The following is a 60948-nucleotide window of genomic DNA, read 5'->3' as shown; positions in this document are numbered from 1 at the left end:
GCTTAATTATGACACGTTTATGCGTTTAAAACCAAAACTCAACTTCATAATGAGTGCAATTGAAACGATTAAAGGAGTCCGATCGAGGTCATAGAACGGTTTCTGAGCAATTCTGCCACCAGGGGGCATCTTCTACCAGCGGTAACCTGAAGTCGCAGATCCCCAGCTAAGTAACGCCAACGAGGCGAGGATCGCCCTGCAAAAGGTGCTGCGCACCAGCGGGCAAATCCTGTTGAGGTTTAAAAGGCTGAAGCAGGCAATCCGCATCTGGCACCAAGAGTAAAACTTAACATGGAAATGAACATTCGGCCACCGCCCTCATAAGCCACAAACGCGCCTCCCGTCCTCCGAGTTCGTTTTAAGAGCCACTTTTCTATTATTTACCTCTCTAGAACTCCCCATTATAAGGTTACCAGGGACTGACCCCTGTTGTTTGGACGTGTGCCAGCCAGCGGAGACCCGACAGATTTGTGCAGTACAGTTCCTACTCTAAAATGACTCCCTCCCCGTATAGCTACCTTCAGTAAATTTAATCAAATTGACGGCTTTACATAACCGAGTCTAGCAGCATTAATACAAATGTCACTGGTGTCGCTCTAAAGCATTTGATTGACACCGAAGCAGCCTACGAATGTCACTCCAGTAAGCCTTAGTCTTGCGGATTGTTGACGTTACCACCGAGCTCAAGTTAACGTTCCTCAAAATGAACACTTTTTATACTCGGACAACGGCACAGTTAAGTGTATTCAACTTAACGTTAATACGTTTTTATGTTAAACTGCACACTACTCTGCGCTGTTTTTTTTTTTATTCAGGGGTGGCGGCTGTCCAGAATTGTGCCTGTAATTCCTGAGGCATTTTTCCTGGCAGTCTAAATTTATTTTACATAAATCAGTGGCCCCATTTTTGAGGTAACTGTTACCCCTGCACCTTTGCAGAGTCACACAGAAAGTTCAAGACTAACGCATTTTTTCCGAGCACCACGGCTGTTTGCGGTGTTGGAGGCTCGTTTATATTCGTTTTGCGTTCCACAAACCTCCCGCAATCGGCGCACCCCTCATCACAAAGGGTTTTCTGATTTATTTTCAAACACTAAGGCTCTTAAAACTCGGACTACATTTGAAGTGTAATTATAAAGTAAGTGAAAAGACATGGTAGACACCGAAGTTTGTGATTTTAATCCATTGTATCGATTTGCTACTGTAAATGATGGTTTGGTGTTAATGACACCCCACCACTCCACTCACCGCAGTGCAGGGGACTTGGTCGCGGAGTTTGCTCACATAATTGCCTTAAGTCATTTAAATATTTTGTTTTTGCAGGGTGTATGGTGGCGACACGGACAACAGGTTGACCGGTTTATTAGAGGGCACGGTCGCCATTCACCCCGAGAGCGCGTCTTTGGACATCACCACCACCCTGTGAAATGCTGATAAAATAACTCGGAGTGGGCCCGTTGATGTGCTACAGGCGGATTACGAATTAAAAATCAAAAGTGACAAAACAATTCAAGCGTCACAACGCAATCCAATAAAAGCCCCCACCTGCCATGAATAGAGTGGTCTCGGAAACAGGCTTACAGACACACAGCGACTCGGTAGGCAGCTTCACAAAGTGGCCAGTTGAAAACTACACGTTATTCCGAAACCCCAGATGATAATGTCAAATAAAGGAGTGTTGCACAGTCTCTCGTTCGGTGTATTTAGTGGGCATGTAGCTATAAAAGCTAGACCGACCACTGAGGGCGATGGGGTCTTGTCAGCCTCCTTCATCGAAAGCAGATCCTTATTATTAATGCACATTTGCATTACAAGAATTAAACAGAACGAGCAAACGTTATTTAGAAGCTGCCTGTGTGCAGTTCGCACGTTCTCCCTGTGTTTCCACTCACATACCCGTTTAAGTGACTATCACACCGTTCAGTGTTGATATACTGCCAGGGGAGGTTGCAGACCCCCTTCGCTTTAGTATGCGGCGCTGTCTATATTTTCTGAACTGTTTCATTCGCAGGGGCCTGAGGTATATCTTTGCAGCACATTAATTTTATAATACACCTGTATTCGTTTTATTTCCTTGTTAATACAGATTGCTGTTTGCACTTGGAATTGTTTTGATTTACAGAATGTCTGTAAACTTGCTTAATTAAACTGAGAGGGGGCTGGAGCCTACCCCAGTAGCGTCAATCCCAGAAGGGATGGGAGATCACCAATGAGTGGGTGTCAATACAATACAATACAATACACAGAACAAATCCTCAATACAGTATAAAAATAAAAAAAAAATTACAAGTATGGAGCAGAATTTAACAGTAGATGATATCACATAATATGATTTGGATTTGAAATGATATGTGCGTCCATGGAGATGGGGTGGGCAATGGGTGAATGTGCAGACTAAACAATGGACAAAGACTTGATGCGGGGATTGCTTCCACCTGCTTTTGGGTTTATGAGAAAAGGGGATATCAAGTGGCGCTGTGTTCAGCGCAGCAGTGCAGATGGATTCAGTCAGTGTGGAATTTGTCAAGTGTTCTGCATGTGATTGGTCATGTCCTGCGATGACTTGTGTCCACTTGTTCGCTTAGAATTTATATTCTCACCGAGACTGTCGCTACATGTTGGACTTCCCCCTCATCCCTTCTGTGATAGAACTTGGAGAAAACGCATAGATGTAGCATAAAAAGCAAACACAATTCATAGTCAAGACACTATATAGAAATGCATGGATTTATTTTTTGCGCGGACGGCGCTTTGTTTGTGTTACTATGGTAACACAAATTCCAAAGGTTTTAGATCCTATTCAATATTTTAGGGTGCGTCACATAATTAATTATATCATTCACATTGTTTTTTTTCCAGGCACCATTCAACATTTGTACTAAAGAAATCAAAAGAGATCATGTTTAATTAAATAAAAATTTGCATTATACAAGAAGAGCAGGGAGGAGGTGTCTGAAGCCTCACTGCTGGTCCAATGGGCAGCTGTCTGAGCGTCCTTAAGTTTCTCAATAGCCCAAGCATCTGATTACAGAACGACGCTCTGCACGCAGCGGGTCCACTTAGGTACTCCGGCAAAAGGGGCTCGAAGGTGAATGAAGGAGCGTCAAGGACCAGCGGAAAACACCGAGTTCAAGGTTAATCGCAAACCGTGGACATTGTTCGGCCGATATTGCTTCCTCATGAATATTTAACAAGTAACGGTTCTCCCAGCCGTAGTAGTCACTTCTCTATCCTGCCGCTCGTATAAAAGGCTCCTCGTCCAGCATACAGAAGAGCTACGTGGGGGAACCGAGAGGATATCGAGTCTGGGCTCCGAGTCTCGGCATTTTGTACCAAAGCAAGATGTCAGTAATCGCGACAGCTTCCTTAACTTTTCTCATGCTGCCTTTGATGTGCCAGTCATCTGAAAGTGGTAAGACTTCCGCATAATTTATTTCATTTTTTGCACATGCTCGTTTCTCGTTTACTCCTGTACAGCAAGTGGTTTCATATCTAGAAAGGTTAAAAAATAAATAAATAGTGTAAGCAGCCGACGAATGTCTTAATACAGTGGCCGGTTTTTAAAGCGCGAGTGATTAATGCTACCTTGGTCCCCGTCCGAAACAAGCGGAGCGTCTATAATAATTCATTTTTAAGATGATGTTATTGAATCATCAAGATATGTTATTTTTAAGTTAATATCTTCATTCGTATTTCCATAACCTAAACCAGTCCTATCTCAGTCCAGAGTGATAGGATGCCGGCGCCCACTCTTTTAGTATATGGTCAGAACAAACTCGTGAAGGGACGCCAGGCACTCTTTGGGGGGACGAAAAGCGCAGTGCCACCCTACTTGTATAGGAAATGAAAGCTCAGGCCCTGGGCTAAGGATTATTTTAACAATCCACACCGTTACCCCCTGCCGATTCTTTCATTTGCATCCTTCGAAGAGACTACTCAGTCATACGTTCCCTTTTGTCCCGTCTTCCACTTGTTCTTTTGTTTAACAAATTAAAATATCAATCGCAGTCTCCTTTCTCATCATTTCAGTTCACCTGCCATCAATGCTCACTTCATTCCTTTCTTCAGTTCTCACTTTTCAGTTAACTTTTGACGCATTCATAAGCAGTATCGTCTTACTTGTGTATTCTTTTTTGAAGCCGGACTTGACTCACGTTTACTTCTTTATTTCCACGACAAAATAGGCATACAAAAGCAAACGGTTTAATTATGGGATGGGACAGTTTCTTTTTAAAACTTAAAATCATAATGTTCGTCATTGGCTATTATTTTAATTTGCAGATTTTCACATAATCCGAAAGTAACCATGCGAGACAAATTCTTATAAAGTGCGTTTGAATGCGCGCATCTAATTCTCTGTCTTAGCTTTTCATCGAGTACTGCGATTTAACTGGGGGCCTCTGCTGGACTGCCCCCCGACACCCTGGGTTATTTCCAGTCTTGTAGCCAGTGACACTAGGATAGGGTTTGCCCACGACTCACCATTTTATTAAGCGGTTTTCCGGGTATTTTCAATGGGTGGCAGAGGTTGGCTCTACTTTCACCAAGCTCGACGCGCCTGCGTTGGCATGCCGGCTCGATCGTTATGCGCGCAGAATTTTCACTTTCTCCCATTATCTCTCTCTATCGCTGGGTTTCTCTGGGTCCCCCACAGCGGTTTCCACCAACTCCCCAAACCGCTGCGTTAATCGGTGACCCGGTATCAACGGGGTGTGCCTTCTATGGACTGCATGATACCCTGGGGATCAGAAAGTGGGCGGGTGGGTAGATTTCACCATGTCCTCCCCAGCCAAACAGAATTGACATTTCCCGTCACCCTATTCTCACCATTTATGACATTTGCTAAAGAAACCTTCAAACATAATCATGATGTGACAATAACAGCTTGTTACTCCTGAAATCTGGACAATCCAAAACATCGTCGGCGCTTAGACTTGCAGCAGTGATTCTCAGTACCGCGCTTATATCAGCGTTCTGCACAGCAGACAATAATAACACTATAAACCTGTAATCCTAACCTTGAAGTACATGGGGAAAACGCTCAGACTACCACACTATTTTCATACATTTATTATACAGTGAACGTTTTAGAGATTGGCAAAGGAACGACCTTACAACGAGATTACCCAGGAATAAAAGCAGCAGCAGCGATTACAAGTTCTGATGGGTCTGTCGTCTTTGTAAAGTTCGCCCTTCGATTATATTCACAGCTGTAAATGAACACTCTGCTCTGTTCACCCCGCTTATATTTTCGTGTAACACCATAAGGTTTGTTAGATACGGCAGCAGAGTTGTCAAGAGTTACCGCCTCGTTGCTTTCTGAATGGGGTCGACATGTTCTCCCTCCTGCTTCATGAGCTGTGTATTTTAGATCACCCGGCGCCTCAACATCGCCCGGTGAATTGACCTGCCCCGCGGTGCGCGTTCTCCTACTGTATTTTGAGCTTCTTTCTGAAGGGATAGGCGTCGGCTCCCCGCGCCCTTGTATTGGCCCAGGCGAATTAAGACTATACATGGACCAAATATCAAAGCTGTCTTTGTTAGTTTGTTCACAGTTAAAACGTTCTTCTGGTTCGAGTTATCTAGTAACTCCTAAATTTGAAATTCATTTTTTTGCCACGATTGTTTTCTTCTGAATTCGCTAATGAAAAAGTACAGTATTCAGATCAAAGTTAAATATAATTTAAAAAGGTAAACACAACTTAATCCCTAATCTATGCATAGTTTACGTTATCCAACAACACTTGAATTAGTTTCTTCTTATGGCCCGAGAATCAACACAGCGGCTGCAGAACACTCTGAGGGACAAACCGTACATGAACTTATCTGATCTTTGTATGTTCTCTTCATAATGTGGGTGTTTTTGCCGTCACTCTTAAATTGCATTGGACAGGTAGAAACATGCAAGTAATTAGCAAAGGAAAATGGATGGGCGGCGGATTGTGTTGCCTCTTTAAGGATCCAACATACTCGGTTCGAATGCCACGACCGGTCGTCGTTTGTGTGGAGTCTGCACATTCTTCTAAAGTGTTCTTAAAATTTCCTTCCACGGCCCCTCAAGACGTGCAGGCTGTGTTGATTGGCGATTCCAAATTAGCTGAGTGAGTGGGCGGATCCAGGGTGGATCACCCCGCATCCCTGAATGGAGTCAAGCTGGTCCGAGAACGTTATGTACGAGGGACGCGTCAGCTGGCACACAGCCATTGACTGAGCGCGGAAGGACCACTCCACTTGTGCGCGTGCGCTAATCGGAGACCGGTAGCGCGAAACTCAGAATACAGTTTGAGGCTTCCAAAAAAGAAAATGCGGGCTGAAGGAGGAAAGATGAATAATTTAACAGCTCAAGAGTTTCTGCATATTCAGCTCAATATACATCAATCACTTCGGCTTTGTGCAGCGGGCTCCTCTGCTAATATCACTCTACTGAACCTATGTACGGATATTTATATCCTCATTAGGCATAAACGAAGGCACTTGGTCTAGCCGTTTGCCCCCACTACCTACCTGTTTACAGTAATTGCTAACTAGCATTTAACACGTTTCCTGATTTGTTTCACTGCCTGGTGTTACTTTAGTGCCTTGACTAATGTGTAGGACGCAGGAGGATGGCGGTGGTCCATTCATCACGTAAGTGGGCAGCCGCTCTCCCTGGCACAGCCCACGACTTTCACATCCCCGTCTCTGATTCAGGAAATACATTTAAAACCACAGCACTCGGAGGGGCTGCACGTACACCGACTCGTCAGGATCTTTCCAGGCCTACAGCACATTTTTAAAAAACCACCGCTTCTATAAAGCCGAGATCAGACATCCACTTGGGCGGTTAAACTGTGCGGCTTAAGACTCACTGGATCAACTATTTTTATTTTAAATTCTAAAGTCAGTGGAAGTACCGCGTTTTGAAACGAATCACATCATCAACATGCATTTTAACTGAAGGGAACAAAAACAAACTTATTTAGGGTTATTTTATAATGCTTAACAAGGGATGATCACAAGGAGGCATAAAACCAAAGTAACAAGGGCATGTAATTAGAACGTTTCTAGTGATTTCATTTTTGTCTGAACAGTTCTGAAAATTTCATTTATTTATCTGTGGTTAAAGTGTGTTGCCAAATACAAAATTATCATGTGTTACACAATATGGCCAAAGGAATGCGGACACCCCTGTAATTTATTGAGTTCAGGTGTTACATGGTATCAGGCACAGCCTTGCAATCTCCACTGACAATCACTGGAAGTTGAACTGAAGAGCTCTGTGACATTAAACATGGCATTTTCACAGGGTGCCACCTTCACCTCAAGCCTGTACATGAAAGATCTGCCGTGATGGATCTGCCCCAGTCAATGTTAAGTGATGCTTTTGTTAAGTGCAAGCATCAAGGAGCAACAACAGCTCAGTCGCACAGTGGCAGATCTCACAAACTCTCAGAGCATGGCCGTCGAGTGCTCAAGTGCATAGCATGTACAAATCACCTATCCACTGAGGCAACATTCACAACAGAGCTCCAAACCACCTCCGGAAGCAACAGCCGCACAAGATTTGTGCGGCAGGAGCTTCATGAAATATGTTTCCATGGTTGTGCAGCTGCATACAAGCTTTTTCTTTTACTGTTATACTGCCTTCCCATGGGCTCACCACCTATGGGAAGGGCCAAGGAGGTCGGGTGCAGTGTGAGTTGGGTGGTGGCCAAATGCGGGGAACTTGGCGGTCCGATCCTCAGCTACAGAAGCTGGCTCTTGGGACGTGGAATGTCACCTCTCTGAAGGGGAAGGAGCCTGAGCTAGTGCGCGAGGTTGAGAGGTTCCAGCTAGATAGACTCGGACTCACCTCGACGCACAGCTTGGACTCTGGAGCCAATCTCCTTAAGAGGGGCTGGACTCTCTACCACTCTGGAGTTGCCCCCGGTGAGAGGCGCCAAGCGGGTGTGGGTATACTTATTGCCCCCCGACTTGGAGCCTGTTCATTGGGGTTTACCCCGGTGGACGAGAGGGTAGCCTCCCTCCGCCTTCGGGTGGGGGGACGGGTCCTAACTGTTGTTTGTGCGTATGCATCGAACAGCAGTTCGGAGTACCCACCCTTTTTGGAGTCCCTGGAGGGGGTGCCAGAGGGCATACCTTCTGGGGACTCCCTCGTTCTGCTGGGAGACTTCAGTGCTCACGTGGGCAATGACAGTGAGACCTGGAAGGGCGTGATTGGGAGGAATGGCCCCCCCGATATGAACCTGAGTGGTGTTTTGTTATTGGACTTCTGTGCTCGTCACGGATTGTCCATAACGAACACGATGTTCAAGCATAGGGGTGTTCATATGTGCACTTGGCACCAGGACACCCTAGGCCTCAGTTCGATGATGGACTTTGTGGTCGTGTCGTCAGACTAGCCACATGTCTTGGACACTCGGGTGAAGAGAGGGGTCGGAGCTGTCAACTGATCACCACCTGGTGGTGAGTTGGCTTCGATGGTGGGGCAGGATGCCGGTCAGGCCTGGTAGGCCCAAACGTGTTGTGAGGGTCTGCTGGGAACGTCTGGCAGAGCCCCCTGTCAGAAGTAGCTTCAACTCCCACCTCCGGCAGAACTTCGACCACATCCCGAGGAAGGTGGGGGACATTGAGTCCGAATGGGCCATGTTCCGTGCCTCTATTGTTGAAGCGGCCAACCGGAGCTGTGGCCGTAAGGTGGTCAGTGCCTGTCGTGGCGGCAATCCCCGAACCCGTTGGTGGACACCGACGGTAAGGGATGCCGTCAAGCTGAAGGATGAGTCCTACAGGACCTTTTTGTTCTGTGGGACTCTGGAGGTAGCTAATAGGTACGGCAGGCCAAGTGGAATGCAGCTTTGGTGGTTGCTGATGCAAAAACTCGGGTGTGGAAGGAGTTTGGGGAGGTCATGGAGAACGACTTCGGATGGCTTTGAGGAGATTCTGGTCCGGCGTCTCAGGAGGGGGAAGCAGTGCAGTGTCAACACTGTATATGGTGGGGATGGTGCTCTGCTGACCTCGACTTGGGACGTTGTGGGTCGGTGGGGGGAGTACTTCGAAGACCTCCTTAATCCCACTAACATGCCTTCCAATGAGGAAGCAGAGCCTGGGGACTCGGGAGGTGGGCTCCCCCATTTTTGGGACTGAGGTCACTGAGGTGGTCAAAAAACTCCTTGCTGGCAGGGCCCCGGGGGTGGATGAGATACGCCGGAGTTCCTCAAGGCTCTGGATGTTGTAGGGCTGTCTTGGTTGACACGTCTCTACAACATTGCATGGACATCAGGGACAGTGCCTCTGGATTGGCAGACCGGTGTGGTGGTCCCCCTCTTTAAGAAGGGGAACTCGAGAGGAGTCAGATGAGGTGGCTCGGGCATCTGATCAGGATGCCTCCTGGACGCCTCCCTGGTGAGGTGTTCCAGGCATGTCTAACCGGGAGGAGACCCAGGGGAAGACCCAGGACACGCTGGAGGGACTATGTCTCTCGGCTGGCCTGGGAACGCCTTGGGATTCCCCCGGAAGAGATGGAAGAAGTGGCCGGGGAGAGGGAAGTCTAGGTATCTCTGCTCAAGCTGCTGCCCCTGCGATCCGACCTCGGATAAGCGGAAGAGGATGGATGGATGGATGGATGGATGGATGTTATACTGCCTTATCAGGCCAGCTTCTGTGCTTAACACTTAACACTTGCTTGCCGTCAAACCTTCCCCACTTTTCAATATTTACCAATTATCTTTTAATTTCATTTTGAGAAGACTTGGATGGATACTAACTACCAATCTCTTTCTCAGTCTCTTGACTCCCAAGACATTACTTTTTAACTACAGTTGTCACTATATTAGTTAGATAACATGAAGATGCTGTGTCCTCCAATCATGAAGGCAAAAGCATAGCTAGTTAACACTACACCTCAAAAAGAGTGAGCAACATATCTGAGTGTTTAGACACAGCTCTCCTTTATGCGATAACTAACTTCACCAAATGAGGCAAAAATAAATAACTAAAATACACCCCTTCATAGAAATCTCATTTCATTTCTGGGTCAGAGAAAGTCAGAGCTGGAAATGTATGTAAAAATTACCTCCTGGCCAAATAAAACACATTCCACCTTTCTCAGTGGATATCAAGTCTGCACTTATATTCAAGTAACACAATTTCCATATTTAAAACCACTTTGTTTTTTTAAGGACTGCACTCTGTGGTATCGGTCCATCCTTCTTATATTTGGATGTCAGACCACAATTTCATATTGTAGCTTGTGAATTCCAATTTAAGGGAAGATCACAGGAACAAATATATATGAGCAAATGATACAGCCAAGTAAAAGAAAACATGGACTTCATGGAAGTCCTGACTGATACAAATGAGAGTCTTTCTGATTTGGTTAAATAATCTGGAATCACAGACTGTCATGACTATTTAGTCTTCATCCTCTGTGCTTCCACCATATTAAAAAGGTACTGCTAAGCTTCCCTTTTCTTCTGGCAGCCTCCAAGGAGTTCAGCTTCCTATTCTTTGGATGGAGCTCCTTTACAGTTCCTGCAAGGAGGTATTTATTTATGTGCACCCTAAATGATAAATTGCCTCTACCTTTCCCTCGTCTCACCTGTCACTAAACTTGGGAGGCTAAGGTTGAGCATTTGAAAGAGGTGTTGCCATCTTAATAGTCCTCTTAACATTCTAATCATGCCACATTGCTCTCCTATGTTGCTTTGAATTACATTATTGTGCCCTGTTCTAAACTGTCGTCATCACTCACTCCCTGAATGATGTCCTGCACAGAAATATGAGTGACACTTTGCACTCTAGTCCAGAAGTTTGCAAAGTTCAGTCACACTCATTGATTCATCATGTGACTATAAACAAATTACAGTACCTGTCTGTGTTCCAGTTTTATCTAGTTGTACTATAATGAGATATTTGGGATGGTATTCACTAAAAAAACATTTTACAGTGAATAATGTTTGGTTGTTTTTTGTTCATAAAATTAATATCTATATACTATATATAATTAAAGGCCATGAGATATGAGATACTTATAGAGGTTTATCTTATTTTTATTTATTTTGTCTTTTTTCTCTTTCTTCAACATGTAAAGAACTTTGAGCTGCATTATTTGTATGAAAATGTGCTATATAAATAAATGTTGTTGTTATCCTATCATCCATTAACATCACAAAGGATTAAACATGTTGCTTTTCCTCCCCAGCTTAATTTCCCAGTCTTTTGCTTTCTGTTTTATTCTTGAATGCTTATATCAAAATCTTTAAAACCATAGTCATCTGTCCATCTCTCTATTCCCAAGACCGTTAAAACCATAGCTAGGCATATTGGGTGCTAGCTGTGGCCCAAACCCCAAACACATCTACAGAATAATTATTCAGACTGTGCCAATATACCATTACCAATGGGACCAACACAAAAGACTTGGGAGTAAGTGTAGTAAGTAAAGAAAGCCCATACAAATACAAGGAGGATGTGAACACTCACGGGATGGGTCCATGTAGATGTGATGTACTGTCTTAGAGTTACTTCACCACAACCATGTTGTTGAAAGACAGAGTAGAAGTAGAGGGTGCATTTATCACTTTACTTTATTTAGAAATGTCAAACTACAGAACCTTAAAGCACCAAGCTAAATAAATGATCTGGAGAAGGTCAAGAATTTAGAAATATGAAATAGGTTCACCTCACCTTATCTCCTCATTCCTCCATTTTCAGTACTTAGATTAATCCATCAAGTATCTGAGACAGCTAATCAAATTTAGGCTTGTGGAGGGCCACAGCCAATCCCAACTACACTGGGTACAAAGCAGGATGATGTATACATCATATAGTGGTAGTGATGTGTACAGAGTACACTCATATTCTTACTTGCATGTCTGACTGACATGACATACATCACCACTCTCCAGCACCATGATAAACAGAAAGGCTTAAAATGTCAAACTTTAACAGGCAACACAAATTAGCTTACTTCAGGTCCCCTTACTTCTGTTGCTATGCTCCACACAACTGTGTTAAAAATCAACAAGTCCAACTCAAGACACACTCACACATACATACACACACATCGAAATGAACACAGTAACATTACATCTTCTGCAGCAATGAACTTCTTGCATTTTAGAATAAAACAAATTCTCACAAAAATGTTTTTTGTAAGCATGTATTGGACATCATCATGCCAACATGTCTAAAGCCTTAAAGATTCATCTAACAAATTGCATTTACTGTATATAAAAATGAACATCTTTTTAGAATTAATCCCTTCTCTTCTCCCTTATTTTATATTGATTTTGTTTCTTTAGTATTAAAATCACACTAGAAAAGTCCGTCCACCAGAGACATTCATTATTTAAAAATTCTGTCTTATTAAATATGTAAGAAGCTCTTCTTATCTCACATGCAAAGTTGAACTCCCCTAGGGAAGAGGTGCAGGAGTTGAAGTAAATTAGACAAAAGGCTTAAAAATGTATTAAGAAACCTGATTGGCTTTTGTGTTTGACTCTATACAATGTTTTTAATTTAAATATGGCTATACATCAGATGGCATTCCTGAAAACTCTTCAGTGTTAACAAGGGTAGCACAGTGGAGCCACTTGACAATATCAAAAAAGCATGCCAGTGAGTATTTTTTTTTTTTTTATACACACACATATATATATTATGTATTACCTGGTAGGTGACCACCCAAATAATTAGATTGCGATCAGACCTGTAGATGTAATACTCAAATCTTCACCCTGTCAAGTAAGAGAACCAGCCACCGTGGCACAGCGTCTGAGGCTCTGCATCATGCACTGAAGTTCGATCCCCGCAAGGGGAAGCAAAGGTGTATACACCTGATGAGCCCCAATTAGGGTGAAACATGCGTCATATACTCTTTGTATTATTTGACAGGTACTCTATGGCATGTCTATGATCTGCTTCTTGCAGCTGAGTGGGCATGAAGGATTTCTGCCGATTGGCTGACCAACCAAAAGCTTTACCTTGTAGGTTACCACCCACATAATCGGACTGCGATCAGAACTATATTATATATATATATATATATATATATATATATATATATATATATATATATATATACACACACACACACACACACACACACACACTTACAGTATAATTTAATTCACACTCTAGTCACTCATAATAGAATTGCATTACTGAAACCCTCCAGACAATAAGAGAGAAAACCAGCTCTGTGGTGACATGGGCATGGGCACAATCCAGAGGACAGCTGTAAAAACAGCACAGGGCTAAAAAAAGAAAAGCAATGGGTAGAGATAACTGGCCTGAGCATCTCATCCATGTTGCCCTCAACAGATGACTGTTGATGACAAAGTGACAGCTTCAACATGACTGAGCATTTTTTTTTTAGTCCTACTACCTTCTGTGTACAGACATTAGTGATATTTTTTGCACTTGCACTTTACTCAGAGTAGTTTCTCAACACACACATTTTGCTATTTTGGTAGAAGACATCTGACAAATCATGTGTGTCAACTGTACAGAGGGACCGGAACATCAGAGTTAAGTCACTGTGATGCGTCTTTTCTTCAAGAACAAAGAGTCTTAGCTTTTTTATTTTAGTAACACATGCTTTTTGGACAGAGAGATGCACACAACTCTTCAATGCACAAATTTTAGTGACAACAGATTTTTGTGATGTTAGAAAGACCATGGTGAATGTAATTATGATATTGCCCAGAATAAAACTATTTTAAAATGGTATCATTAGTCTAATGTAACAATATTAAAAACTATGTAAATACCAAATACAAGTATACAAAAAGCATAAAAATTACAACTAGAGGTCAATTAAGGTAGATTACAACAGAAATTAACAGAATTGCATACACATATAATTCTCTTTCATTTCTTCTCTATAGTTCTGCTTATACAGTTGTAATATTTTAAGAAATATTTTTAACAAAGTCATTCCACCTGTATTTATAGCTTTCAACAGGGCAGAGGATGTAGGAATTGCGGTCACCAGATATTTGCTGATGCACTTCTTCTCCCTGGCAGTTGGGGTCCACTGCTGTTGCCAATTTCCTGTCCAGCCAATTTCTTAATTAGGGACCAGTTCATGATATTAAGATAAGAGGATTTTTAAACCAACAGCCTATTTCTGACAACCAATGAGTATATTGTGTGTAAACTAATATTGCCTGGTAATGTCTTAATATTTCAAAACATTTTATCCAAATAGCTACAGAGATAGCTAGCTAAGATGGTATGGAATTAGTCTTTTAATCCCTGTTTAAGTTCTTATAAGTACAGGTGTCTTATCTGACTTCTGCAAGTCATCCATGCCACTCTCAGAAATCACTCCCTGCTCCCAAAGTTTTCTGTTGATTACATCCTTTGCACCAAAAATACCAGTGAAACTATTTCATTAAATCTGAAAATTTTCAGGAAGCCTTCAAGTCTTCAATTGGTCACATAATGACCACACAGACTTAAATGCAAAGAGATAACTAATTATGTATAATGAACACATAATATAGCTATGATTTTTTTTCTATGGGGCACCCACTCTCAAAATCAGTTTTTCAAAGTTAGGATGTCTCTATGTGCCTCATTGTAGGTTAACAAAATGCAAATGAACTAAAATTAAGTAAAAGGGTTTGCTGCACAGTAATAGAAAAAAAACTGTGATGAAAGCCACAATGTAAGTCAAATAAAATTATCCTGTAAAAATACATATTTGAAAACTGAAACACAATACACCCTAACAAACATACTAAATACATTCATACATACATACACTCCTGTATGCCTTAAGGTGTCGGAAACTGACTACTGAGCATCAAAAGAAATAACTAATAAAAGAAGTAAAACTCCTACTACTGGTAATTTCGAAGTTTATATAAACAAAGCAGACATGTAGCTGGCTATCTAAAGAAATGATGCAGCAACAGTAGCTGCCTTTTAATGAAGACATTTGTTCAAATGAAAACCAGGAGCAGTCAAGGGGCCTCAGGACTAGGGTAAACAGGGAGAGCCACCTTTTCTAACATACAAATTCATTACCACACTTACCAGGGTCTGGGTTGTTATTCTGTCTAAGTCTCTGCATTTTGATCATTTTCATTTTTCATCTAATACTACCATTTTTGAAGGGACCCAAAATGTCCTTAAACCTCCTTAATTAACTATAGCAATTCAGACATCGACACTGTGCTCCAATACAGTGTTTTAACAATGACAATCCAAAAAGAACAAACATCAAGTTTTCTCCAACACAATTCTAACTTGTCTTCCTGGTGGCTTTATTTCATGGTCATAAGAGGAGGAATGAAGAAGTATTATTTATTATTGGTCTTAAGGACAGTAAACAAAACAGGTTGTTAGAGAGCAACCTGTCAGGTTTCTCACTTCCAGATAGTATGTTCATATTGGAAGTCATGGTTTCATACTGCACAATTTTCTGTATATACACATTTAAAATTTGAATAGCTGAAATAATTTATATCATATAAAGAATTGTAGGGGGTGCTCATTCCCAAACCCCTATAAGCATCAAGAAAGTCAAAAATGACAAGAAAGGAAAATCAATAAAGGTTCAAAGCCACACAGAACCTACATATACAGTACACTTGTTTGTCTAAGACTATCATGTAGGGTGACTGGTTCACTGTCCCACAAGTACCTTACAAACACTCCTTCACCCTTCCCTTCTGCCAGATTAGCCTTTGCCAATAACTCGCCTCCCAATCTCACCTAAAGGTTTAAGTCCTGTCTGGTGCACCCTAGGAATCACTTTCGAGTTCCCAGATGCCAAATAGAAGCCCTTGGAGCTGTAGGCTGACAGCTCCTTCTAGCGTACCACAATGCTTTAACTGCCATAGACAAAGATAGCTGAAGTGCAGACAGGCTGCCCTGCCCATCAGTAATGGAAATCCAAAGTGACCTGAAATGATATGTGGGACTCTCCATATTTTAGTGAATGTTCTCCACTGCCAATTCCTAATAAATCTTTCCAGTAGTACCCCCTGGAGGATGGGTCACCCTCTTATATAAATGTTAAATCAGAACAGCAGCAGTCACAAGATGGAACAGGGTGTGTTTCTAAGCTGTGGTAGATGGGGTTTGACATTGACTGTGCTTCAATCAAGAGAGCGCTGGGATAGCTGAAGCTTTTAAATGGTGCATTTTGTGCATGTGAAGGGGCTGAATATATATCATGTTAAGACTGGCTGTTTTTCATAACGTAAGTGCTGATTAGAAACGGTTCTAATGTAATCAGACAGTCATTCTAACCACCACTGACCTCAACTTATAAAAAAGCATAGTTAGGAAAGAACTGTGAGAAGACAAAAGAGCTGTGTGGTTTATTTAATTTTCATAAACATACATAAATTTTGTCTTTTACTTATTTTACACTAGGGGTCTTCGCTCGCCAATCCCCCCGGCCTGCGCTATGCGCCAGCCACTTCACGTCTCTGCCACTTGCATATGTGGATTTAATTTTCACCAAACAACAAATCTTTTAATTCTCACGGATACGCCTCTTCATTGGGAAGAAACACTACTTTTCCCTGATGGCAACACAAATTAGACGATCTGCAAGTCTCTGACCTAAAGTTTAAATCCGAACACTATATAAGATCTCTTTTCGCTGTTCCGTTATTTCACCAAGTAATAATTTCCGTTTGTTTGCACAATTACGATCTTTACCATCATTTTTTTGAGACTTTCGAATTTTAGTACTTTCATTATCTCTAACATGTGTATTGCGCCAATATTTGTGAATTCTTTACAACGTTCTACTTTGTCATCTACTCTTTGTCTTTTATTTTCGGCCCTGTTCGTGGTTAAATCACTTGGCACAAAGTCTCACGGGACATGAAAACATCTCTCAGAAAAAGTCACGTCTTGTCCCAGGATTTTTTTTATTATAATCTCTATATATAATCTTCATTTGGATCTTGATCTTTGTTTGTCCGCGAATGAATTAGAAGAAGAAGCACTAGATGGCAGTACAGAGACAGCTAAAACATAGGCATTGCATTGAGAATCTCCTCCAGGCTTATACTACTGAAGACTGTAGTACACCAGTCACACCTCAAAACACAGACATTCAAACTAAACAAATTATTGTGCTTTAAATTAACTAATCTTTATATATAATCTTAATTTGGATCTTGATCTTTGTTTGTCCGCGAATTCCACGCATGCGTAGACCACCTTCCAGTTTAGTATGTTGTTGTTACTCACGGATGTCAACAATGTGCCGGAATAACGAAAGGGGTGGTGGACAGTGTTATGCTGGTTAGCTCCTGAGGCCTGGTTAGAGAATGAGATTGCAGAAGATAAAAGGTACGTGCCTACGTAACATATGAATGAAAGAAAGACAGTGGGTAAAATGAATGACAACGTAACAGCACATTCCGGAAATTATTATTGTTACATTGTAGCCGGCGAGTGCTACGCGTCTTACAGTTGTACCGTGGCTTGCTCACATGTCAGTGAAGTGATCCCTATTTATGCTTTCAAGAGCCTGGATACCTATGTGTCCCCCTTTTATAACCATTGCTCCGTGTACATTGCCTTACTCTTTGGATTGCCACAAAGCAACCTGCGAGATTGGAGAAAGCTTGAGAAGAGATCGTGAGAGGAAACGACAGCATCGTGAAAACAAGACGGACTGTGAACGGAGAGAAGCAGAAATGCTCCTCCACCACCACATAATTACTATTCGGACAGTGATTCCGAGTAGGCCGTTCCTATCGAATCAATATCCAAAGGTTTTCTTTTGTAATTTTGTTTCCCTTATAAAAAATCATAATGCTGTGCGACGAAGGGCCCAGTTCACGACTGGCAGCCGCATTTAAACAGGGAGCCCTTCACAGACAACTTTAACATGCGCAACGTAGTTGGGCGCACATGGCTAGTAGAGATACTGTATATTCTTTAACAGTATACAGTCACTAATTTCCAAAATGATTGTCAAAAGGATCCCTTCATGACGGAGGTGGGGTAACTTGCCAACACAAATGCCAAATGTAATCTTTATCTATTAGGTTTTGATTTAACTTTGTTTACAACACTTTTTTATTTTGAAATATTTTCTTTTTTTATAGCAAAGTGGTGTTACAACTCGCAGAGCAAAGACTGTGGTAAGTACTTTCAATGAACTACCTTATTGACTTACTGGTGTTTGAAGATTTGATTCAAGAGTCTCATTACTATTGGCTTAGTAAAGACTTGCTATGGAAAAAAAAACAATAGACTATGTCATATAAAATAATGCCAGACTAAACAAACACTTTAAGTACTAAACTGTCACTCAGGTCCTGCCCCACTCTGTTTCACATCTTCATATGGAGCGGCTGTCTTTGAACCAAGGCCTCTGAGTCAATAAGCTGCAGTTTATCCAGGCGAGTTATAGGAGATCCCTTTTGTGTAGTGGCAGTGAAGGTCCTGAGTTCAATTCCCATTGCTGGTAACGGCTGACAGGACTCATCACCCTGAGTGAATTCTTGAGCAGAAACAAATGGCACCCTGACCCAGATCCTCTCAGGAGAGGGACTAGTGTAAAGTGAAAGGCAGGCATACCTGATAGTGTGTTGAACTTACTGTCACATACAATCCACCCTCAAAATTTGGTATCCGACTGACCATAAGAGTCCTCCTTTAGCTATTAAACTGGCTACCCTGTTTTTTTAATGACTCAGAGGTCCTGGGTTTTCAGGATTCCGCTCTGCGCGTGGATGTGAAACAGAGAGGGGCATTGCCAAGATGGATTTCTTGCTGGTAACATATAAACAGCTGTAATGGCCTGAGCAAACAGTTTAAATTAAAAAGTGATGGAGCAATAAATTGCAGGAAACAGATAATTATGTTGGACATGTTCAAAACAGACCTCACCACATGTGCAGACAAACAAAGATCTATGCCCCTGTACATGGCACCAGGGCCTACCAATTTGTTGTTAATGTTTCATTTTATGAAGCATAAACTTACTTTGCATGTCAACATTGCTCTGAAGGACTTCCGTTTTCTTGGCCTTAGCTCACGAAAGCAGATCGACAGGCATGCATGTTCAGATGAACAAGCCATCTTGCTGACCCGATGAACAGGAATAAAGGATGAGTGAGATGTTCTGTGTGTCAGAGTCTTTATTAAAAAGAACATTAGAGCAAAGTCAGGTATTTATTCTTTAGATTTAAAACATTAGTAGAGGTTATTGCTTAAGATTTACTTAAATATGTGTGGAGGATGCTCCAATGCAACGATGGGTGCAACAACAGACTGTCACCAAAACTCTGATGCAGACATCCTGGTCTCAAATGACCTGAAGGGTCATAAAACTGTAAATGGAACACCCATGACATTTAAATATATTATAGCAGAGGCAGGTACAATTATACCACTAGACCAGGATTTACTCAATCAGTCCGGTCAGCTCTCATTGATCATCGCCAATGAATTGAAAATTGCAGCAAAGGAAAAACTGAGAAAGGGATGACTTTGAGAAAGGGATCTCCAAACTTTTCACTCCAGACCTGCTTCACAAAAATGGAGGGTGTTGCCTTTAATAAGGGTGTGTGAACAACTGTTGGAAGAGATCCTGCATTGGATCAGGTCAGTACGACATCAAATTAATTGATGAAAGTTGGGAGCATGTACTGATAAGTGCGTTGCCGCACCCACCATGTGCTGAACCACATGGATTGGGACCAGAGAGCAGTGGGTGACACTTCAGCACCACACTGGAACAGTGCGTGTTTTTTTACGGTAGCTAAAGTGCCAATCCTGTCCCCAACCTCCAAGTTTTTACTGTAAATTGGACAACCTGCTTGCAGGGCTGGATGCAGATTAACATCATACCCAGGGAGATGGTAGGATAGTCAAAGAACAATGACCAGAACTGAAGTATGAGTCATAGGCTGGGAAGTCACTGGCCTTGTGTAGGTCTGCTGTTTCAAACTACTTTACCGTTCAAATTTATTAACCAAATTTCTTTTTATTTATTTTTTCCTTATAAATTTTAGCCTATGATTCTCATGGTTACTATTTGGAATTTACAATGCTTTATACTGGCATCCCATCCAGGATTATATCTTGCTATATATTCATTGATGCCAGGATAGGCCCTCACAGCTCTGTACTGGATAAGTGTGAGAAGGTTAAGTTACAGTTATACTGTAATGTGTCGGTGAAATGACCTGCTGAGAACTTGGAGAGGTCTCTAGAGGAAAGAGTTAACTGGTTCAACCAATTGAAGAATAAAGAATGTTTCAGATCCTTTTGTACACAGGGGTATAGTGTTGTTTTGTTATGGATATTAATTACGGCACTCGCTCTTTCAGCTATTGGTTTTGGTGTTATTTGAGCATTCCTGCTCGAAACTGGAGTCATACCTGGCAGGGCCAGCTTTGTTGTTGTAGACTTCTTTAATGTAGACAATAATTTTAAATCCTTCTTCTCATGCAAGGTGCTTTGGGGCTTATATTTTTGAATTAATAAGCCTGAGATCTTTTGGCATCCCATCTAGGGCATGGGCTTACCTTGTCCTGCTTAGTTAGGCTCCAGCACTCCTGAGACCTTGAACAACACAAATTATAAGTAAATAGAGGGACAGAGAACTTTGGCACAATCAGGACCACTACACTAGTAATTATTTTACACTTATGACAGGATACCACCTACAATGTAGACCCACTTGGTCAAGGTTGAGGCTGAAAGGTACAAATCAGATAGAGATGAGACATCAGTCATCGCAGACCAGATCACACTCTTTGTAAAATACAGCATTAAAGGAGGTGACTACTATATGAACATCCTATCAAGTTAGGTTACATAGACTTATTATCTCAGTGGGAAATTTGTGATTTATTATTATTACTAAGTGGATGGAAGATGCAAAGTTTTAAATTCAAAGATCTAGGCAACGTCATTGGATGCTTGCCTTTTATGGTGGGAACTTGAGAAATGAGACAATATTCTCACAAGCAGTGTGTCCTCCTAGTGTCTAAGGATTTACACTGTAAACAACAATGTCTGGACCTACGCTCTACTACTGACTCACTATGTCCCTGACTGAGTCTTTTAACTTTTTCATATGGAAAGAATTATGCTACTCCCATAGAGTGCCTTGCCATAAACACTATATAAAATTAAATAATGTCAGCCAGTCTGGCCACCTCCTGGTTATGTTGCTGGAATGTACAGAATATGGTTGCCAGTTGGATCCTATCACTGTGTGACCCTGAGCAAAGTATCTTACTTTGCTAATTTGGAAACAATTGTACTGTCTGTACATGTACCTTCAGAATGCCTTGGCATAGTCTACGTTTTGGAAAGGCTATATTATATATATATATATATATATATATATATATATATATATATATATATATTACAATATTGCAAGGCTGTAAGCCCCTTAGTAGCCAAGGCTTTAAACCATAAAGAATAAAGTTGGTTTTTAGTCCCCACCACTATCTAATAATGTAGCCCTGAGTAAGTTACTTAATCTCCTAATATAAAAATATAGTACAGTACCAATAAAGTACCTTTGCAAAGTTTGTCTAATTGAAAGGCACTATATAAAATAAAATGTTGTCAGGCCATGTGACCAACCACTCAACCCAACGCTGGACTATACATCACAAGGTTGTCTCCCGGCTCTGTGTGTGACCCTGATTGAGTTTCTCATATTAATCTGCCTGAGGTCACATTATAAAAAATAAACTTGAGAATAACTATACACTATATAAAGACACTTTATAAAGTAAGATTTGCTTTTATGGTCTTTTATGCGGGGCATCACCCTAGACCAATACAATAATTCTGACATTACTTGACAGGGAAGTGTAAAGGAGGCAGAAGAATGGCCTGGGTGACCTGTGAAGAATTGCTTGTTCTACAAAGAGGAACGGGCGAAAAGAAAGCAGAGGCAAGATGTCAAAGTTTGATGATGTCTTTGTGCGACATAGAGTAATAGAAGGGGATTGCAGCAGTGTAAGGTGGCAGTGCTTTTAAAGCATAGAAAAGAGTCTGCTAAGCTAAATAAACCAGCACCACAGAGTGAACATAAAACAGGAGGTCTGAAAGCACAAGAGGAAGCCTGTGCTTCAGGACAGACACATTTATAGGCTTTCACATGTTCTGAGGAGTATAAACAAGTGTCAAAAAGCAACCGAGGACATAAAGCAGGCCATTAAACTGTCAGCAGCAGGTGTCCGGACCAAGTCGAAGTGCTGCCTAGTGTATCATAACCAAAGGGTACTGCCAACAATTTCTAACATTGTAAATTGGTGGCAGACGTAGACTTCTGCCAATTGGGGCGGAGGCATTTCTACTGTTGCCTATAGTGTTGGAGTGAAAGCTCAATGAGAATGTCTGTAATTAGTCCTAATCTGATTAGCATAGGAGGACACACGCAGAGGAAAGGCAGGGTAAATGATGAAGGGTAACCCTGGGGAACTCTTGGGAGGTCCAGAATGTCGGAGCACCTTTCATACAAACATGTAAAATGTGTATAATGTACATTATGTGTCTACATATTAGGAAGCCATTCATTAGGGGCCCTCATGAGCTCTCCGAGTATGTGGTCTTTAACTACGAGTAACAAGGGAGAGGCTGCAGTGAATTACAGTCCTGACAACACAAAGGGGCCCAAGTTAGGAGAGCCAGCACTTTCTTTTAAAGTTTTCAGTATTTAGTTTTCAGTATGAGCATTTTATATAACACAATTGGGAGTTCCCACAGGTGATGGACTCTTAGTCACATGGATGACCATGTTTCTCAGCTTACCTTTAGTAATACAGTGGTTGTGCCTCTCAGTACCTTGGGCCTTGGGTCAGTTCTTGGCTTTAGTGCCTTCTAACCACAGTTTGCATGCTTCCCTACTGTATGTCCACTTGTATTTTAATTTAACAAAAGTGGGCACAGAGTGCCAGTGCTCAATGTGACAGTGCTGGAGATGGTATTTCTGATGCGGACCGTCTGTGGTTTCTGTTAGGAAGTACAGGATTCAGTTGCATAGAGAAATGTTGTAGCACTTCAGACCGAACTTCCTTATGAGCTTCTGAGGGATGATGGTGGTAAAGTGCTGAACTGAAGTCTATGAACAGCATTAAGTATAAGTGTCGCCTTATCCAGATGGGACAGGCCCAGATGAAGGAGTAGATGATATGTTTTCCTGAATGGAACGATTTGGGCAACAGACACACTAGAGAGAGCCATGTAATGATGGCAATGTGGCTTTCCAGTGGCCTAAGACTAGCTTCTCAAAGCCTGCCTGACCAAGGAAAATGTTGAAGATGTCTTTCTTTTAGAACAAGTCAGTAGGGATTAGCAGTAAGCAGGCAGAGGATCAAAACCTATCTTCCAGAACAGAAATAATAATGAAAAAATGTATTTCATAGTTCTAAAAGTGTAATCATAATAGTGGTGATGGGTGTAACTGCCATTCAAACATAATCATTCGTACAACTGTCCATACTAATTACCCATCCCTGTTGAATACATGTTGGCATCAATATTTTTCAGTACACAGAAGATATTATGAAATCTACTCTAAATTTTCGGCTTTTCAGCCTTTTACTATAATGTGAGTGGTCTCCTGCAATACATCTCTAACAGGATGACTGGTCAAAGGCAACAATAAATATTTAGCAAATCTCACTGAAAAGACAACTTTTCCTTTCTTTTTAGGTGCTTCTAAATGGAAAGACATAGAGCCCACCTGTGGAGGCATGAAACAGTCACCAATCAACATTGTGCGAACAAAAGCACAACGTAATAACAGTCTGGAGGCATTTCAATTTATCGGCTATGACACTGCTCCTTCTGGGAAATGGACAATTGTAAATAACGGTCATGCACGTAAGTTGTTCACATGGAGATGCAATGTTCCAATTAATTCTGAAGGAAATGTGTGTAGAATACAAATGGATGCACAGATGAAATTAATTTCAAATTTTTTGTGATTGTAAGCCAAGACACGAGGAGGTTCTTAAAAAAAAATTCAATTTTGATTCTCCATTGTGTTAGCAAAATGAGTACAGAAACCACAAAGAGGACAGTTGATGTCCCAAATTAACTTTGATTGTACCAATGACTTTGTAATTATTCTGAGTTATGGATTTTTAATAATAATAATAATAATACTGTAATAATAAATCTTTACATTTATATTGCGCTTTTCTCACTACTCAAAGCACTTCAGTGAGTGGGGAGCCACATCAGCCACCACAATTGTGTAGCATCTACCTGGATGATACAATGGCAGCTATTTTTGCACTAGTACGCTCGCCACACCTTAGGTGTTAGGTGGTGAAATGGTGAGAGAGATAGCCAATTAGAGACTGGGGATGATTAGGGAATGAGTAGGCCGTGGTGGGCAATTTCACCTGGACATCGGGATACACCCCACTCTTTACGAACGATGCCTGGGGATCTTTTATGTTCACAGAGAGTCAGGACCTTGCTTTTACATCTCATCCAAAGAACGGCACCATTTTTACAGCTCAGTGTCCCCATCACTACACTGGGGCACTGGGATACACATTCAGAAAAAAAAGGGTAAAAGCCCTCTGCTGGCCTCACCACCACCTCTTCCAACAGCGACCCAAGCTTTTCCTAGATGGTCTGCCATCCAAGCACTGGCCAAGCCCGAACATGCATAGCTTAAGGTGGATGACCTGTTCTGAAGTGTATGTGGTATGGCTGCTGGAAGAGTTTATTAGTGCTATTTTTGTTTGTGTTTTTCCCATTGTTTATTAATTTTATTACTGTGTTGGTAACACTGCTACAATCTTGGTACATTTTCTGCTGCAACTGCTGCCATATTGTGGTGTTTTCATATGGCAGTCACCATGCTCTTTATGGACACAACATCCACTATCTGCTTCATGACTGGGTAATGTTGTAACATGTGGCATCATCACTCAGAAACTATTTAAGATGGTATCATGGTACTATTCATTATCTCTGTGTTGAGGTCTTTCAGAATAAATAAATAAATAAATTGGAGTATTTCCACTTGTTAGAAAATTCAAGTCAAATTAGTTCTAGGATTTCATGGCTTTGTTATTTTACTTTAAGATTTTGTTTCTCATTCTTGTTTTGGTTAACCAGCTCTGTTGTCCTAGTTTAAAAAGTCTATTCTCTCACCTACTACAAATCTGCCAATCACTTTTGGCAAGTTCTATTTTTATCCCTCACTCTGGAATAATTTCCCTCTGAAAACCTGCTAAGTCCTAGTGTTCATAATAGAATTCCTCTGGTGGTGCTTGGTGTTTTCTAGTAGGGGCTGCTGCACCATGATACTGGCCAGCTCAGCTCATTACATCTTCCTCCAAAGGCTGACATTAATTATGAGGGCACCAAGACATTCTCAACCTGAATGAAATCAAAATAAGTTTGGAACACAGATATTAAAGACTTGAGCATGACAGCAGAATGAAGGAAACCTTCATTTACGAGTACCAGACAAGAGTTGGGCTATAAACCCTGGTGATCTCCTGCTAGTCACTATGGACAGGAGATATGGGGTAGATCTAGCCCTTTAAATGAACACTTGGATTTAGGTCTGCAGAGACTTCTGGGGTCACTTGGGGGAGTTCTACTTTGATGATATCAGTAATTCCAGAGGTCGGTTTTAACCCCAAAAGCAACCAGGCCAGTAATCCAGAAATTCTCTCAGGCTTTAAAGTAAAAGCCTCCACTGGTCAGACCAGGGGTAGTCAACCTTTTTATACCTACCACCCACTTTTGTATCTCTGTTAGTAGTAAAATTTTCTAACCGCCCACCGGTTCCACAGTAATGGTGATTTATAAAGTAGGGAAGTAACTTTACTTTATAAAATTTATAAAGCAGAGTTAAAGCAAGTTAAAGCATACAAGAATAATTACTAACCAAGTACTTTATGTCGGATATTCGCTAAGTTTGGCTGAATAAATATTTATAAAACAACTTACTATAGTTAAATTAGTCGATTAGTATGTAATCGCAGCGCCGTTTGGTTGCTCCGCTACCGCCAACCATGAAAGCTGGAACGCCCACTAGTGGGCGGTAGGGACCAGGTTGACTACCACTGGGTCAGACCATGAGTGAATATGGAGCTGGATGGAAGAGTCTGGTAAGAGCTTGACTGGTGAAAGAAAGAAGGAAAAGTAGGAGTGAGCTGGAGGACTGAGTTGCAAGCTCTATCAGATAGGCAAGTGGGCTGCCACAAAAGGGACAAGCCTGCCACTGTAGGCCCAGAGAGTTGGTGTGTTGAATTATTTTTATTGGCTACTTTTTGGTGACAAATAACCTATTAATAAATACCCTTTTTGTTATTTTGGTGTCTTTTAGCTTTATTTTGGGATCAGTCCCTTCTGCCAGAGGTTTAATAATCTCTGGCAGCCTTCCATTATACTTAAATTAATCTGTGGCTTTGTTTTATTTTGTGCCTTCCAGTTCAAGTAAACCTTCAAGGAGAAATCAGCATAAGTGGTGGTGGACTACCAGCCCGGTACAATGCACTGCAGTTTCATTTTCATTGGGGTAGGGAGAGCGGCAATGGGTCAGAACACACCATTGATGGAAAACAATATCCAATGGAGGTAAGACAGAGGTGCGCACAACCTACATCTTCAAGTTGCTACTTTAGAATATCTGAATGCATACAACACAGGTAGCCATTCATGGTCCTGGATGCAGAGTTCCTTAATTTAATGAAAGTCCTTTTTCTTAACAGAATTTTACATTTAAACCAAAGGCTTTCCCCAGTATGGCTTTGACCTGTCGTGATAATTCAGCAAGACCCTTATTTCTGGCCTGTTTTTTAATGCACAGGAGTCAACTCTATTTGTATTTGTGGCTTCATTTTACTTCACTTGTCTGTTAAGAAGTTCATGTTCTTCATTTTTTGTTTTCCTTAACCAGTAGGCTGTTGAGGTTGCAATAGTAAAGTAATCAACTGATGACCGGCTAAATTTCTACCATTTCAGATGTGTGTGTGTCCACCATTTGACAACCTCTTTAAAACATATATTTAAAAAATACAAGTTAATAAACTACAATTGGGGTCTGTTAATCCTCTCGATTCTGCATACATTTTGTTTATTAGCAATGGCCACTTCTGTTTCTTAGTTGGAGAAGTAGAAGCAAGGTGTACATTTGATTAAGTATGATTAAGTAGGACTACAACTGTTGAAGACTGTCACCTTTTCATTATTACTAGTGTCATGTTCATCCAAGGCGATGCCAGAGATCAGAACACAACATAATTGTTATACTTTTTTTATTTCCCTTTCATGTGCAATTGAAATATACTGTGTGTAAAGAAGGTATTATTAGGGTCAAAATTTTAGTTTTGGGTTTTCATTGGATTTACATATTCCTATGTGTCAATGGATCAGAATGCAAATCTGTAGACATGTTTACTGAGATTGAATTGCTCAGTCTAAATGATGTATGGTTCACTTATTAGCACTGTAAAACTGTACAAGAATATAGGTGTTAAGCACAATCACTCCTGGAGATTTTGCTGTACAGAGATACCTCCATATACAATACATATGTAAGTGATGTATAGTGACAAGTATAAATATCGACTGAATTTTGAGCGAATTTTCACATTGAAAAAATGAGAAACTTTTTTTATTAAACATATTTATTTCTTGACGAGGGCTTTGTTTTTCTTTGAATGAACTTTGTTCAAATAAAAGTCAGATTTTCTCATTTTTTCAGTGCAATATGATGGTTCTTCAGCAAACAGTGATTTTTTTTCTAACCCTTCTTTCTAATTTTTACAAGGGGTGCCAATAATAGTGGAAGGCACTGTATATATAAATAAAACTGCTTAACATTTTTTGCACACAGTGCTGCTGGAATAATTCCTCATGACCCTGAACTGCATTAAGCAGGCTTGGAATGCTATGAGCATATATTTAATATTTTGACTGTGACAACTTTCATAGATACCACAAATAAAAGCAATTTGTTTTCAGCATTGTGTACATTTTGAAGTATTTTATGACGCCATTCTATATATCTTTATGTTTGTATAGCCGGAAACCAAACCCTACACTATTCTTGTTATGTTTTGCCCATATCTAGATGGATCAAGATTTACAAATGAGTAGCCTTTTGGCAATTTAGCTATTATGTTTCACATATAATACAAGTACTTTCTCTCATGCTCCTGCCATTATCAAAAGAGGAGCTATGACGTGAGAAGCTGTCTGGGAAACAAGACCAGGGTGATCTTGTTATGTTAAGTTCTTCAATGGCCCCTCAGTTACCATTAGCACATAAAAAGAAGAGAGCCAGGAATACTTCTTGGAAAGTGGTCAGTCACAGGCGTCAGCGTTAGGTGTGGAATCTTTAAGAAGTGTAAAGTAATGTAATCATTAACTGGGCACTATTCTGAAATAACATAATACCTACATGTCATGATTACAAGTTTTAGAGGTGGCAGAAACCATTACCAACACACACTAGTTGGGCTCAAGCACATTTGAGCACGGATGCATGTACTTTGGAGATGCAGCGTTCTCTTGATGACCTTGTAGTAACCAAACAACAGGCCAGGGTGACTGGTAAAGCGTCATTGCTGTAGTGTGAGTGGGGCCAACACTGTCTGATCTGTTTTATCCAGTTATCCTCCAGCTTTTCGTGGCCTGATGGAATTGAGAATTGAGGCCTTCCTAAATTAGCCTGAGATGGATGTTTACATGAGAGCTCCCTGCAATGGACTGGCGGACCTCTTATAATTTGTTTGGAGTTATGTACGCTAAATGTTGTGCATCTTTTGTGTAAAATTATCATCATTTTCTGTTGCTTTCATTTTTTTCAGTTATTTTTGTGATATAGTTGTGACACCATTTTTTTGTCATGACCACTGATATTTTAGGTTGTATTCTTTGAGTACTACCATGTTGTTACTGACAATGACGCTGTTTCTAATCATGAGACCAAGTACCAAAAGACATGTGATATAATTTATTCCATCCCTATTTAAGATGGTGGCATGCTACAAACAGTGTTGTAGTTTTATTACCTTATAAATTCTTTCATGTTCATTTATGAGTAGATTATTAGTTAGATAAAGCCTTCTTAGTAACAGTTTGGAGCTCCTTTATGACTTCTTAAAACTAGTGATTCTTGAGTAATGTGTTGGATGTGCATTCTAGGTCATTTGGTTCCTTCAGCTCAGACCCTTCCTAGTTCTTTGAAAATTCTTTTTTGTACTCCCTTTGGATTTCTGTTTCCTGATCGGTTTATCTTTTAGTTCAACTTAGACTGTCATATTTTAAAAATCATTTGTCCACAATATTCTCTGACTTTTGCCTAGTCCTGGATGAACGAACTTTATCCCTGTGTGATCCTCTATTGGAAAATATTGGATGAGTATATTTACAAGGCGCACTAGAACAACAGTGATCCTAATGGACAAGGGGGAGGGGCAGGCAGAAAATCCCTTGAAGTCCCATTCTTTTTCTAACCGATGTTCTTTATCATTATATTACAGAGAACTCCTTTTAAATAATCAGACATCAATCAATAAACATTTTACAGAATGCATAATTTTTTTGAAAAGGTTTATGTTAACAAATAAAATTGACCCCTGAATATAAAATATTTGAAACAAGCTCTAATTAAAATAAAAACTATTTTAAAAGTTCAACATAATTAAATCTCAGACAAGTTATGGTCATTCTGGAGATGCCAATTGTACAGATTGCACTTAAGGGGTTTGCAGATTATCCACTGGTTATTTAGTTGGGTTCCATTGCTATTGCCAATTTATTGGAATGGGTTTAGGATTTCTTTTCCCATGTCACATTATAATAACAGAAAATACTGAGCTTCCACTTTTCTGCACAACTACAAATGAAGCACCCCAATTGCTGTATTTATATATATTTGGAGAAGGGCGAGTAGGACACCTGAATATGCTTACAAAATTTTTGCCTATGCTAAGGAGTCTTACTATTTTGGAAGTTGTTGAAACTCTTTCATAGTACATGACATACACACTCTCAGCACTAAACCTACCAGGATTGTATAACATGATTATGGTGATGAGGCCAGTTTAGAAATTAAGAAAGCTGTTATTAAGAATCCATCCAATTTTCTATTCTATCTTAATCTTCTTTAAGCTCCATAATCTTCAGCAGCAGTGGCTTCTCCACAATATAGTCACAGGCATTTGAGCCTTTCCAGCCATCTAGCCAGCCCTGCTGTCTTTCTTTTCAGTGTGTCAGCCAGCAGGAAACCATGGAGGAGTTCCAGGCAAACTGCTACAGAGCTGAACCTGTGCTCCAAGTGCTGTGACATGGTGTCATTTGTGTTCTCCTCCTGGTCAAAGCATATCTGTCATTTTTCTGTTTTTAATGGGATGGCTCAGGCAGTAGCGAAAAGATGCCTTATATAGTGGGTATAATCTCAGCTGTGATAAATGTGCCCTGCAGCTGAGCCTTAAATGTAAAACGTTTCTATAAAGCAGTGGTGGCCATTCTGTAGAGTTAATTGTTTTGCTTGTTTTCCCACAGCTTCACATTGTCCACTTGAATTCTAAATATGATGCTGTACATGATGCAAAAAACCATGAAACTGGCTTAGCAGTACTAGGATTTATGTACAAGGTAAGTTCTTGAAATTTAAACACGCTACCATGGCTGGGTTGTGTCTGACATGGCATGCAGCACATACATTCATCCAAGTCTGCTGTTAAGGTCTTTTATTGTTTTCTTTTTTTGTTTTGTTTTGTAATTACACAGTATTCACTGATTACTGGAGATTTTACTGTTGGCTGCACATACTGGCTGTCGAAAATGAACAGTTCCAAATCTGGCAGCCAGATCTGCATGCATAAGGAAATCATTTACATTAACTTTAATGTAGGGAATGAAATTCTCTACAATAAGTCCAACCATTTATGGGTAGTGGGGCCAAGGATCAGAAGTTATGCATGTATGCAACTCCTGATTTATGTAGTCCTCAAAAAGATGGCATCTGTAACTGTCAGTCAGTAAATATATATTTGACAGCTTGATTGAGTATTTAAATAACTCCCCTTCTATCAATATTTCACAAACAGAAACCAATTATTTTCAATATTAAATATATGGTTGGATCATGGGTCTGATATTCAAAACCTAAATGCTTATCTGGGTGGAGACTGCGTCTATGTAACTTGCATACATGATCCACACCAAGGTTGAGTAATATGCAATCCATGTGTCATACTCTGCTCAAAGTGTAAATGCCATAGTGATGCACAGTGTTGTGCTCCTCCTGCACATAGCCTTACTGGTGTAATCCAAGTTTTGGGATCCTGATTTAGCTTTTATTCTTTAAAATATAAAAACTTTTGTAGTTTTTAAAGACTGGTTTAGTCACCCCTCAATACAGCAGAATATATCACTATGGCGCCATATTGCTGCTGTTTTTTATTGGGGTTGCCGCTTTCTTCTGCTTGTTTTGCATATCTGCAGCTACTGTATATTGTTAATGCCAATAATATCTATTGCTAGTTTCATGATTGGAAGTTGCCATTATGTGTGACTTCATTACATACTCCCTTATCACTAAGACAATGCGGCAAGGACTTTATCTGTGTATTTTGCTCTTTTATAGTTTACGACCATTTTGCTTGTGTTCCTTCAACTTTGTTTCTTGTTTCAGTGTATTGGGTTTTTGGTGATCACTACTTTTGAGTTTACTCTGATATTCTGTTTCTTTTGCCTGTCATTGACCTCTTCTCTACTCTGTTCTGCCTTTTTGCCCTTTTCTTAGGATTAGAGAAAATTAAAAAAGAAAAAACAGACAATAGTGCATTGACCCTTTCAATTACTGTGACTCTGTTAAGTGTTCCTAGACAGTCAACTTGTGTTCTCTTGCCTACCTCTTTGACTTAAATTATTGACTGCCCTTTTTGGTGCTTTTCCCTGATCACACCACTTATTTTTTGCATCTCTGAGACTATAATGATGCATGGGCTATACATGAGTCAGGGGAGTGCAGTTTTCATTACAGAATGTTCAGTACTTTTCAAATGTCTGTAAAAAATTTGTTGATATCAAATATCTGTTTCCAATATAGTATTTAACACTTCTTCATGCCACGTTCCTTTGTACTATTTTCCTTGGACCTGCTGAAGTCATGTCTGCCAAAAAGCAGACAGAGTAAGATGAAACTGCTCTGGCTATTATGGGTCTATGATGCAATAACAGGTGTTCTTTACGAAGGACCGGTCACCACTTCTAGCAACACAGACTCATGGCGACCTGCACTGGCTTTTCTCTGTGTGTCGTGTGTCTAGAACTACTGATCAGTGTTGAATCAAAGCCAAAGGGGACTGAGCTGCAAAGAAGCATCCAAGACAAATATTAGTGTAGACAAGGCCATCCCAACCCGACCTTCATGCAACTGAGATTTTATTACCTCTTGCATGCTGCTGACTGTAGTGACTTGGCACTGCATCATTTGGCTAAAGGGTGAGAGCTTGGCTTTGAGGACAAGGCTGTTTCTTGTCTTTCCACCCACTAAAAAGAATGACTAGGGGGCAGTAACTTGGGTAATGATAAAAGGATAATAGGTGGAGGAGAAGAAAATTATAAGTGGTAAACGGATTAGAAATCATCAAACTTTACTTTATTATTAAAGAACATTATGTCCCATTTTGTTTTTGAAAATCCAGCTCTCTAAACTAAACTGCACACAAAAACAGCAAAACACTTGAGTTTTCAACTATTTCTTCTTAAATTCATAATGTAAATTACTACTGTAGGCAGAGTTTCCTAGTGGGTGCCAAAAAGAAAATGAGGTCTTATGATAATCAAACGTCTATATTGGGGAGCAAACGATCATTTTAGTACCCAAGAATTGGTCTCTTCAGAATAAAGGGTTGTAAAGACCTGGGGGCGCATGGCTCCCCAAACACCTGACGCAACAGTCACAGGCAGAAGTCTTTACATGCAAATGTTAATTATTTACGTGGAGAAGCACTTTCCCTTGCTGCCCCAAGCAATGCACAATACAATTAAGCACCAAAGACACAATGCAGCACTGTAAATTTCTTCTTCTTCCTCCTATCCTCCTCATCTCCCTCTCTTCTTCACCTCCACAGGCAAGCTTCGTCCACCTCCTCTTGACTCTGGCTCCCCTCTGCGAGGGAGCTGGCTCTTTTTTAAGCCGCACCCAGGAGCATTCCATTTGGTTTGTTAGGGAGGTCTGGAATGACTCCCAGGTGTAGTGGAAGCCCAGGGCAGGGCTCTGCAGCTCCCACAGCTTCCCCTGGTGGCATCCACTGAACCCAACAAGGCTGTGCCGACAAATAGTAATTCCCATACAACCCTGTGGCAATAAGAGGCACTGTTAGAACCTTGCTGCCAAGTAGCAAATAGCGCCCCTCAAAAGACATCTCCTTCCTTTAAGGAGGTGTTCCACCCAGGTAAAGATGCTGGCTGTCCTTCACAGGGTAGAAGAAGCCCCAGTGCCAACACAACAGAAACAAATGTACTGTGTGCTTGTAATTTTTAAGTTACTTTGAACATAGTAACTAATTCATGAACAGGGTGCAGGATGCTGGATTTATACCAGTTGTTTTTATCTCTTGCTATTGCATTTGCATGTTTGCATACAATAACTAAATCAAGTATCCCATGTGTTCTTACACAGATAGATGATAAAAACAACACCAACTACTCCACCATCACTTCAGCTCTGCGAAATGTTTCATATAAAGGTAAGCACAAATCGGTCAAGTGCACAGTATCAGGTTGCATAGCTTTAGCTGGTAAAGATGAGGCAGCTGGCTTGGTTTTCATGATATGAGGACTATAATGCCCTTGACTTACTTCACAACTAACTCTCATTTAGGACACATGGTGCAGTTCCATGAACTTACACCATCTACTAATATGGACGTTTATGATTGCCCAAATAGTTAAGATTATATACTTGACGGGTTATGCAGACTGGAAAAAAGCCCATGGGGACATAAATACTGATATTCTGGTGTCCCATGTCCCATTTATTCGTCCAGCACTCTGAGCTGTTATACATATAACTTGTCCTGTACCCAGCATAAGGCCCAATTGGCGCTTTTGTACAGGCAATAAGTCCGGCAACCTCTACATCCTTCATATAACCAAACATTGCCTTATTCTGTTGTACAGGACTTACAGGACCCTGCGTTGTGTGGCCCTTTTCTCCATTCTGCCCTTTTCTGACCCCCAGCAAATCACGATTGGATTGGGTGGGATTGAGAATGTTATGGTACATCTCACAGATGTGTGTGTGAAAATTGGTGTGAGTTAGTGTGAATCTAAGATTATGTTACAGTGGTCTTGAAGAGAAATGGAAATATTTACACAGAAATGGAAGGTACCCCATGCAAAAGTCTTCTGTCTTTGATGGATTCTGTCGGGTTTCTCAAACTGGTTAACCATGTTTTCATTTATGTACATTAGGTCTAGTTTTCATCACTCATCTATACATCTTACTTCAAAACGGCTTCCCCCAAATACTACATCCTTAAAACATATCTTTCCTTATACAGAGTATCTGTATTGGTCCAATGTCAGTCAGTTAAAGTGTGTTACATGAGTGTGAGTGCAACCTATCATGAAATCGCTGATGCCAAAGCTACTATCTGCCTTGTGCATAATGATGCCATTGCCCCAAATGTGAAAAAGTGGTTCTCATGAATGAAATGAATTGATGGATGGATGAATAGATGTGGAAATGTGACCAAAAATGTACAACATCAGCACTGCTTCTCATAGGTCAGAATGCATTGTAATGGATTACGCCAAAAAAGGAACTATGTAAAAGTCAGAGTGATTCATCACGCTTTCAGGGTGTACAATACTAGTCCTGTTGAAGCCGCAGAGGGTGGGACTTGTGCTTTATTACTGACAGCCTTCCTTTTCTCTCTCTGTCACAGCTGACCAGGTGGAATTAGCCTCCACATTCCGACTAGACAGCCTTCTTCCTCCATTAGAAACTTTAAGCAGATACTACCGCTACTACGGATCACTCACCACGCCTGACTGTGCAGAAGCTGTAATCTGGACGGTTTTTGAAGAACCAATATCTATTAGTAAGAAGCAGGTAAATATGCATCTGTTACTGCCTTATTTAAAGGAGAAGTTGGGAGGAGTGGTACATCTTAGGACTGTCCATTGACCTTTAATTACATTTCTTTCTCATCTAAAAGAGTCGGTCAGGATGCAACAAGCAATAATAGATTTGCCTAAACATGTATGACAAAGCACAGTAGTTGCAACTGAAAGAAAACTGTTGTCTTGCTGATATAGTTTTGTATTCATGATCAGTGCAAGAACATTTTGTTTGAACACTGGAGAATGAATTGCTTGTAAAGGAGGAAAGCCAGGCAGCTGACTTCAATGTATATATGGAGACACCCACATAGGGGAGAGCAGTGTCAGACAATGGGTAACACATTTAAATCACTGATGTCACCACTGTGCCTACAACACGTGTCAAGAGCATGTGCCCATTTTTTAAATTATATTTTTCCATGAATAATGTTTTTCCATTGCTATTTTTTTTTCTTATGGGTGACCCCATTTTCTCATTTATGGCAATGACACTTGAAATGGAATAGAATAAGAAGCGGTGATAGCAATTCACATTTTCTAAGTTTGTTAGCAGGAGTAAATAAAAAAAAAATAGCTCTGAAACTGTAGACTAAATTAAGACACACAAAAATAAAGTATTTTTCATAAAAGTCAGAAAAGATGTTCAATTATGAAATGAATTCAAATGAAAACCAGCAATCCCAGGAACAGGATTGGGAAACACTTTAATGACACCTTTACAGCTCCCAAGTGTGTATAGAGTAAAAGGGTTATCTCAAATTTTGGATACTTAGAGTGGAGCACTTTCATCACTCATATTGCTTTACAATTGAGACCAAACATTAGCTTTATACTTAGTATTGGTGATTCCATTGGAAATTGGTGAAGGGTACAATCCCACACACAAAAATGTTTGCCAATATGGAGAAGGGAGTATTGGCTGAATGGACAGAAAGAAACCAGTTCTAAAATTTTTACTGTTAACTTAAATACAGCAGCCCACCCTTGAAGTTCTCATAATGCAGGGAAAGGAAGTCTGCCAGTTATTACTTGCTTGTTTTTAAGTCTGAGCAGCTGGTTGTGGGGTCACAGATGTGTGAATGACCTAAACAAAATTACTACCACCAGGCTGGGAGGTTCATGGACTTATAGTGGGAAATAGTGTTGTTTTAAATGTACTATCGTGCTTCATGAATGCCAATAATTATACAATAAATAATTATATAATAAAAATAAGGGAAATAAGTAGCTGCAGGAGACTATAAGACTGAAACAGCCACATCTAGGAAGACATGAACTACGCTTATCCAGCTAGTTTTGTGTTAATTGCATTTGAATCCCCATTGTTTTCACATCTTTAACCCTTTGTTGTTTCTCTTGTTTCATTTCAGTATGCCTCATTTGTGAACTCGATATTTTTCTCCTCTGCCACGGAACGCCCAGTCAATATGCAAGAAAATTTTCGACCTGTCCAGGAACTAAACAAGAGGCAAGTCTTTGCGTCCAAGGATGCGACTGAAAGTAGTTGCAGTGCTCCGACTGTCAGTCTGCTCCTGACCATTCTGTCAGTACTGGCAGTCAGGCTTGTTTGAAACAAAAAGGAAATGGAAAATGAAGGACAGAAGGAGTGGATATTTGCTTATTTGCTAACATTATTGGTACTAACAATTGATGTTTTATACGTTTAATAACTTTAAGGAACCAACAAAGCCATGCTGTTAAATATATATAAATATATATATATTGTGGACGCTAGAGGTGCTGTTGCCCCGTTAAACCCTCCAGACAGACGTCCAGGACACACATAAAAAGCACCAGGAAGAATCTTTAATAATTTTTCTTCAATAAGTGCGCAAAGCACCACATACTCCACAATTCTCCTATAATAATAATAATAAACAATAATCAATAATCACAATCCTCCACTCCCAGCAGCTCCGTTCCTCTACCACCCAACTCTGGCTCGCCTGCTGGTATTCCCAGAGTCCTTTAAACAGTCCGTGACCCGGAAGTGTTCCTTCTCCGGGTCAAACACCACATCATCCTTCAAGTATCCTGGAAGTACTGCGGCTTCCATCCTTGTGACTTCGAAGTACTTCCGGGTTTGTGTACCAATAATAGTCCCCAGGTTCTTGGTCCCTGGCGGCACCCACGGCATCCAACAGGGCTGATGGAACGGACTCCATGTCCCATGATGCCCTGAGGGAATCCGGGGAACCATTTCCATCCAGGGAAGCTGCCATCTAGCGTCCTGGGGGATGCAGTGCCCTGAAAAGGCTACTTTTCCTCCTTTCCTCTGTTGAGGGATGTCCCGGCCAGACTGAAACGCCGGCTGTCCATCACAATATTATATACATACACACAAACACACACACATATATATAAATATATAAATATAAAATGAATATTTGTAAAAAGCAAACATGTACAAAGCAAACTGTTTTAATAATAGTATTACAGAAAAATGAATGTCTATATAATCTTGCACAAACAAAACAAAATATTTTGTCTAACTGCACTGTTTCCTGTTTTATGTGGAAGAGAGATTTGTTTATTGCTCATACTGTTAATGTCAATATTTAACATATTTAGTTCTAAGCCAATGCAGTTGTGCATTTGTGAATTTTGCCTTTTGGTCTTTTATATAACACCTCTAAACAAAACGGCTGTTATTACCTGGATCCAAAATGCAGCTAAAAGCTTCTTTTTTAAGCAAGATCTGAGAAAAGATTGAAAGAAAGCGGAAAATCTTGTGCTATTCTTACCTGACCTCTTCTTTGAGCCTTGCTATAATGAGCTCCCTTCTCTGGCAAACACAAAAGATTTGACTGCCCTTTCAACTGGGAAGAAGTGATTGAAGAGGATAACATTGTTCCTTCCCCTAAAACTAATTCATTGTTGTATGTGTGTCAATATATTTGTTTGCATAGGAAGGCAGTGTGATCTAGTGGTTTAGGAATGAGAATGGGAATGATTCAAGTACTATCTCCATCACTAAAACAACTTGTGACCCTGATGAATGAATTTAATCTGCAACTGTACAATAAATTTCAAATTAACAACTATAATTTTATGAATAATACCCTTCTATAACAAACACCATTCCAACACACTTTACAGCAATTATAGATAAACATTACAACTTTTTAAAAGTATTATGTACAGATGGAGCACAAGTTGACGAGATGACTTTCTCAGTGTCACACAATGAGTCAGAGGTAGGGCCACTATATACATTGTTTATTATATATTACATCTATCCCCAACAGCAACAGTATAAACTACTTGGAAGCAGCACACATCTGCTACTGTTACCTGTGTGATAAAAGCATTTTACATCTGCCAGCTTGCTTTGTGAGGGGTTCCTTTCTATTTACATTTACAGTTACATTTATTTGCCTGATGCCTTTTTACCAGGTGAATTACAGCATTTGAGATACAATTGGTTAACTTTTCTTTTTGGCAGGTGAAGTGAAATGCTCATGGTTTAGAAATGCATTTTACTTGCATGTTCAGCTTATCAATGCAAATGTGAAACCACAGACAAATATACCTACTAAACACTGATGTTAAGATGCTGCCCAAAGAACTCAGAAACGGAATTAGTGCTTCTGTCATTTCAGAAAATCAAATGGGATGTGTTCAATGTTGCCTACCAAATCTACAATGTGTTTCAAAAATAATGTGCAAAAGTCTCCTGCAATCTAGCTGTCTCTTGATGCTAAAAAATGATCGAACTGAGCTACTGCTCTCGGTTTACTACACAATTGTACCACAAGGTCATAAATGTGTGCATGATGAGGTTGTGAAAGAAAGAACATAAAAATTCATGGTACCAGTTTGCTTAGTCAGGATGGGGAAAAGCTACTCAAGTTTCTCAATATATACACTGCTCTGGTCACCAGCCTCCATTAAGTGTATGTGGACAATTGATTTGCATTCTCTGAACATCTTCACCTATCATCCCTGGCTGAAACCTATTCCTATAGTATTGGGCACTGCTCCATTGAAGAGTTAGAGTGCAATCAACACGCCAGTAATTTCTTGATCAGGTATCTTAATTGTATAGTTTCATGTGAATGAAAAAGCCACTCAGACATGGGAACAAAGTGCAAACTCCATACAGACTGCAAGTGGAATTTGAAGTATGAAGCAGCAGGACTAACACCATGGAGCCATCAGGCCACTCTGCAGCAAAAGTAAAAAACATTAGTTCCAAACACTACAAATGCTTCAAAAGAATACACCTTTAGATAATCCCAGGCCACTCTGGAAGTAGGACCTTTGAATCGATTGGTCTAACTCAACTCAGAACTGAACATCGTCAACACGTCTCTCTCTTGACTCTGACTCTCTGTAATGTACCCAGATCAAGACACTACTTGTAACAGAGGCCTTCAGGCTTTGAGAATGCCCCCCTGCTTAAACCTCAGTCTTTTACTCACAATAATACTTAATCCTCTATTTGGAATAATACCTGATGGGACATTACAATGAACTTCCTTGATTAAATTCAGGGTCACAGGTAACCAGGGTTGTGAGAGAAAACAACCCAAAGTCAACTGAAACACACATTCTCACTGGGTCAATTAGGAATCACCACTTAAACTAATCTGCATGTCTCTGGGGAATTGGCGGAAAACCCATGTAGAAACATGGAGAACATGCAAACTCTATACAAATGATGACCAGGCCCCAGATTTGAGCCTAGGACTCTAAATCTGTAAGGCAGCAATGCTAACCACTACACCAATAGTATTTTCCACATAAAAGCATCCTCAAGATAAAGATAAGCAGTGTGATAAATGGATGTTCCAACCTGCTTTGGGCTTGATGCTACCATGACTCCTTTCGTGACCCAGAACTGAATAAGTATATTCAGAAAAAGAATGGATAGATAGACATAAACATAATCATTGAAAAATTGTTTTGTTTATACAAGCACAAACACTACGACCAGATAATTGATTGCTGATTTGCTATCTCTGCTTAAGACCTCTGGAAATGCCTAAAATTGATTATAAGATCTGATTTAGATTCAGAGGATCAAGGGGTTTTGGACAAGGAGCCCAAGCAAGGAGCTTGTGATTCACCCACATGATTTGCACAGTAAATGGATCTAGTGGCTCGGTGCAACTTTGACGCCATGTTACTTCAGACTGTCAGTAAACAATGCTGTTTTGTGTGAAATAAAGAAGCCTCTAGTCTTGCTGTGGGACCTCCTGCCACCCTGTCACCATAACAGCTTTTATCCCTGTGTTGTTTTAGTCACTTAGAGTTTAGGACTTTGGTTTCTATACATGTGTCAATTATCCACTTATAATTTATGTACAAAGAGACTCCAGGGATTGTGCAACATTATTTTTGGAAGCAAGTTTGTCAACATGTGGCTAACAAACCTTCCATTTTGGGCAAGATTCTGGTTTTAAGAAACCATTGGGAAAAACAAGAGATTAAGATTCTCGTTCTTTTCACTGCCTTTTTGTTTCTGCAGGAGGAGCTCCTTTTTCTTTCATTCTGCAGGAATGGCTTTTTGAAAGAGCGTTTGAGCTGAGCTGCATAGCTCCTTCTCACAAAAGTGAAATTGTTCTCGGGTCTGCCCTGCTTGCTAACACAATCGCAGTCACTTTTGTTACATGCAAATGAGAGCCCCTCCGGAGACTTGAGGATGAGAGAATGGCATTGACGCACTGAAGGAATGCGATGTGTTACAGACAGTGCACGTCTCGACACTTACACCAGCACTAGCATGCAGAATTCACAGCCATACTGGGTTGGGGCTTGCAGCCATTTTTGTTCATTTTTGCACACTACACATCTGTCCACCTTGTGATCCTGCTCTCCTGAGGAGAGTGAACACCTACTAAGTTAAGAAACAAACCTGAATGAGATACCAGTCCCTCAGAGGGCACATTAACCCTTATATCTGTACAGGCCAATTAGCTTTCAACCTTGTGATTTTGGAGAAAAATATAAGATTCATCTAATCATTTATAAAAACTGCCTCAGCCTTGATGGGCCATACTCATTCTTAGCCAAAATACAATCAGCAACAAACTACTTAAGACAGATATCTTTTGGGAGGTGGGAGAAAAACACACATTGGGAAAAAAAAAAAAAGTATGGAGAGAAGAACAAGTAAACCACAAAGACATTTAAACTATGGCCCCTAGAGCAGCACTTTGGCAGTGTTAACCTAATCCCTGCTGGAAATATAAAAAAGGAAATCATACTAAAAAAAGAAATGGACAAACAGAAATTAAAATGATAGAATCATGAAACAAAATGTGAAGGCACAGGAAACCTAGCCCACACAGAAAGATGATCAGAGGTTTCTTATGAGATGTACAAGATGGAGACATTCAAATACTAAGAACTGGCCTAAAATTATAAAGTCTAGTCAAATAATATGGAGAAATTATAGATAACATTAGAGGAAGTAATCAGGCAGATAAACTGGCAGCCTAGTGCAAGTGTGCTCCACACGCCACTGGCGACAACATGATTAAGAGGAAGAGCCCTGCTGCCCTTTTCAGTTTAGTCATAGCTTTTTTTTTCTTTTTTGTTGTTTAACTGTTTTATAGAGGCATTTTTACCATGGACATTCTCGTCTGGCCACACATATTTAAGAAAAGGACACTTTCAAAGTGATGGCACCACCTTAAGAAGCTATGCAGAAGGTGTATATGTGAATGAGACACGATAAAGCACTTGCAGCACTTACGACACCTGTTCCATGTTGCAAAAAAAAAAAAAAAAATTTTTCAACCAAATCGACCAATGAATTGCTTAGAAAGGCTCAAGTTCAAGGTGGAACTGAAAAGCTGAGGGTGCACATGTATTGTACATACAGGAGGAAAGTTATGGTGAACACTGTAGGGTCCAAGGGCCTCCCAAGCAACCCAGAAACAGGAAAGCAGTGGCAAAGTAAATTTCATATTCCAAAATGAAACATTTTTCTTAATAAGAAATTAGATCAAGTGTACTATGGAAAATTAGAAAAATTGGTAATATGATGACATAATGTCAATGTCAATGACATAGTTATGTTTGCTACAAACATTTTAGCAATATGCTAAATTATTCAAGCAAGTTTACAAGTTATTTAGTTTTTGCAAAACAGCATCATCTGCTGAGGGATGGGGCAGTGTGCCCTTAATGCAAAGATGTCCACTGCTGTTTTAAGAGATTTTAAAGCATTTGTTTTCTTTCGCTTTTTAAATATTTGTTTTAAGGAACTGAATTCAAACCCAATTACTTTGTGTGTGGAGTGCTGATACAAAATTAAAATATCAGTCTTCGCAATTCACATCCTGTTTATTTATTCTGCAGCACTGATAATCCACACTCCGCAATCACAAAATCTACATTTCCACTGCACCTCAGTTGTCATAAAAAAATCTTCCTCCTTCCTGATTTCTTTTGCTACTGCAAAGGACTGAAACTGAATGTTTTCAGGTCCTCACACAAAACTTACCATTAGGCAAAAGACATCTGAGTGAACAAATAAGTAAAAAAAGTGTTATGTAATTTATTGAATTAACAAATGTATCTAACATCAGATGACACTGTGTGAAAAAGTAAATGCATCCTCATTAAATCAACCCAATTTAAAAGGTATAATTTCAAGTCCGCTGATTGAACACAGCCAGCCCCGCACAATACAAACCTCTCTTATTTTGACTCTTACCATCAGAGTGATGTTGCCAACAGAAAATTTCAACAAATACTTAATGCCACAATCAAAGGAAATCAAAGGAAAGATGTTAGAAAAAAATGTTGATTTTTATCAGTCTAGAAAGGGCTTCAAAACAATCTCTAAAACTCTGGGACTCCACCAAATCACAGTGACAGCCATAATCCCTAAGTGACAACATTTTAAACAGTAGAGAATCTTCTCAAGGGTGGTCAGCTTTCCAAATTTACTCCAACAGCACAGCATAAAACCATCCAGGAAGACACAAACGATCTTTAAAAAAAACACATCCAGTGAACTGCAGGTTTCTCTGGCCTCAGCAAAAGTCAGCATTCATGACTCCATAATCCGAAAGAAATTTTTTGAATGATATGCATATATTATGTCCGTCACATACCAAGTTCCACAGTAAAAATATAATGTCAACAGTCAAACGGTGGTAGTGTGATGGGGGGGGATACTTTGCTGTCTGAAGTCCTCAGTGTCTTGCCATAAGTGATGGAACCATGAACTGTTACTGTCTTCACCTATTCCATCAACACTAGATAGTCTTGTTGACCACTATAACTCAGCCCTTCATTCAGCACTAGATAAAACTGCTCCTTTAAAACATAAGGAGGTTTCCTTTAAACGTTCAGCTCCTTGGTATAACTCAGAATTGCGATCTATGAAAGCAGCTGGCTGACACCTTGAGAGAATGTCACGTAAGACTGGCCTCACCGTGCACATCCAGGCTTTCTCTGACCACCAAAGAGCTTACAGAGAAGCACTAACTGCTGCCAAGAACACCCACTATGGTAGAATAATAGAAAGTAGCCACGATAACCCAAGGGTTTTGTTCTCTGTATTTAAAAAACGAATCGAACCCGCATCTGGTCCAACTCCCTCTTCTACTGAAGTCTGTGAGGAATTCCTCCACTTTTTCCGTAACAGAATTAAAGATCTAAATAATTCCACTAACATAAATACATCATCTGTTTATATCTCTCCCTGTTTTCCCACTCCATCCAGCTCCTTCTCTAAGTTCTCACCAGTCACATCTGCATTTGTTAATAACCTGCTTTGTAAAATAAAGCCGACTACTTGTGTACTGGACCCCATCCCCAGCACACTACTTAAATCCTGCCTTCATGCCATAATCCCGACTGCTACAACAATAATAAACTCATCCCTTGACATTGACTTTGTACCACTCACTTTTAAAATTGCTTCTGTAACCCCAATGTTAAAAAAGTCTGGTCTTGATGCTGACAATCTTAACAATTTTTGGCTTATTTCCCACTTACCTTTCCTGTCAAAAGTTCTCGAGCGTGTTGTAGCGTCCCAACTCACCAATTACTTGACCTCTAATAACTTGATGGAACCCTTTCAGTCTGGTTTCAGGGCGTGGCACAGCTGTGAAACTGTTCTGCTACGGGTAACCAATGATTTGCTTATGGCAGCAGACTCTGGACAAACCAGCATATTAATTCTGTTAGACCTCAGTGCAGCATTTGACACTGTCAGACATGACATCCTACTGTCCAGAATGGAGAACATGCTGGGTATCTCTGGCACTGCTCTCCAGTGGTTCAAGTCCTATCTGACTGATAGGCAAGAGTTTGTTAGTCTTGGCAACAGCAGATCCAGCTCAGTGCCAGTCACACAAGGAGTTCCTCAGGGCTCTGTCCTCGGCCCTCTTCTCTTCTGTATTTACATGCTTACCCTTGGCCATATTATACGTAGCTATGGACTGGGTTATCATTTTTATGCAGATGATATTCAACTCTACTTCAATGTTAAAAGTGGAACTTCATCAGAGCTTTCTCAGCTCACAACCTGCCTTAGTGAAATTAAAACCTGGATGGAGCAGAACTCTTTAAAATTAAATTGCAACAAAACTGAACTCCTGCAAACTGGGACTAAAATGCAACTTAATAAAATGAGCTCTTTCCCAGTCCATCTTGGCGGTGATCTCATCAGACCTGCCTCTACGGTAAAAAATCTTGGTGTCATTTTTGATTCCTCCCTCTCTTATTCTGCCCACATAAATCACATTAAGAAACTTTCTTACTTTCACCTCCGTAACATATCCCGTGTTCGCTCCTTCCTCTCCTTCTCTAATGCTGAGAAACTTGTCCATGCTTTTATCACATCCCACATCGATTATTGTAATTCCCCACTGGCAGGTGCCCCTTCTAATCTTCTATCACAGCTCCAGTTTATTCAAAGCTCAGTGGCAAGAGTCCTTACTCGAACCAGCAGCAGCGAGCACATCACACCCATCCTGTTCCGTCTTCACTGGCTCCCTGTGTCTTACAGAATCGAATATAAAATCCTACTAATAACCTACAAAGCCTTAAATAGCCTTGCGCCTAACTACATCAGTGACCTTCTCCATCACTAATGTGCCTGCCCACCCACTAAGGTCCACTGATTCTGGCAATCTTGTTGTACCCCACACTAATCTACACTCCATGGGTGACAGGGCCTTCAGCTGTATAGCGCCCAGACTCTGGAATGACCTACCGAAATTAATCAGGTCAGCTGACTCCACGAATTCTTTTAAAAAACAACTCAAAACTCATCTGTTCAGGAAGGCTTTTAGCTCTACTTGACTTTATCACCCTTCTCTCAGTTTACTTCTCTGTCAAGATGCTTATGTAACCTGTGTGTGTGCTAGACCATCAATGATGTTGTCTGTTAGGCTTTTTTTTCTCTGAATTCACTGTTGTAATCTTCTTTATTTACTTATCTGGTTTGTACAATGCTATATACTGTATACCCTGCCGTTCTTCTTATATTCTGTAAGTGCCTTGAGCATGGGAAAGGCGCTATATAAATAAAATGTATTATTATTATTATTATTACATTATCAAAAAACTCTTAAAATGAATGCCTGACCTTTTTCCCATGAGTTGAAGTTTAGCTGGGTTTTGACTGTGATCTAAAAGACAAAAGCAAGTCCACATTGCACTGGCTGAAAAGAAGCAAACTGAAAATTTTGGATCAGACTAGTCAAACTCTGGATTGAAAGCCAATTGAGGTGCTATGAAACTTACCTATATCTGTGAATTAAAGCAGCTCTGCAAGAAAGAGTGGCCTCAGACCCCTTCACTGCAGGAAAGACCAATGTTGAATAAGAGAAAGTGTTTGAGTGCAGTCATTGCCGCTAAAGTGGCACAAGCAGTTATGAAGTGTAATGGGGGCCATATTTTTTACACATTGCCAGTTGCTGTTAGATAACGATCACAAAATTACACAAGCAAAAAAATATACATTTTTTTTTTGTTCACTGAGGTACCCTTTATCTGCTATTAAATTCTGATTCAAGACCAGCAAACATTCAATATCAAAGACACACACATCTACACACAAGTGTATAATTTGTAGTAGAGCCCTCCCAGTGATTACAGTTTAGGATACAAATCCTTTTACACCTTTGGACAAACTCCTTCACATAGAGGAACAGGAGCCCTGGTGACGTTTTCCATATTCTGCCATTCATAAAACCACCAGTAGCAGCCATAGTTCATGCGGCAGCCTCCAAAAGTTTCCCTTTGGAGTGCCCTTTCCATGTATAGGTGTTATAATTCATTGCAGACACAAACCAAACGCTTTACATTATTTTTATTATTCCTGCCCTGCCCTTCTTCTCACCTATGTCAAAGGTAGTTACCCCCTTCTACCCAGACAACCCATAGAAGCAGGTAAAACCATTATGATGCAAGCTACATTATATCACCAGCACACAAAGCATTGTATGTTTAAAAATGCGTGCCACAAACACAAATTTCCAAGGTTAAAATTCGAGTCTGGCATTAGTACAGAGGACAGGGAAATTCTCACTTGCACATCATACTATTATGTGTGTTTTTTCAAACAGACTTGAGAGTAGATTGAGTGTCCAAGCTATAGTGTGGTTTGGATTTAGGCAAAAGGGGAGTCAATAAGTGGATAGGGCCTTGTACATGATAATCACAAGAAGCCTCCTCAGAATTTGCTATTCAGAACTCCTGACCAATAAGGCATAAGTCATAATTAACACTTTTTCTACTTTTGTTTTAAATCCTTGTAGGTTTTTCTAGGCCAAAGCTATTGCATTCAATGTTCTGGATGATTCAAATGGAGACAGGAGTTTCTGCACACAACTGCCCCTTTTGGAAATGAAGAGATGACATCACATTCAACTCATGTAGATGGAAACAGGCATTATTCCCATGTGTGGTGGTGCCCATGAAAATAATGCTCAATATGTTGGTGGCTGCTAAGAAAACCCCTTAAAAAATGACATTGCAATGACATCATGAGCATTAACCATTTAAACTAATATTAAAATAACACATACGTTCCAAAATAAAGACGGATCAGGGCATTCTCAGATGATAAAAAAAAAATCAACAGAAAAAACAGAAATAAGTATGAAGCAAAACAAATCAGGAAATTAACTACTGAGTCCCTGATATTAAGGAAAATGTCATTACTCTTCAGTGTCAGTTTTTTAATTTCAATAGAAGAACTGGTCGGTAACATTTTACTTTCTTCTGATTTTTACGAGCAAATATTCTTTTTGCAAAGGACATAGCTCCTCCACCAATCTACCCCTTTACAAGGTCACAGGGTGGTGGAACACTGAAGAAGTAGAAACCAATGCTGGGCAAGGTGCCCGTCCAGAACTGGCAACCCATACAAAGTTAACCTTATTTCTTATTCTTTAGGAAGTGGCAGGAAGAAAGAGTGAAAGAAAAAAAAAATCTGCCAACAAGCAGAGAAGACAATCAGGAGAGGAGACGTTGTCTTTAAGCAAGCCAAGATCAAATTCAACATGAACCAAAAATCAGTCAAAAAGACGTGCTTAAAATTCATTAACCAGAAAAACAAACAAACTTTTAACTCAAAGCGCTTCAGTTTTCAGAGTTATAAAATAAGGACACAGGCGACAACATTTTATCCCATTTCTCCAATGACTTCACATACCACAGGATTTAAGGTCATTGCTAGGGAAACATATTAACAAATGGAAGCGGCCATAAAGAAACAAAAATGGTGATGAAACAGCATAACATTATTCTAAAAATAAAGTATCTATCTATCTATCTAAAAATGACAAAGAAACATTGAAACAAGAAAACCAACAAAATAATAAAAAAGATTCTACGATCAAAGACCCATAATGGGTGAGAAAAATCTAAGAGAAATTTGAAAAGGTAATAAAAAATTTAATATAAAATGCCATATTAACACAAGTGAACACAAACAGAACATGTAAATATGATGGAGACTGTGACCAGGCCAAGAATTGAACCAATAAATATCAAAGTGATATATCACAAAGTGATATAAAGAGAACAATCAATTTTATCTGCAGTGCCTACACTTTCTCTTCTGAGACAATCCATTAAATGATTTCCTTAGGTTTTTATGTTTAAAGTTTGTAAACTGATATGTAGAACATATAGGAGTGTAGAAAGTAACAGAAAGAGAGAGAGAACGACATAACACCGTGGAGTCAAGTGCATTCCAAGCAGTTTCTCATCAGGAGTGTCAGGCAGTCTGCCTTGGAGTGACACACTGTAGAAGCGCCAGTCCCCAAAGAATGACCCCCCCCTCCACCCAAAATCCTGGGCACTATTCATCTTTTGACTACAGAATGGATCTTTTCTCTCACTGTACAAACTTTGCCAGTTGTCTCCGGAGAGTATGTTGGCTGCTTTGTGCAGCTTGTTTGTTCCCTATCTTCCTATCTTCACTCTTTAGAGAAGAAAAGACAAATCCATTTCTTTTGAAGTGTTAGGTCTACTCCACTTTATACCATCCCTGGAGTGTTTGCAGCACTAGAACTGTAAGACAGCTTTAAGCTGGTATGTTCCTCCTCCACTCAAAAGACCATAGGGAGCCCTCAAGAGGACAAAAAAAGAAAGAAAAAAGAACCATTAAAAATCCTTTTGATCATCAAGCACCCTTGAAGGGGCCCTAGGACTACATTAGAAGATGGCTCAGTTTGATTTGCTTTAAACTAGGGAGAGTAAATGTTACAAAGTTAACAATGACATTATGACATAGAGGGTGCACCATAGTGTCACATGCACTGTGACACACAATCACAGACTGTGGACGTGGTGTCAGACTTTCATGGGAGGTTGATTCAAGTGTTCACACAGACCCGAATCCAAGATTGGCACAGCCTATGGAGAAATGCTGTTGTTGGGTTTTATTTGTCCCAAGGGGGAAATTTAGCTCTTTCTTAGCCCAAGAAATATAGAAATACGATAACAAACAACAACCACTTCCCATCAAACACACACTAGAATTAAGCAAAAGAAGAAAAAAAAAATCAGATTTGACTAAAGAACACATAGTAAATTCTAGTGAGGTATTATGAGGGTGTATGCAGGAATGAAGGAGCCCCAGTAACATTTCTTTACAAACTTATGTGGAATAATTTGTTGACTGAAAGTTCACAAAGCTGGTGTGCCTGAGAGAGGATGTGCAGAATTATTCGTAATGACACTCAGTTTTGTTTTCATTCTCTCCTTTGCTCTGACCTCCAGGGGGTCCAGAGTGTGTCTCATACGGTATACCTGAGCCTGCCCTTTTAATTAGCTTGTTGATTCAGTGGGCCTCTCTTGAAGTGATGTTACCAGCCCAGCACACCACAGCATAGAAGATCATACTGGCCATCACAAAGTTGGAGAACATGTAATGTTACATGTGTAACTACCCACATTAAAGAAACACAGTGACATAAGAAAAAAAAGATTCTACTCTGTTCATTTGTAATGTTATGATGTGCATTTTTATTTAATGTTTTTTTTCCTTTTCAAAGATGCTTGAAAAGGAAAAGGCAAGGAAAAGGAAAGGCAGATAGCCAGGGTATCTTTTTAAACCCAAGGATTCTCAATATGAATTTAGTTTGCATTCTGAAAGTTGAATGATTTCACCGTCTTATCTGTGATGTGTTTTTGTTTTTACACTCTGCTATTTTGTGGAGCTGTTGTTACTTTGTTGCTAGGGTAACGACCCTACAGTGATTGGCTATAACTTCAGAGTCGAAGGTATGAAGGTCATATCAAACACTTCCTATTCAGCCAATATTGTTGGTAAATAACAAAGGATTAGCATATGGTCATTTAGTTAGTGATTCCTAGTAAATGACTTTTGCTCCACCTATTTTCAATAACAATTTAGGGTTTTGATTTTGTCCCGATGAAAGTATTTAATTGACTTTCCTGTTATGAATCTTTGCTCGTCTATTGACTCACGTCTCTTCTTCAGGTCCTGTATTTAAACAATCTCCATCACCTTCTCGGTATCAGATTACCAATATAGTTCCTTTGTGTTATGAGACCAGTCCAGCTTGTCATTGATGTGGATCCCCGCCATGGTAATTGTAGCAGTGCACCAACCTCCACATCCACTCTCTGAGGGTATCTCAATAACCAGTTCTTTGATTGCAGACAATTCTCTTTGCATAAGAAGGAATATGAAGAAACATGCAAATAGCATATCGTTGTTCTGTCTCACAAGGCATAGTAAAATAAATCGTAGTAAGAGAACAGGCAAAGGCTCAAAAAATGAGCGAGATCCAGAAGTCGTAGATTAAAATAATAAAAAAAAAAAGATTCAGAAACTGAGAATAAAATTTTTTTTTTTGTACAGTGAAAAAAGGGTTTATCCATCAAACACGGCTAATCTGGCACTTCTGAGCATGATCTATGAGCCTTTGCTCTGATGATGTCACCAACGGACGCGTAGAAGTGAGCTCTGGTAACCATTACCAAGGAAACAGCAAATGTAAAATGCTTTAAAATAGTGGGGCTAAAAGGGAAAACAAAATAGTGCTATGGCAAAATGTAAACAAATTACATGCTTCTTAATTAAGTAAGATGCACCATTTCTGACCAGATATTTAAAAATATTTTTTGTGCATTAAAAGTCCAGATTCCATAGAAATATAGCCAGGAATATAATCAGAAAAGACTAAATACATTTCTAAAAATTCAAGATCGCAACAATTGTCTTCCTACCATGCTGGCCAGAATTAAACAATAACACAAGAATCACCTTGCACATCTGTAAAAAATTAGATACGTGTACATATTTCTTTCACACATTACATGATAACCACCCCAGTTTTGGGAATGATTAAATAATCACAAAAACTGTTCCGATTTCTGGCAGATCTTAAGCAATTATCTTCCTAAATCACATAAAGTGAACTATATAGTGATTAATCTTAACCTCCATGATTTACTCACAGACCAGTCAGAGACACCTCAATTTTAAATGTTCAGCATTTATGACTCTATATCCTGTAGTATGGGGAAACACTAAGATAGTAATAGGCAATGAATAGGCAGTGAAATACGAGCAGAATAAATTTAATAAACATGGTAGCAAAAAATGGAGCCTCTTTAGTCAAAAAAGATGGACTTTTTGTAGTTTTCTCTACAAAAATAACACAAAGTTTGAAGAGTCAGTATTCCCCAAAATGTGACAGTAAATTCACTAATTTGTAACATTCTTTGTGGACATAATCTTCTACTGTGTGTGGAGTGCTCAGTATTGGAAATGACAGAATACAAACTACAGGACAAAAAAAAAAAAAAAAGAAAAACTGGTGAAATCTTTTGTTATGAGTGGTCTCTCATACTTTCAACATCACAATTTTGTAGTCTCTATCAGGCATTACCAGTTGGCTGTATTTCTCTCCAAGGCGTCTTGACGATGTGCTTGATAACTCATGCCTCATGACATTCGATAGCATAGCCAATTATAACTCTATGCTGTGCCCAGGACATGTGAGGTTCCCATATCTCTTCCTCTACCTACTCACTGACTTCTCTGTCTTTCATGTTACATCTCACATTGGAAAAACCCACCTACTGCACATTCGCTACTTCCTAATAAGTGAACATCTCTTAATTTCTCCCATGACCTTCAGTTGATTTAGGTCACCTCTCAAATACTATAACACATTCAATATAAGGCAAGAGAGTCTGGCATGGGCCATACTTAAAGTTGACCTTCACTGTCCAATGGTGGTGTCCATCTAAAGGGCAATGTGATCAAACCAGAGGCAGCAAATCAAAAAAGAGGGGAGAATAACACATGATACAGTTTAACATGAAGATTACTTAAATGTCCTCCAGGGCCGACACCTTGTCCCACAGTCAATTCTTCTACCTGCTGCTTCTGGAATAAGCAGACCCTTACAGACAATTAACCTAACCCAAGTGCATGAAGAAAAATGATGGCTAGGTTACATTTATTCTAATAAGGGAAAATAAACAATAGCGGAATTAATTTACTTCTGAGGAAAATACATGTTATTACACTTTAGATTTAAAACTAACAGACAAAGTAGAAATTATACAGACTCAAATCTGTTTTAATAAAACGTAAAAATAAAGAAAGCCTTTTTATATTTCAAATTTTATAAAGAAACTTGTAACAATTACCTGTCTGGGCAAAAATTTGTATTATTTCTAACTACTGTGTATATACTATAACACCAGACATCACTTCCTGTGTCAAATCAAGAGCCATATTATATATGAAATATTCTATCACATTTGGCAATGTGCACAGGCTCCAGAATTGGACCAAATGACCACAAATCATGGATAAATGGATAGATGAATGGTAGCACCATCATTTTCATTTCAAATGTGGAGGTGGGGTGATGTGGTTATTAGGGGCCATGTACAACCAAGTAAAGCCCAAACCCGACCTCATAAAAGATCTTATTTGAATCCAGCTCTAGACTTAAACAATTTGTGATCTAAAGCTTGGTGGCTATGGTTATGATCTGGAAGATGCGGGCTCACACTTCTGACTCAGACAAGTAAGAAAATTACAAGCTAGTTGCTAGCATACGAAAAAAAATGCATGAATACTCAGAAGATTATAATGTGCACAAAAATGAAACCTAGAAGATGGAATTGGGGACGGTCCGGTTCAGATTACTCCACTTAAGAATGCAGATAAATAAAAGAAAAATCCCTGTTAATTTAAGGTGCTGAAAGGACAGATTGTTCTCTTGTGTGGTATCTACGATCTCAAACATTTTGTTTTAAGATTATGAACATTACAAAATTTCAGGGCTTGGGAGGTTTAAAAGATTACCAAATTAATTGCCAATCCAACATGAACTTCCACTGTCCAAGATGAGTAACATGAACTCTACAACTTCGGAACAGAACCGCAGAGCACACAGCGAGGCAACTTGTTGAAACTGTGCCTAAGAAGAGCAAATGAGGAAGATGAGATGGGGGCAGAATGAAGTGAATGAAAGTGATAACCACATGAACTATGCTGCCCAAGGCTTAGGGTCCAATTTCTTCTTGTCTACAGGTAATTAGACTTTTCATATAAGAAGGGAATAATTGAAAAATGTGATGGTATAGCGGCACAGCAGTTAGTGATGCTACTCCACACATCAAGCCCTGGGCTGTTGTCTGTAAAAGGGGGCTTGGGGAGGTGCTCTTCTTTAGCACAATCAGCTAAGGCACCTGCATTTTGCACTGTGAATTCAGTGGTTACAGTTCACACCTAGCAGCTCAAAGAAAGGAAATGCAACTGTGAAGAACACCTCCTGAGCTAACTTCCTGTCAGTGACAATTGCCATTACCAGTTAAAAGATGATGGTCTCACATAAGATAAGCCATGAACACATTTAAATAAAGAAATTGCTAAAGGAGGACTATCAACAGGAGGATAAAGCATTGAAAGTACACTAACAACAATAGTGTATCTCTCCAAAAAAAAGTCAAATTACAAAGAACAAAAGCAATCAGCATTTTTATGAGATCATGGGAAAAAAGTTTTTTTTTTTTTTTTTTTAACAACAACTTGTTAATAATTCAGAAAATATCAACATATCAAAAAGAATTACATTTACTGGAGCTATGCATGCAGTGCACCATTATATACTTTCATAAGCATGTTTTGTCAAAATCAGTTTATTTTTGTATAGCGCTCTTCACCGAGTACAGGTTTAGAATACTGTAACAAGTTCACAGTTAAGATACAAATTTTGCAAATTACACAATAAGCAAACTGAAATTAGGATAAACATGCAGTAAGACAAAGCAGTTTCTAATTGATTATCATAAACAGATCCTGACAATAAGTGTCTATTAACATTAATATTAATATTGACAGTATTAAAGAAACTTATAAAAACTAAATCCATCTTTTTGTTTATCCAAGACTCAGAGAATATTGAATAAAGCATGTAAGTGTGTTTGTCATCAGCATAGCATTCACTTATTGTTGCAAACATATCATAAATCCATACTTTACATGAATACACACACATACATAAACATATGGTAGTCTCAGTCGGGACAGCAGGAGGTAGGCTTGTGGACCTACACAATTGCCAATATATACAGCTTAGACATCAGACAAAATGCTGCCTAATGTCTGTGGATGCTTGAGGCGTACAGCAAATGGCACATCACAAAGCCAAGATCAGCATTCACCCTATTTCCACACAGCTGATGAAGTGTATGCTCCAAGCCTCCCCATCTAAGTAATCATAGGTCTCTCTTTTTGTATCAATTAATATATTCTACACATATGCATACAACACACACAGCATATCAGTGTTAGTTGAGCCCATATGGAGCCGTAGGTAGGGGGGTGTTCTCACTCTGTGTGCAGAGCGCATGCCCATTTAGTTTCATAGCGCAGATGGGTAGGGCAGGGGGGTTTTGGATACTGCAGTGGAAAGGTCTGCAGCAGGCACTGCTTGAGTTACATAAACGGTACTCACAGTCTGCACTCCTTAACTTTTAAAATCAGCACCACACTGGTGAAGGTGCCCAAGGCAGCTGCCTATCTCCCCTAATGGATTGACTAGCTCTGCAGAATATGCATTCACAATACAGAAAATAATCCGCTGTTTAACATTTTATCATCCTTTTGCTACACTAATACACTAAACAAGAAATCTTGTCTGGCAGCTCTGAAAAGCGGAACATACCCTGGGTTATAATGCCAAGGGCTTATTTAAAATAATTACCATTGGCGCAGCATGGTGGCAGAGTGGTTTTTGTTGCTGCCATGCGACTACGTGAATCCAGATTCGATTTTAGATCACGTAGAGTGAATACATTCCCTGCATGCTCACATAAGTATTCCCCAGACACTGCTTTCCTCCAAACATGTAATTCTACCCAGCCTCAGACTGGACGGGTATCCCCTTCAGGGTTGGTTACAGGTTTCAGTCAGATACTACAAGGGAAGGCTGTACCAGCACAAACCCTTAAAATTAAAATTAGGTGAAACTTTTCAGCCAAGCCAAAGCACAGTCCCCTCATATACTGTAGGCACACACAGATTTTTCTTCCCTTTATTTACACAAAAGAAAATTTCTCCAAGACTGACACAAATTAAAGTCTGCCAGCACATTTCCCAAAGGAGTCACAGAGACACAGGCAATGTAACAAATGGTTGCTCTGCAAGGAGACCAATAACAGAAATGTTGCCATTTAAAGATAACAAAGACTTTATAATAATATATACACTGCACAGAAGGAAAAAATGCCACCAATGGAGTAAAACAAAAAAAACAAAAAAGAAACAAGATCACCCAGGCAGAAACAAAACCAACCAACCAAACCAGCCTCGGAACTTCAGTACTGGCAATTATGGGATTATTTTACACTTTCCTTCTCTTATTTCCGAACTATTCTGTGTTATGTAATGTGGCTCTTGTGTGTTAATAGCGACCATACACTGTAGATCACCAGTCCTCACTGCGGGCTTTACATTCTTTTTGTACCATGAAGTCCACACATCACAGATGCTTTGCAGAAATTACAGTAAAGCACAGCAAATTATTGCCTTCATTAACACTCTTTCAAATTCCATTTAGGAATGTGCCAGCTCACTCATTACCAAACAAGAGCTTTTGTGAGCTATATTTTAACTTGGGATCAAAAGTTTCCACACCTATTGTCTTAAGCTATCAGATCAAGTTTTGGGGAGGGCCTGTGTCTTTTCAATTTTTTTTTTGTTAACAGAACACTCCCAAGACAGCAATCCAAATCTAGCCTGGCAGTACAGTTCAAAGGCTGGAGGTCTTTCCGAAAATGCCCTTCCCAGTATTTACCCTTTTACTAGTGTCCATGCGAGCACAAGACTGCTGGCTCCATGGTAAGTAAGTACGGTCACTTCACTTCATTCAAATCTTGCTTACTTTGCAGCTGAATTTGTGGAGGCCTTGCTGTGCTTTCTCGCTGTGCTGCTCCCATGTTTTGGGCCCCCTGGTGACAAGCATCCTGGGATCTTTGGGAGTTTGGTACTCTGGGATGCCAACACTTGAAAGTTGGGGTTGTCCAGCATCACTAGGCTGTTGTTGGACTCTCTATTGGTTTCCAGAGTCTCGGATTTGGAGCGTGGCCCAAGGTTTGAGGACACAAGCGACTTGGAGGTCAGGCCAGTCATAGTGCGGAAGAGAACTTTGCTTTTACCTGGAACCAACGAAGGCACAGAGCGGGATTTCTTGCCGTCATCCAGGCCTTTCTTGATGAACTGCTGTTCCTCTTTAATGTTCATCTTCTGTAAGACATTCTTCCATTGGTCAGGTTTTCTTGTTGCACCTTGCTTTGTCTCAACTCTCTTTCCAGTGCTGTCACAGTATTGGCGCATCTCAGTCCTGAGACGGTCTATTTCCTTTTGAAATTCACACCTTAGACTTGTGATACTAAGCAGAAGTTCTTCTCTCAAAATGGTCATGTCACATTTTTCCTTTACATCTTTATTTTGGGCTTGTTCATCCAATTTAGAGTCTTCTGCTTCATCATGAACACCTTCTCTGGAAGCTCCCTGACTATGCAGCCTGGTTCTTTCCTGTTCTGCCTGAGTGACTCTTTGCACAACACCCAAAATTCCCTTTTTGTTTATATCCATGCTGACCTGAGCCCTTATTTGCTTTGTTACTTGTGCAAACAGCAGGTTGGTTCTAGCAGGACGATTGTCATGACTGGACTCTGGGTCTGCCATGTACTCCTCTTTTTCTGTGCTTTCGATATCAGAACTTCCTTCCAAGTTGACACTTTCACTTTCAGCCCCTTGCAAACTCAAAGTCTCCACTGTGGCCTCACTGCTTGACTCTGTGTCCACAACAATGGAGGGCAAAGTCTCACTGCTTCCAATTTCATTTTCTTCTTGGTTCACATCCATCGCTGTTGTTTTTTTCCTCAAGTTGCACCAGCTTCTATAAGGTGTGCTGAAGTGGTGATCTTTTTATTAGCTCTCTGCATACACCTCCAGTGAAGATTTGTTGATCAGCCAATAAATGCAAGCTTAGGCCTTTTGGGCTTTCTTCTCTGTGTAAAGAGAAGCCAGCACACCTCTAGCTGGAGCAGGCAGAACATGGGGAGCCCCTGGGGATATCATTTGCATGGGTCTCATTACTGAACAAGAGAGCTAGAGAGATCGCAAGTTCATCTCTAGTGATTGCAGTGGTAACAGCATGTTTTTATACATGGAGGAGGCATCCATGATTGCAGTACTTCAGTCATAACAAGTTGAGCTGAGCTTAACCAGTCTGAAGTGAGAGGAACATGCAAGATGACCCACTTGGGGAAAAGAAAAAAAAGGATTTGTGTCCCTTTCCAGGTGGCCAGCATCGGCAAAATAAGGCGATATTTGTGCCACATACTGAATTAATAAGGGTTTGGGTGCATAAATGGTATTTTTCCAAGGACTTCCAAAGCCGTCAATCGATCAATACTTCACTGTAAAATGTAATCAATGTACCTCACTGAAATGGGCGACACCCATTTGTGATCCCCAGGACAGCCACTCTGGCCAAAAGTTTAACATTGTGGACAATTCAGTACTGTGGGCAAGCTGTCCACTTTCCTCTTCCTATCTGCTGGGTTGATTTTTAAGGTTTCCATAAGAAATTAGATAAGTAATTTACCCTGGGAGATTTTTGGTAAGTTCTTATATGCTGGTGACCTTGTAATCATGGCAGAATCAGAGAAAGACTTACAAGGAAAGGTGAATGAGTGAAGGGGACCTTTAAACAACAAGGACTGAAGATAAATACTGGAAAATCTGATTACTGTATTAGCAGGAGGAAATGGGAGAGGCACTTAACACAGAGTAGAGCAGAGTTACACCCTAAAATAAGCAGAATCTGAAATACTAGCGGTCAGTTGAAACCCAGGTGGGGAGCTGTCAAGTGAAAATAGGTGAAAGAATTAAGGCAGCATGGAAGAAATGGTAGGAGATGCCAGGATAATAATAATTCTTTGCATTTATATAGCGCTTTTCTTACTACTCACAGGATGATATATGATAAAAGGTAAGGATGAATTTAATTGTAATGAGGCCAGTGTTGATGTACAGAAGAGAGACATGGATAAGAGGGAAAGAAAAATTCAAAAAAACTGGAATGACAGTGCTTAGTTGGGCTTTGGGTGTCTGACTGAGGGAGAGAATGAAGAATGTAAGAAGCAGAAAGGCTTTTAGTGATAACAGCAGTTGCACCGTTCACAGATAATGATAAAATGTGAAATATTTTCAGGATGGAAGCCTTATCTATATATAGCATTGGTCAGCAGAACCTGAAAATATGCTAAATGGGTAAGAATGGAGAATATAATCAACATATAGTATTGGTCAGTAGAAAAAGTGTATGACACTTTTAGAGCCAAGGAGTGTCATGGGAATATAGTGCATGTTGTTGTAAAAGATGAGTATGTCATAAAACCTAGATAGCGCAACAGTTATTCAGTTGTGGATAACAAGGTTGTTTGAATTGTACCTTCTTCTGAGCGCTCATTGGTTGTAAATTCTCAGCCACACGAGATTTCCGCTACAATCTGCAATAAAATCAGACAAGGTATGCTACACTTCATGACTTCCAGTCACAGGCACATGCTGCTAACTGTTCACAACTGGACAAACAGTTTGTAAATGAAGGCAACAGTTTAAAACCCACAGGAAACATTGTGCAGAGTGACAGGGTCTAATGCTACTGTGCATTCTAGTAATAGTCATATTGTTATGTGTACAAAGTACATTGAAATTCTTATGTGCATGTCCAACCAACATACAACATATGTCACCACTATCTGACAGCAGGATATGGAGTAAAATACTGAATACTGTTTGATTTTGATAATTATTCAGGAAGATCATTACAATGATTGGCATAGTTACACTTTTTTGTATTTTTGACACATTAACTGCCATTATCAGGAAACATTTATCTTTCATCCACATTAACACTTTTTACATCTACATTTACTTTGCAGAAGTAAAAAGAGCCCAAACATATGTTCTCATCATCTAGACTGCCTTATTAGTGCACAGCCAAAAACATGGCATGCAAGTCAAACAAACTACCAAAAAAAAAAAGAACTGTGCCACCTCATAGAACACAAGCTGTTAAACACAAACTAATTACACATCAAAATCAATCAGCAGTGTTACTTAGAGTAACATGGGAAGCCACGCTATAACTTAAAAAATTTACAGAATTTAAATATCCTTCTTAACTGAAGGCATTTGGCTGCTAAACCTCTGACCAAGGCCTGCGTTTTGTGCTTGAAACAATATGATTCAAGCAGGACTACTGTAAGCTCCCTGTACAGGAAGCTTCACAATTACAGATTATACAGATTACAGTGGGTCCGATTTGGTCTGACTTGAAAAGGACAGATCTGACTAGTGATTAAACCCTGTGAGATGATGTACCTAAAAAGGTCCCTACATTAATTACCATAAGACCTTAATCACAAAATTCAGGACAAATTCACATATTTTGTTAAGCATAAGTCATAGAGAACCCAATTTATGGGTGATGCACTCGTACAAGACTGTTCTGATAAATATGTGATATTTGGTCACCCTCGAAAACAAGACAGAACCCCACAAGTCCAGCTTGCTTGTTTGACAAGCTGGTGCCTGAACATGTCTAGTTCTTTTAACACTCAAACAAACACCTAGTGATCTGACACTTCACTTTGTAACCCAAATCTCACACTCACTCTAATTGTGGTACTACAGATATTGTATGAATTTCTTTTGGGCAGTTTTAAAATGTATACCAAGGTACAAAACATTTCTCCCACCTCCAGATAGCAAAATTTACCCCACAAACCATTTCAGAGTGGCTCACACCTCACTAAAACAATCATTTATCTAATTGTTGTTCACATTCTCTTCAAGATTGTGACAGGAGAGTAGCATTTTTAAAAACATCATGGGGAAAAAAACAAACAAACAGTGTAGTAAAACCACAGACCATTTTCAACTGCAACCCTCTACACAAAGTATTTCAAATCCTACTAAATATGGCAGTTATTATGCTGAAAATTAGCCTCAAATGATGACCAATAACACTAAGAATAAATTCAAACCTCATAAATGGGATAACTGTATCAGGTAGTGAATTTAATATAATTTTCCTAGTGACAATGGCATATTATAAAAGTCACACAAAATTTCTTGTAACTTAGATGAGTAAATGCTAGTTGTTATTATTTAAAACTGTGCACTTTATATTTTAAATGGATAATGTTGAAAGCTGTCATCCCCACACCAAGTCTGCCAGTCATAGTTCCTTTACAATATTTATTTCAACTACAACAGTAATTTTTAAACCTGACCTCCATCCATGTGGAACATTCTCTGTACTTTTGAGTAGTTTCTGTCTCTTATCTACTTCATGATGCAGTTTATGATATCTACATTATCAAAAAAAACTTGTCCTTGATTTCAGGATTGTGCAAGCTGAGGTTAGGCTTCAGGATGTTGAAACAAATTATGCTGGATACTTTACTTTCATCCCTGGTGCCCGTTGCCTGTTCCAAAAAGTTTGATAACTCTGTTAAATGGGATTTGTCTTTCCTAAATCCACACTGGCCATTCTTTAAATGATTATTTTCATTTAATTTACTGTACTTCTGACTATAGGTTCCTTTAATTTACCCTGGACAAGGTGCATTATGGCTTATGGGTCTATAATTACTTAGGCCCGGTTTTATCTCACTTTTTGTGGAATTGAGTTACATGGACTTGCTCTCCTGCCATGTACGCTTGTTCCTGGCACTAAAGCTGTGTTTTTTGTTACCATGCAAGTATGTGCCATACAGCAGATTTATATTTAATTCTTCTTTCCATTGACATTATCACAGGATGGTCTTGTTGGAGACAGTGTAAAGAAGTCAACTGAAAATAAATACATTGATCGGGGCCCAA

General features: G+C 39.8%; 1 protein-coding gene across 1 annotated transcript; it reads left to right on the top strand.

Moving 5' to 3' along the window:
• The first annotated feature begins 2993 nt into the window (after positions 1-2993).
• Positions 2994-36765, top strand: car15 (carbonic anhydrase 15). The gene is made up of 8 exons (XM_028824064.2): positions 2994-3411; positions 18068-18103; positions 23652-23822; positions 26404-26549; positions 30486-30578; positions 33616-33682; positions 34886-35052; positions 36434-36765. Exons 1-8 carry the CDS (start codon positions 3342-3344, stop codon positions 36632-36634), a joined length of 951 nt encoding a protein of 316 aa, XP_028679897.1. The 5' UTR covers positions 2994-3341; the 3' UTR covers positions 36635-36765.
• The last annotated feature ends 24183 nt before the right edge of the window (positions 36766-60948 follow it).

The sequence above is a fragment of the Erpetoichthys calabaricus genome, chromosome 18, assembly GCF_900747795.2.
Source record: "Erpetoichthys calabaricus chromosome 18, fErpCal1.3, whole genome shotgun sequence".
Classification (NCBI taxonomy): Eukaryota; Metazoa; Chordata; class Cladistia; order Polypteriformes; family Polypteridae; genus Erpetoichthys; species Erpetoichthys calabaricus.
This window is presented reverse-complemented; position numbering and strand designations above follow the sequence as displayed.

What these genes read in the sequence shown, in the direction of transcription:
- car15 (XM_028824064.2), top strand. Translation starts at nt 3,342, where the DNA reads ATGTCAGTAATCGCGACAGCTTCCTTAACTTTTCTCATGCTGCCTTTG. An exon ending in TGTAAATAACGGTCATGCAC is followed by an intron (nt 23,823 to 26,403) that starts GTAAGTTGTTCA and finishes TGTGCCTTCCAG; the next exon opens with TTCAAGTAAACCTTCAAGGA. An exon ending in TACTAGGATTTATGTACAAG is followed by an intron (nt 30,579 to 33,615) that starts GTAAGTTCTTGA and finishes GTTCTTACACAG; the next exon opens with ATAGATGATAAAAACAACAC.